Here is a 55,374-nt window from a genome sequence, read left to right as displayed (position 1 = left end):
TACATATAAAACGTCCCTGCATTTAAAAACATTAATGACATTGAGCTTATTTCATGCTAGGCTCTGTTCCAAGTGTTTTTATATGGATTTAATCCTTACGACACTTTTAAAAAGTAGGCAGTGTTAGCACTCTCATTTTACAGAGATCACACGGCTAAAAAGTGGCAGGGAGCTAGAATGCAAATTCCAGCAGCACTAGTTAGTCTTAAGCACCAAACTGCCTACATATAAAAAGGTACTTTCTGAGTTGATAGGGAATGGAATAAGAAGGGCTTATCATTATAACCTTATCACTTACAACAAACTTGCAAGTTTACCTCTACAAGCCTATTCCATAAAAATGGGGATTACATAACTGTGTGCCTCAGAGGTTTGGGCAAAGAATCTGAACATTAGCTGTAGTTAATATTAAGAGGCATGTGCTTCAAGTAAAGAGTGGGTTTAGGATTGGAATCAAATGGTAAGTTACACAAGTTTATTCAAGGTGCACAAGCAACTCCTTTAGACTGAAGGCAGGAGGAGCTGAAGTAGACTGGAAATAACTGATGCAGATTCCTAATAAACAGAAGAGGGTGGGGGTAAGAACTTATTTATGGGGACTTCCCTGGTGGTCCAGTGGTTAAGAATCCACCTTCCAATGCAGAGGACGCATGTTCGATCCCTGGTAGGGGGACTAAGATCCCACATGCCGTGGGGCAACTAAACCTGCACGCCGCAACTCTAGAGCCCACGCACTCTAGAGCCCGCGCACCACAACTAGAGAAGCCCATGCGCCACAACGAAAAGACCCCGCAAACCACAACGAAAAGACCCCGCATGCCGCAACTAACACCCGATGCAGTCAAATAAACAGATATTAGAAAAAAAAAAAGAACTTATGACTAATCTACTGGACATCTTTCTTGCCCCATCTTCCAAGAAACAAACACTAACCCACATTAGGGCTTTGAGGGTCTCAATCCGCAGAACTTGGGAGGTAAATTACCTAACATTTTATTGAAAAAAAAATTGGTTATATCTCTGAGAAAACAGGCAGCTGAACAGCCTGTTCTGGTCCCTGATGCATGGATATCCTCCTCCCTCATATTGGTGGTTGAGTTCAATCACCATACAGAGTGGGAAGGAATAGTCCACATAAAGAATGAGACTACAAGGGTAGATGAAGAAGCCAGAATGGTTATAAGCTGAACAGGAACAAACACAAATGCGTGTGCTGGGAGTCTCAGGCTTTGTTAAGTCTTAATGGATCGTACACCAACCTGACCCATGCTCCACCACACTTGGCTGAGAAAACAAAAGAATTCTTACTATCATAGCTGCACTGTAGGGAAATCTGGTCCTTTTGTTGTTTGGAGCTGTTCAAATATAGATTTCATCACTGGAGGACCCTATTATTCCATCCAATGCTCAATTTAACAGAACACAAAATACATCAGCCATATTAAGGGCAAATCATTCATTTATTGTTTAAAGATTGCAAGACAACATCTGAATTTCTGTAGCACAATGTAAATGTTTTACTTTTTTGATAAAGCAGAGTATAATAGAAAAAACAATTAGTTTCCAGTAATATCTATATCTCTATTCAGAATTAAGTCTTCCACAGACATGTTACCTGGAAACAAAAGCCTGTTACAATAAGCAAAGCTTCAACCAGAGCGGCTACTTTTCAGGCCAGGGAAAGGTTCATCCCTATAGGAGGATGATGTGCTATGTAAAATGGCTGCAAGGTCACAGCCTTGAGGGCGTTGGAAGTCTATTATCCTATTCCACATTAAGTAGTTTGGTGAACTTCAAACGTCCGTTCATCTGCAACCAAGCTGGCAACCTTTAACTGATTATTTCAAGCAGGTAAAAAATAAATTAAAGGAAATCCCTACACTGATGTTCCTTGATTTACACTGTTAAATCGTTCATTAACATGTAATTCTGGCCAAGAATTACATTTGAGACTCCTTGCTCAGATTTTGGTTAACAGTACAAATCTTTCAGAAATTCAAGTTCTTATTAATCAATAATTTGTCAGCTAGGATACATTCAGGCATCAGCTGCAACTACAGAATAGGTGCACTGCCTCAGCGCTTTGGAAAGACAGAATCTAGAACACTACTAGCAGACAAAATATCTGTTACTAGACAGCATATGTGCAGTACAGCAAGACAAAAACATATATTCATATGTTGGCTTGTTTAAGCCTCAAGCCCTCAATCCTTTGTTGAAATACAGTAATTTCATTCCTATGGTTTTCAATACCAAAAACTCAACCTTCAGGAGGGCTAAAGTCTAATTTATACTCCAAACCAAGTAGTGCAGTTCGCTACTACTGAGGCTGAGTCCATAAAGACTTCAAGACCATGTCCAGAAGACAAGTTATTATATATAATACCCTAGAAGGTCTGAAACATAATAATCATATACATAGCTGGTCCTCCAGAGCTTTTTACCTATAACATGTTTTTTGATGAAAGTTATTTAATGTACTGGAGATAACTGTGACTTACTGATCAAATATTTGAATACTTATACTTACCTGGGATTTCATTTCTGCTGAAAGAAAAAGGAAGAACAGGACTCACTTAAAAAAAAAAAACTTTAGAAGTGAAAGTAAAAATCTTATCACACACTATCACTTTTGGAAGCAGCATAGAGGGGCAGTCAACGGTAAAACACTGGTGAAATAAGTCAAAACTCTAGGCCAAAAATCCATTATTATTATCATCAGTGACAGTACCACAACTGTGCCCTTCATAACTAATAGTCACTCCTAAGAATCTTCATTTGGCACCAGATGATGTGTTTAAGAGAAACACTCTGGGAGGTTTTGAATCAGACTTGGTTTTTTGTTAGCCAAGTTACAGGAAAATTTTTAAAGTGGGGGGAAGGGAAGAAGGAAACGGACCAGAAAAAGAATTTAAGCCATAAATCAACAAAGCACTGATAGTTCCAAACATGTCAGACACTAAAATGACTGATATAGGCTCAAGTGGTTTATAAAACCTATAAAAAGACTACACCAGCAAAGTCCCCATTATCTATAGAGTTCAGAAACTAAAACAAGGAATATTTTAGCTTAAAACCTTATCTCAAGAGAATCATATACACTTCACATGAATAAAAATACCTGAAACCAAACATTTTTAAAAGCTCCAATACCCAAAATAAAGAAAAAAATAAATTCAGAAGACTCAATCAACCCATAATAATCACAAAACGGCTGGGCAATCTCTATCTCCCCTCCACACTAACCATCCATCCCATGGAAGACCAAGGGAGATCAGACCTTCCAGACTTATGCAACACCTGGCTGCTGCAAAATTCTATGGAGACTCCTTGTGGAACAGCAGTTTCCCATCTCTTGTGTCTCTCCCTATCATGATCATGCAGGAAGCAAGTCTGGCTGTGCTATTTGTTATCATTGTCTGTCACCCATCTGCAACATGATATTGTACAGATAAGTACAAAGTAATGTATCTAGTTCCCTTTCCCCCAGAAGGTTGAGGCTCAGGTACAGGGGTAATTCTCCTGTGCACACAGTCATTATTTAGGCCGACTCAGTGACTTCAACAGGCTTAATCATGTGATCAGGTTTGTTGCCAGCTGCATAATGCTCCCACATCTGTAGATAGAGCCGCTCTAGTTCCATTGTGTATTGTTTGGTGTTGAACAGAGGGCTAGATATTCTCTGCTTCCAGACTTTGCCACGAATTCTCTTCAGGCTGAATAATAAAAAGAGATCCAAGTTTACAAATCAGAGCAGAAACTCAGAACTAGCCCCCATAAACACCTAGACACCTTTATGGTAAATTACATGACCAAACTTTCTCTTCTGATTGGCCCTCCCTTACCTCAATGCTAAAAAAGTGAAAGGTCACAGCTAACATAATGTTGAACACTTATAATGGATTTCACCTCCACGTCTGCTGTAAAAACTGTTCTTTCCTAAATAAGCATATCCAAGAGACACCATGCTTTCTCCACTTCATCTTATTTCTACCTATAAAATAAAAATAAGACTTGGCAATGACACGTCTATTCCTACGTACTACTGGTTAGAACGTAAACTGTTTACCCTTTTAATAAGCAACTTAGCATGTGTCTATTAGAACCATAAATGTTCATAACCCTATGACCTATCAATAACACTTTTAAATCTATTCAACAGAAATATTCAGAGATGCAGACATACTTGACCATGCAAAGATGTTCACTGAAGCATCATTTACAATAGCTAAGGCACAAACATAAGACGGAAGTATTCATTTTATGAATGTTTTAATGAAATAGGAAAACACTCAAGGGGAAAAACTGCAGTATGTCTACTGCTTTAATTTTCCCCTTGTACATGAACTGAGTTGTTTATGTAGATATAAAAAAAAAAGGGTTCCTAATATCACCAAGACTATGGTTCTGTTCAGAAACAGGAAAAAAAAGCAATCAATTCTTCTGGGGAAAGAGGATAGAATTCTCTCTCTCCTCCTGTTGTGAATATATCATTTGTCATGGGACTATTCTTATACAGAGAGAAATATTACTTTAGAACCAGAAGCTGGAATACTCCTGTGTATTTTTAAAAACAATTAAAAAAAAGGTTATTCTAATGTTTTTTTGTGCCGGAACTAGTAAAACAGCTATGCATATCTGTTGGCCTCAACCCAACCATGACCATATTAATGTTATCTTCCAAATAAAAATACCTTTGTGGTTTTTTTTTAAAGTTCTGTATGTCGGCTTCCCTGGTGGTGCAGTGGTTAAGAATCCGCCTGCCAATGCAGGGGACACGGGTTCGAGCCCTGGTCCGGGAAGATCCCACATGCCACGGAGCAACTAAGCCTGTGCGCCACAACTACTGAGCCTGCACTCTAGAGCCTACAAGCCACAACTACTGAGCCCGTGTGCCACAACTACTGAAGCCTGTGCACCTAGAGCCCGTGCTCCGCAACAAGAGAAGCCACCGCAATGAGAAGCCCGCGCACCGCAACGAAGAGCAGCCCCGGCTCGCCGCAACTAGAGAAAGCCCGCGCGCAGCAATGAAGACCCAAAGCGCCCAAAAATAAATAAATAAATAAAATAAAATTTTAAATAAATAAAGTTCTGTATGTCAATAGAATGGTTAAACTGTGGTGCATCCATACACTGAAATACTACTCAGCAATAAAAGGGAATGAACTACTGATACGAGCCAACAACATGGATGAATCTCAAAACATTATCCTGAGTGAAAGAAGCCTTCAGAGTACATGCTGTATGATTCCATTTGTATAAGGTTCTAGAAAGGCAAGACTAAATAAATTATGGTGCAAAAAAAATTCAGAACAGTGGTTGTCTCTGAGGGTTGGTGAGGAGGACCAACTGAGAAGGGGTGTGAAGGAACTTTCTGGAGTGATGCTAATGTTCTACATGCTGTTGGAGGTCTGGGTTATAAAGGTATTTCTCAAAGCTCACTTAAGATTTGTGTATTCCAGTTTGGGATTAGCAGGTACAAACTACTGCAGATAAAGTAAACAACAAGGTCCTACTGTACAGCACAGAGAACTATATTCAATATAATAAACCATAATGGAAAAGAATATGAAAAAGAATATACACGTGTATAATATATATATATAATATATATAATATATATAATATATATAATATATAATTATATATATTATATATATTATATATATTATATAATATATATAATATATATAATATATTATATATATTATATTATATATATTATATATAATATATAATATATATTATATTATATATAATATATAATATATAATAATATATATATTATATATATATGTATATAACTGAATCAACTTTGCTGTACACCAGAAACGCTGTAAATCAACTATACTTCAACGAAAAAAGTAAAATTAAATTAAAAAAAGATATGTGTATACGCTGTATATAAATTCTGCCTCAAAAGACAAAAGAAACAAATATTAAACTCTAATGATGGCCATTCTGAAGTATTTAGGGAGAAGAATATTGATATCTGCAATTTACTTTAAATAAGATGGATTTCTAAATGGATACAGGAATAAACAGATGGAATCAATGTGATAAAAGTACAGTAAAATTATCAGTGGCGGAAGCTAGGTGGTAGGTATATAAGTGTTTATTATAAAATTGAACTTTTTCATAACAAAATGTTGGGAAAAAGTATTGTATGAAATCAACTAAGTTCCAAAAAAAAAAAAAAACACTAAATTATTTACTGTAGTTATCTCTGGGATGATGGACATAAATCTTAATTGTTTAATGCCTGGGCTCAAAGTTTTCACTAGTTTTTCTTAGCTGTATATGATGTTCAGGGGAGAAAATTTTGAAAATGATAAATAAATGCTTAACATACATCTGTTGAATGCTTACTATGTACCAAGAACTGTTGTTAAGTGCTGCACGTGGAACGCTTCTTTTCTTTTTTTAAACATCCTTACTGGAGTATAATTGCTTTACAATGTTGTGTTAGTTTCTGCTGTATAACAAAGTGAATCAGCTACACGTATACATGTATCCCCATATCCCCTCCCTCTTGCGTTTCCCTCCCACCCTCCCTATCCCACCCCTCTAGGTGGTCACAAAGCATCGAGCTGATCTCCCCCTGTGCTGCTTCCCACTAGCTATCTATTTTACATTTGGTAGTGTATCTATGTCAATGCTACTCTCTCACTTCGTCCCAGCTTACCCTTCCTTCCCCCTCCCCGTGTCCTCAAGTCCACTCTCTACGTCTGCATCTTTATTCCTGTCCTGTCCCTTAGGTTCTTCAGAACCTTTTTTTTTTTAGATTCCATATGTGTGTTAGCATACGGTATTTGTAGAATTTCTCTTTCTGACTTCACTCTGTATGACAGTCTCTAGGTCCATCCACCTCACTACAAATAACTCAATTTTGTTTCTTTTCATGGCTGAGTAATATTCCATTGTATATATGTGCCACATCTTCTTTACCCATTCATCTGTCAATGGACACTTAGGTTGCTTCCATATCCTGGCTATTGTACATAGAGCTGCAGTGAACATTGTGGTACATGTCTCTTTTTGAATTATGGTTTTCTCAGGGTATATGCCCAGGAGTGGGATTGCTGGGTCATATGGTAGTTCTATTTTTAGTTTTTTAAGGAACCGCCATACTGTTCTCCATAGTGGCTGTATCAATTTACATTCCCACCAACAGTGCAAGAGGGTCCCCTTTTGTCCACACCCTCTCCAGCATTTACTGTTTGTAGATTTTTTGATGATGGCCATTCTGACCGGGAACACTTTTAATCCTCACATCTCTGCAAGGTAGGTACTATCATTCATCCCCATTTTGCAGATGGAAAAACCAAGGCACATAGAGACTAACTTGTCCAAAGTCACAAAGCTTGTGAGAGAGCCTGGATTCAAACCCAGGAAGTCTGACTCAAAGAGGGTGCTTCTTTAAACTTCTACATAATACGCTACTTGTCAGAAAACACAAAGAAAAAAAAAAATCACACGTAATACCCAAAGAAAAATCTCATTTAAGAGATAAACACTATTTTATTGTATGGATAAAGCATCATTTATCTAAGCATCATCTAATTCCCACCCATTTGGGGGCATTTAAGTCGTGCCCAAATATTATTATAAGGATATTCTTAGGGTCAAAGGTCTAGGGTTTTTTTTGTTTTTTTTTTTTTAGGGCTCTGAAAGGACTACCAATTTACTCACCATGTATGAAAAGGTCAGCACCTCAATGCTCCCTCATCATTGGTATCATATTAAAAATCTTTTATTTTATTGGTAAATAATGGGTATACCTCAATGTTATTTTAATTTATTTCTACTAGGGAATTCCCTGGTGGTCCAGCGGTTAGGACTCCACGCTTTCACTGCCGAGGGCGTGGGTTCAATCCCTGATCAGGGAACTAAAATCCCACAAGGCGGGTGGCAAGGCCAATAAATTAAAAAATAAATATTTATTTCTACTACAGAGGTTGAAACTTTCTTGTTAACCATTTGTATTTCTACTTTAGTCAGTTGTCATTTCTTTGCTTACTTTCCTATTAAGGGATTTAAAATGTAAATATTCTTCAGTCTTTATATAGCCAGGCTATTAATATTTGACATTAAGGAACAGATTTTTTTCCCTCTTGTTTGCCTTTTAATTTTCTTTTTTTTTTGATTGAAGTATAGCTAGTTTACATCTTTTAATTCTCTTGACTTACTTTTATTCAGCCACTTACTCTTTACATAGTGAAACCTAATGATCACTTCATTTATGAAAGTTTAAAAAGTTCTTCTCAGGACTCCCCTCGCGGTCCAGTGGTTAAGACTCCATGCTGCCACTGCAGGGAGCACAGGTTCGGTCCCTGGTCGGGGAAGTAAGTTCCCGCACGCCGCGTGGCGCGGCCATAAAAATAAATAACAAGTTAAATTAAATTAAAAAATAAAATAATAAAAAGTCCTTCTCCCATCCAGAGAGCATACAACTAATTCATTTATTTTATATTACCCTTATTTTATGATTTCACTTCATAACACCTATATTCTCTCTAAATTTTTCTTGTTTCCTTCACCTCACCATATAATTTGTTCATGGAAAAGTTTACTTACTATTCTAGATCAGTTCCCAGTTTCACAGCTATGTCTTCATATTCTTGTCTATTTTTAGCAATAAGCTCAAGACAGCCTAAACAAGTGAGCTGGGAAGCTGCAACTCGGGAAGCAAGAGTCTCTCCTGCAATAAGAAAGATAACAACTGCACATCTGAGAATGCAAATAGCACACAGTTATTAATGTTGTTTATGTTAAATATCCACACAATGCAGATGAGGAGTGTCCAGACTTGAACAAGTCTCATTTTCAATCATCTTGCCCTAAATGTTGCTTCTAGTACATATGATTTCACCTGGAAGTGTCTCTCCCAAGGAGATTTTAAAAAGAACAAGGAAGCAACTCACCTGGCATAGTCACCATGGGTGTCCCTGCCCAAAGGACATCCATCCCTGTGGTGTGTCCATTACAGAGTGGAGTGTCCAAGCAGACATCAGCCAGCTGGCCTCTCCGAACATGTTCCTCTTTAGGAGCAACAGGTGAAAAAATGATACGGTTCTGGGGAAGGCCCATATTTTGTGCGTACTGTTGAATATTAGGTTCTCCTACTGCTGGAAAACGCAACAGCCACAGTACACTATTGGGAACACGCTTCAGAATCTAAAATAGGGAAAACAAGAGCAAGTATTAATAGCAGCTCTGCCCTTCTCAAGAAAGGCTCCCATAAATTTCTAGTCATTCTACCATACTCTATTCTTTTCACCCAGATAAGCAGCCTACCATGAACTTCAGTCTTTCTTTTACATAGATGAATTAGATCAACTGAATTATAGGTTCCTGTTCTGCTTAGCTGTCCCCAAAGACAGTTCAAAGAAAGAGGAGATTAATGCAAGGAGACACAAAACAAGTTACTAATTGGCAAAATCTGAGGCAGCTATTTCCTGTGGGAATTGATACTAGGAGTGGTTTTTGTCCATGAGATAGGAATTTTCCATTTCAAATTTTAAATCCCCCACCATGGTACAACAAATAAAGTTAGTTCACACTTGCCAAACTTTATTTGCCTAATCTAGATCAGGGGTCGGCAGACATTTTCTGTAAAGGACCAGAGAGCAAATACTTTTGCCTTTGATGCCAACGTGGACTGTGTCATAACTATTCAATTCTGCCCTTGTCACTGGAAAGTAGCCATAGACAATATGTAAGTAGGCATGGCTGTGTGTCAATCAAATTTTATTTACAAAAACAAGCAGCTGGGACTTCCCTGGTGGTCCAGTGGTTAGGACTCCGTGCTTCCACTGCAGGGGACTCAGGTTCGATCCCTGGTCAGGGAACTAAGATTCCGCATGCCACATTGCCAAAATAAAAAAACAAACAAAAAAACAAGCAGTGGACTGGATTTGGCTCATCGGCCATAGTTTGCCAACCCGATTTAGACCTACATCTACTCAATGTATCATACAAGTTCACCATCCCGTCTCTGAAAGCCATGAGAACAGATGGATTTCAGAATTTAGAATATTTCAGATTTTTAAAAAGTAGTACAGTATATATAAATTACGTAACACTCTCAGCGGCAACTCCCTGCAAACCAACATATTAGTATCTCTGCATCAAGATGTAGGAATATTCATACTAAATGGAATAAAGAAAGAACCATAAATAGCCTAACATCAGTTCAGGCAGTGTGGCTGCCAACCAAATAAATTTACCACAAACTTATGAAGATGCTTTTGGTTTTCAGGTTTTTTGAAATGGGGAAGTGAAGATTAAGGGATAGTAAACCTGTACTCATCTGTTTCCTCTTCTCCACCCTCCCTCCTCCTTTAAAAAAAGAAAACAGACCAAAAAACCCAGATATTAATCAGAAAAAAAGTCAACCAAGAATTATCTCCATTTTAGCTCTATGGAAAAAGAGGCAGATATGGATAGCAAAGTTTAGAACCTTCAGAGGTCCTGCTTATGCAAACTGGTATGATGAAATGACTGAGAAGTAATGGCATAAGCCAATTCCTTCCTGGTTCTAACTCTACAATATTGCAAGAATGATGTAAAATGTGGATGAGTATACGTAACAGCTTTGCTATCAGCTTAGACCATGGGTTGGCAAACTATAGCCTATGAGCCAAATCTGGCATATTGCCTGTTTTTGTAAATAAAAACTTATTGGAACATACCTATACTCATTCATTTATATAATGAGTACGATGTTTTCTTGCTACAATGGCAGAATTGAGTAGGTGTGACAGAGTATGGACTGCAAAACCAAAAATATTTACCACCTGGCCTTTTAAGAAAAAGTCTGCTGATCCCTGCATTTGAACACATAAATTTTAAAAGTTCATAATATGATATTTAGACACTTGAAGGACAAATCAAAAATTGCTGAAATCTACAGCTCTTTTGAAGATTATCACAATAATCTAGCACAACAGCTCCTGAATGGGAGGACTGGGGGGCAGCCTCAGCAAGACGACCTATATACAGAATCTTTACTAGAATCTCTAGACATTAATAATGAATCTACACACACTCACATTTGCCCACATCTGCAAAGTAGATGGGTCAATTTTATATAACTGATTAAAGTTACAGTACACAATGGCATCTTCTGGTAACCCGTACTGAGAACGTGTGGTTACAATAATGGTACGGGGAACCTCCTCTCCAGTGGCAGCCTTATTGTTGATCTAAAACAAGAAAAAATATACGATTATATTTAAAGTAAACATGGTCCGATATTTTCCTTTTCTTTTCAATATTTGTTTATTTATTTATTTGGCTGCTTCAGGTCTTAGTTGCGGCACGCAGGATCTTCGTTGCACCATTGCAGCATGCGGGGTCTTTAGTTGCGGCATGCGGGATCTAGTTCCCTGACCAGGGATCGAACCCAGGTCCCCTGCATTGGGAGCGTGGAGTCTTAACCACTGGACCACCAGGGAAGTCCCCAATCTGATATTTTTCAATCAATAAACAATCCTTACGATGCAAAGTGGTATAACCATTAAAAGTCACGTCACTGAACTATAATGAGAATATATTCATGACACATTAAGTTAAAGGATAAAAGTTAGAGCATTATCTTAATTTGGGGGGGACTGCACTATGAAACATTTCACTCTAGCCAAAAAGTTCTCTTCAAAACCCTATTAGTCCAACAGCAAGCTTTTGCTCACTCTTTTCTCCATGTATGAAATATCCTTTTCTAAATCACACCCACCTTTCAAGACTAAACTTAAATTACTAAACAATCTCTACTAAGACTGCCTCTCCTTACATTGCTCAGCACTATTTCTGAGCATCTACATACACAATTACAGTCTTATCTTAAAATTCCCACACATCTGGGTACTGCCTTACCTTGTTATGCAACTATTCCAGGTGTGATAGACATCTCATACATTACGGGCATTGTGTTCTACACTCAAAATTCTTTGTACCTGTGTACTTCAAGAAGTATACTTTTTTTTCCTTAAGTCAAGCATGTCTGCCCTATTGTTTCAAAGGACAGTTCAGGCCCAAATACACATTACGGGTGATTAATTCCTTTACCTGAATTCATTTCAAGCATTCTTTGTATAAACTGCTATACCACTAAAACTGTTAACTCCTAAAGAGGTCAGAGATCCTTGCCTTATGATCTCTTGACAGAGCTACATATTCACTTATTCAAGTATGCAATATATACTATTGGGTTGGCCAAAAAGTTCATTCGGATTTTTCATACGTGCTTACAAAAAAACCTGAAGGAACTTTTTGGCCAACCCAATATTTACTCAGCACGTACTTCAATATTGTGGCTACGACACGGACCCTAAAGTAATTCAATTCAGTGGAGAATACATACAAACCCAGGGAATTATAATGTGTTGTGCTGGACGTAAAGATATATCCCAAATACTACAAGAACAGAGAATACAGGTACCAATGGAGCAGGGAAGGAGAAGTCAGGGATATGGACAGAAACAGATTCCTGGCGGAGTTGTATGAACTGAAAGTCTTAAAGATGAGTAAGATTTAACTGGGGAAAGGATGAGTTACAGAAGCAAGACACTGTATGATGCCTACAGACAGTTCACCGTTGATAAGAGTAAAGCCACAGGCAGGGAATAACAAGGTATTAACACAGAAGACTCTCATTAAGTAACCTGCTGGCTGAATCCAAGAGACTTTTAAAATCAAACAAACCTATATAAGATGCCAATTTCCACTGAATTCATTTCCTCATCTATAAAACAGGAGTAATGACACTTACCACCTAGAGTTATGAGATGTAAAGAAGATAAATGTATACTTGGTGGTAGATAGTATGTTCTATTATTCTCTTCTCACCTGGGTAGTTGCCAGTCCATTGCTAATACTGAATCCATTAATTGTTATCTGAATTTGTCCTCTGTTAATCATTTCAATAACTGCTTCTGCAATCGTATTCATAGGAATGACAGGCATATTAAGAGCTATATTACTGCTGTCTGCGTTGTCTCCTCCATCAGGACATTTCATCTTAAAATAATTACACAAAATACATCATTAGGGAAAAGATCCCAAATGCAGATAACAATTTCAATGACAGTATTGACCAGGTTCTGACCTTGACAATTTTCACATCTGGTAGACTATCAAGAAATGCTTTGAGGTCGATGCCATTCAGCACAATCCGATTGTCATAAATGTGCCCATTAGACTTAAAATCGATGACTGCTTTTTTCTAATCGAAAAAAAAGTTTCAGACATATCTTTTAGGATGCACAGGGACAGCAGCAAGGAAATAAATGACTACAGTTCTTTGCAATTCCCCTATAGTACTGTTTTTCTACCTACCTTCAGGTGAGGGAACATATTAGCATGATCACCAATAAAGAAAGTATGGGGCATATAAGCCAGTTTCTCAGAATACTGCTCAGCAACTTCAGCAGGTGAAGTTTCCTGATCAGTGATGATATAATCCATGAAAAGCGCGCCACTAGTCCCAGGGTACCCCAGCCACATTGCCTAAAAGAAAAAGAAAAATCAGACCAAAAACTGACTAGGAACCTTCAGCAAAATGGTCTAAAATTAAATAAGTAAACAAACAACCAAGGAGGGTGGACTTCTTTAGCCAAGAGCAATCAAGTAATATTTTAGACTAACCTTCTAAGTGCTAAACCGTTTTTCCAATTTACAAGTCAGAACAACTGTTTACATCCAACTTGCACGTCTCCATATACATGTACCTGTGGGCACTGTGTTCTCACTCAAAATTCTTTGTCCCTGTGCATTTTCAAGGACTACACTTTTTTTTCATTAAGTCAAGCATGTCTGTCCTATTGTTTCAAAGCACAGTTAACCAAAGAGGGAAAAAACCTATCACTGTCTTCTTAGCCCAATAAACACTGTGAATAATTATCATTATTTCCTTTACCTGAATAGGAGCTGGCCTGAGAGCAAAGAGTTCATTTCGAGCACCCTTGGTATAACCATTCATATTTACAAGGATGTGTATACCATCTTGATGGATGCGATCAGCTGCTTTTCCATTGCATGGAATCTATGGAATAAAAAAACAAGAACTCATACTATGTATAATCTAAGACTGATTCAACTAGTCTTAATGGCATTGAACAGAATTCAAATTCCCAGATGCAAAAGTGGTAACAACACAAATTACATTAACGCAGGGTAAAAATATGGTTAAGTACCATTAAAATGGGCCCACAGCATTACACAAACAGGATACAGAGGAAGGAGAGTTTACCTCTAGACTAAATGTATGAACAACTAGGCTTGGGACTTCCCTGGTGGCTCATTGGTTAAGAAACCGCCTGCCAATGCAGGGGACACAGGTTCGAGCCCTGGTCCGGGAAGATCCCACACACTGCGAGGCAACTAAGCCCATGTGCCACAACTACTGAAGCCTACATGCCTACAGCCCGTGCTTTGCAACAAGAGAAGCCACCACAATGAGAAGCCCATGCACCGCAATGGAGAGTAGCCCCCGCTCGCCACAACTAGAGAAAGCCCGTGCGCACCAACAAAGACCCAATGCAACCAAAAAAAAAAAAAAACAAAACTAAGCTTCATAGGGGAGTTGATATTTGAAATGGGCTTCAAAGGTGGATAGGAGGACTTCCCTGGTGGCGCAGTCATTAAGAATCCACCTGCCAATGCAAGGGACACGGGTTCGAGCCCTGGTCCGGGCAGATCCCACACACTGCGGGGCAACTAAGCCCATGTGCCACAACTACTGAAGCCCGCGTGCCTACAGCCCATGCTCCACAACAAGAGAAGCCACCGCAATGAGAAGCCCACGCACCCCAACAAAGAGTAGCCCCCGCTCGCCACAACTAGAGAAAGCCCGCACACAGCAACAAAGACCCAATGCAGCCATAAATTAATTAATTAATTAATTAATTTTAAAAAAAGATGGATAGGAGTTTGAGGGAGTTGGACAGAATACAATCTTGACAGAGAACTGTATGAATAAAGAACCAGAGTAAAGTGCATGGTAGGTTTAAAAAATGGGTAGATCACTTCTACTTGGTATAGGGTATAACTGAGGGCTAATAATGGGTGAAAAGCACTGGCAAACAAGGTTGTTTGTTTAGAAAGGTTGTGAAGGCCACACTGAAGAGCTTGGACTTCATATAGGCACACCAATGTTCACTGCAGCACTATTTACAATTGCCAAGATATGGAAGTAACCTAAGTGTTCATCGATGGATGAATGGATAAAGAAGATGTGGTATATATACACAATGGAATATTCCTCAGTCATTTAAAAGTTGCCAGAGGGAAGGGAGGGAGTGGGGCAAAATAGGTGAACAGGATTAAGTAGTACAAACCTCCAGATATAAAACAAGCAAGCCACAGGGATATAACATACAACATGAGGAATATGGTCAATAATACTGTAATAACTTTGTATGGGGACAGATAGTTACTAGACTTATCATGGTGATTTCATAATGTATGCAAATGTCAATTAACTATGTAGTACACCTGAAACCAACATAACCTTGTACGTCAACTACATTTCAATTTATATATATATATAAAATTAATAAATATATATTTTTAAAGAGTTTAGTCTTCAGTCAATAAGCAGTGAATCCTAAAAGGTCTCAGAGGTGGAGGGCCATATTCTTCTTGGTCACAGAGAGTCCAACCCTACATCAAAAATGGTCAGGTATATTTCCAAAGCAACAGCTATAACGCAAAAGACGTTGGTAGAAATTATTTATGAAATGACAAGAGTCTCACAATCCTTCTGCTAGGACTTCAGTGATTCATATATATGAATTACTGGATATACCATATGTACCTCTGTTAGTGACCAAAGTGGCCAACAGCGTCTATAAAAAAAACTCTAGTCCATACCTTCAGCAAATTCACTCCCTCACAGGTTTCAATCTTAATTTATCATAAAACTTTTGCTCCTAGAGGAAACAGCAATGCAGCAAGTATAGAAATAAAGAAAACCAAAGGCAAAGGCCCTTTCAATGACCTATTTGTTCTTCTTCCAAGCCACCATTTTGTTCAATTTATTCAGGTAATTAGTATCTACTGTCACAAGTGCTAGCTCAATCCCCAGAGAAGTTCTACGTCCAAGCACAAATACACCATATTTCTATTTCATTTGCAAACTCAGCAAAAATCCATGCTGATTATAAATGCAATGTAATAAATGTAAACAATCAAGGAAATAAGGTCAAAGCAATTGACCACAGGTATGTAGTAGCTGATGCTAGATATCTGTCATGAAAAATATTGAGGATATGGGCTTCCCTGGTGGCGCAGTGGTTAAGAGTCCGCCTGTCAATGCAGGGAACACAGGTTTGAGCCCTGGTCCGGGAAGATCCCATATGCCACAGAGCAACTAAGCCCGTGTGCCACAACTACTGAGCCCACGTGCCACAACTACTGAAGCCCACGCACCTAGAGCCCATGCTCCGCAACAAGAGAAGCCACCGCAATGAGAAGCACGCGCACTGCGATGAAGAGCAGCCCCCACTCGCCCCAACTAGAGAAAGCCCACGGGCAGCAATGAAGACGCAAAGCGGCCAAAAATAAATAAGTTAATTAAATTAAAAAAAGAAAATTGAGGATACAAGCTACACACCAACAGTTTTATTCACTATTTGCTCAAAATAAAAAGTTGGCAGTACAAGCCTCTTAGATAGACTCATCCACCAGAGGGCAGACAGCAGAAGCAAGAATCCTGCAGCGTGTGGAACAAAAACCACATTCACAGAAAGATAGACAAGATGAAAAGGCAGAGGGCTATGTACCAGATGAAGGAACAAGATAAAACCCCAGAAAGACAACTAAATGAAGTGGAGATAGGCAACCTTCCAGAAAAAGAGTTCAGAATAATGTAATGATAGTGAAGATGATCCAGGACCTAGGAAAAAGAATAGAGGCAAAGATCGAGAAGATGCAAGAAATGTTTAACAAAGACCTAGAAGAATTAAAGAACAAACAAACAGAGATGAACAATACAATAACTGAAACGAAAACTACACTAGAAGGAATCAATAGCAGAATAACTGAGGCAGAAGAACGGATAAGTGATCTGGAAGACAGAATGGTGGAATTCACTGCTGCAGAACAGAATAAAGAAAAAAGAATGAAAAGAAATGAAGACAGCCTAAGAGACCTCTGGGACAACATTAAACGCAACAACATTCGCATTATAGGGGTCCCAGAAGGAGAAGAGAGAGAGAAAGGACCTGAGAAAATATTTGAAGAGATTAGAGTCGAAAACTTCCCTAACATGGGAAAGGAAATAACCACCCAAGTCCATGAAGCGCAGAGAGTCCCATACAGGATAAACCCAAGGAGAAACATGCCGAGACACATAGTAATCAAATTGGCAAAAATTAAAGACAAAGAAAAATTATTGAAAGCAGCAAGGGAAAGATGACAAATAACATACAAGGGAACTCCCATAAGGTTAACAGCTGCTTTCTCAGCAGAAACTCTACAAGCCAGAAGGGAGTGGCATGACATATTTAAAGTGATGAAAGGGAAGAACCGACAACCACGATTACTCTACCTGGCAAGAATCTCATTCAGATTTGATGGAGAAATCAAAAGCTTTAGAGACAAACAAAAGCTAAGAGAATTCAGCACCACCAAACCAGCTCTACAACAAATACTAAAGGAACTTCTCTAAGTGGGAAACACAAGAGAAGAAAAGCACCTACAAATACAAACCCAAAATAATTAAGAAAATGGTCACAGGAACATACATATCGATAATTACCTTAAACGTGAATGGATTAAATGCTCCAACCAAAAGACACAGGCTCGCTGAGTGGATACAAAAACAAGACCCATATATATGCTGTCTACAAGAGACCCACTTCAGACCTAGGGACACATACAGACTGAAAGTGAGGGGATGGAAAAAGATATTCCATGCAAATGGAAATCAAAAGAAAGCTGGAGTAGCAATACTCATATCAGATAAAATAGACTTTAAAATGAATAATGTTATAAGAGACAAGGAAGGACACTACAAAATGATCAAGGGACCAATCCAAAAAGAATATGTAACAATTATAAACATATATGCACCCAACATAGGAGCACCTCAGTACATAAAGCAACTGCTAACAGCTATAAAAGAGAAAATCGACAGCAACACAATAATAGCGGGGGACTTTAACACCTCACTTACACCAATGGACAGATCATCCAAAATGAAAATTAATAAGGAAACACAAGCTTTAAATGACACAACAGACCAGATAGATTTAAATGATATTTATAGGACATTCCATCCAAAAACAGCAGATAACACTTTCTTCTCAAGTGCACACAGAACATTCTCCAGGATAGATCACATCTTGGGTCACAAATCAAGCCTCAGTACATTTAAGAAAATTGAAATCATATCAAGCAACTTTTCTGACCGCAACACTATGAGATTAGAAATCAATTACAGGGAAAAAAATGTAAAAAACACAAACACATGGAGGCTAAACAATACGTTACTAAATAACCAAGAGATCACTGAAGAAATCAAAGAGGAAATCGAAAAATACCTAGAGATAAATGATAATGAAAACACGATGATCCAAAACCTATGGGATGCAGCAAAAGCAGTTCTAAGAGAGAAGTTTATAGCTACAATCCTACCTCAAGAAACAAGAAAAACCTCAAATAAATAATCTAACCTTACACCTAAAGGAACTAGAGAAAGAAGAAGAAACAAAATCCGAAGTTAGTAGAAGGAAAGAAATCATAAAGATCAGAGCAGAAAAAAATGAAATAGAAACAAAGAAAACAATAGCAAAGAACAATAAAACTAAAAGCTGGTTCTTGGAAAAGATAAACAAAATTGATAAACCATTAGCCAGACTCATCAAGAAAAAGAGGGAGAGGACTCAAAAAAATAAAAAAGTTGGAAGTGTAAGAGTTTCACCTACCTGAGAAAGATCAATGAAATGATTGGCTTCTGCCATCACCTTCACTCGGAAGTTTGTGCCATCATCTGGGCTCAGGGCATAACAGAATACCTGAAAGGCAGCACATAGTATATTTAATAACCTTGGCTCAAATCTTTCCAAAAGACACTGGGCTTAACACCTCAAGGTGACTATAAAGCTACCACTGTGGGTTTGTTTGGTTTTATAAACAGCGACTCTAGAGCAACACTAGTCTTACCTCAAATTTATCAGGATTGTGCATGCCTGGAATAGACTGCATAAGATGAGAAGTAGGATGATTCCCAAAGTCAGAACTCACGTATCCTACACGCAGCCGACCATCACTGAGCTTCAAGTCTTTTGGATGTTCATACGGTGGTTTATGAAGGACATTTATCTACCAATGGAATTCAGTGCTTGTTAGTAAAGTTGAGTCTATATGTAAATTTTCATCTAGGAAAACTGACTAGAAGCATACCTGTTAGGAATGGTATGCCCAGAATACTTCTTTAATTCATATAACCAGTCTAATACAACCTTAGCAATTTGTATAATATGCTTCATACTTTGACCTGTTCCTGAGGCCTATGAAGTAGCCCAAGCAAGTTAAAGTTGTAGGAAGGAAGCAGAGTGGAAAGAGCATGACAAACCCTGCATTTTAGAAAATTCTGTAGGGAACCATTTTTTAAAAACAGAATTACACCTAGCACTCTGCTCTATTCTGCTGAGAAAATTCCCACCTTTGATCAAGTACTGCTCTAGTTCTCAAAGGTGAGTAGAAAATACCAAACACTTTATTAAAAACTATGGTTTCAAAATTAAAGGAAAACACCATCAGCCTACTGTTAAGTATTTCAGTTAAGGATTCCACCTTATAGAATGGAAGGGGTTATGATCAAGACAGGACACAATGGGAGGGGGGCTTCTGGGCTGGCTCACGAAGCTTCATTTCTCAACTTGGGTGGTAAACACCGTATGATAACTCATTAAGCCATAAATTTGATTCATGTAGTTTTCTGTATCTGTGTTTTACTTTACAACGAAAAGATTAAAACGAAAGACTCGCACCTTATCCAGGCAGAGGTTCCCATGCCTCTCAGCAATAGCCTTCCTGAAGCCATGAGAAAGAGGATATAGCATACTATGATGAGGATGCACAGAGGGCAACCTATTCTTCTCTAACTGGTCAGCCACAATGCTGACCAACTTCTTCATTCGTTCATCATAGTCTGTCCAATCACAGACAATCTAGAGGAGGCAAAAAAAAGTTATTATCCAGAAAACCTTACTCCAAGACTTAACATCTTATGTGTCTTTGGCCTAAAGTAATGTCAGATAACCCAATAAAAAACACTGTCTCCAGCCAAGCTTGGATTAATATGGCACATAACAACTAAAAAGTGATTACAACCCTGAAAGCCAATTACTGGCCCGTTATTCTTTACCTGCAGGCAATGAGCCAGATTACAATAAGCGTCAGGAAAATCAGGTTTAAGCTTCAGAGCAGTGCGATAAGAAGCAATTGCTTCTGGAATATTCCCTGAATCCTGGAAATAAATAAAGTGGGATGGTCAGAATTTTTCCTAAAATTAAAAACATTAGGTGCTAAGATGCATATATTGTAATAAAATATGTATAAAAAATAGTACCTTGTGAATGGAAGCCAGATTGCTGTGGGCATCCGCAAATGCAGGGTTAATCTGAATGGCACGAGTATAACACTGCAAGGCTCCCTGAACATCCTGCATCTCCTTTAGAGTGTTTCCCATATTAGAGTAGGCATCAGCAAAGGTAGGACTGATTCTAAAGGAGAGGACAAAGATTTTATTTCTCTAGTACAAAAACCTTTAACCCCCTGTAATATTAATTTAGTCTGCTATTATTAAAAGTCCCACATACCAAATGTGCCAAATGCCAAACCTTTAAAAACTTAGAAGAAAAAAATAAGGCTGTGAGTCTCTTACCGAATAGCCTCCTTATAATGCATCAGAGCTTCCTGCAGTTTTCCCTGCTGCTGCAATACACTTGCTAAATTTGAATGGGCAGCAGCAAACTCTGGGAAGACCTATAAAGATTCAAGATGATAACCGAGGTTTAAAAAAGAAATAACTGCTAAAACAGCAGTAATAACTTACCACAACAAGAACTTTGCTCAAGCACCTTTATATCCCTACACTTCTCTCCACCTTCTCCAAGTCTACTCATTCTTCAAAGCCAAGTAGTTCAAATTCTACCTCTTCCTTTATTTTATACCTCTCTGTGTTTCAAAACATGAGGTAGACCTCTCCTCATCTTAGTTTATGCTGGTAACTCTAGCATCTCTCTCTTCAAAACTCCTACCACACCTACCAACCAACACTACAGCCGTCAGGTACTGAAATTATATATTTACTGGTAACTCTTCTTGAACTCTAGCTTACTGTTTAAATTTTTTGTGCCGATCTTATCTACCCATAAAATAACAAACTCAATGTTAAGGATTTTCTTGAATGTCACACAGGACCTCACTCATACCTTAGGTACTCAATTACTGGTTCAACGAATGATTCACCATCTATTTTTAAAAAAGAGGTGGATGACATGGCAAACTTAATTGCCTTCCCTCTACTATCACACAGACAAAATACCCAGCCACACCACCCTCAACATACTTCTAATGCTTTACGATACAAGCGAACTGCCTCTTCAATGTTTCCCTGTTCTCGTTTGATATTGGCTAGGTTATTCAGAGAGTCTGCATGGGTGGGACACAGCCGGAGAGCTGTATTGTAACAATCTTCTGCTTCGGCAACCTAAAAAACAAAACAAACTATTCAAAAACCTATATAGAGGAATCACAGAGCCACCACTGATATTATTCTAACAATTGCTTAGTTAAGCCTAATGGCTGGTAATATTCCAGAAAACAGGTATTTTTGCTATTCTTCCTCTCATCTACAACTCCGAAATTAAACAATTTACCACCTCAATATTTAATGACAATATGTACAAAAATGACTTTTTTTAATCCCATCAGGTAACAAAGAAAGAGACTGAATAAAAATCCTTACACTGCCCTTCTCTTTGAGAGCGTTGGCTAGGTTGCAGTAAGCATCAGGGAAATGTGGTTGCAATTCAATAGCTCGCCTGTAGGTGTCTATTGCCAGATCTATCAGGCCTTGCTCATAGTATACACAAGCCAGGTTGCCATGTACCACTGCATGATTTGGACTCAAGCTTAGGGCACGAAGGTAAGCTGCCACAGCTCTATAAACAGAAACACACACACACACACAACGCAACTAACTTTTAATGGATGACAATTATTTCATTCTATATCAAAGTATATCAATTATAACTAGTTACAATTAATTCATGCCATACTACACTTAACCTCAAAAATCAAAATTGCACCTTTATAAAATGTATTTTTACACTGAAAAATTTTCTATACCCCCATAAGAAACAGACTTTCCTTTGACAACAGCAACAAAAAGTTAAAAGTCAGGATTTACTTAGCTTTCTGAATCAGATAGAAGGAATAATTTAGTCTAAAAGATAACCATTTCAATAGTTTTACAATAAAGGAAATTTCAACTAAACTCCTAGCAAAAGGATAATGGCTTTGTGAAAAGCCAACAATGAAGTCAGGCAACAATAAACCTATAATAAAAGGTAATACAGCAGACCTGAGCAGGGGAAAGCAACATAGTAGAAAAGGAAAGTGTATTTCAATGGCCCACTGTGATAATTTCAGTCTAAACTCTCAAGTGTTGATACAACAAAAACTCCAAATAGAACATTCCCTCACCTGTCAAAAATCCGTGCCTCTTTCAAGACATTTCCTAAATTGATATAAGCATCCAGAAAATTGGGGTCAAGGGTGACAGCCTAAAAATTGCAAGACAGTTACTTAGAGCAAGTTAGAATTTCAGATTAACTTCCCAATTACAATTTTTTAGTCTGAGGTAATTTTAGACCTCCAATTACATTTTCTAGTATAATTAAATCTTATTTCTTTCATTTTTAAAACCCAATTATTTTAGTACCCACTCATGATTCACAAATCTCAATGTTATCAAAATAACTTCCCATGTAATATAAGAGCAAAATGTGTCCTGAAGGGAAAAATTTTAAATTGGGTCTGCTCCAATTTTATTGAGCTGAACACTTCTCATGGTTGGCCCCATTTTATTCTCAATTAATCAGCCTAGCTCTTCTAGAAAATAATGGCAGGAAGAAGCAGCAAGCTCTAACTGAAAATGGAAATACATACCTCAGTAACTACAACTGTATACTCAGACCTTAGTAAGATATGTAATTAGAGCTGTATACTCAGTAAGATACATTACTTCAAGGGGATACTAACCATTAAATGGTTCATTCAAATAGTTCTGAAGCTGTCTTAAAATATGACCAGATATATCTACAGCAGTAATTCTCAACCCTGGCAGTATATTAGAATTCACCTCCTAAATGGAGCCTGGGTTCCATCACAGGCCAGTTAAATCAGACCCTCTGAAAACGGGGCCAGGATATCCATATCTTTTACAAGCTCCTCATGTGCAACCAAGGAGAACCACAGAGCAAGAGAGTAGGTACTACTATAGTGTAATGAATGGAAACCTGAACTGAAATACTGAAAAGGTAAAGGTAATGAGTAACTGTGAATGTATTTAAGATTCATTAAGAACATTCCTCTTCACTTAGATGGCAACTCTGCTGCACTTAACTTACTTAGATTGTCTATAGTAATAGATGTCCACCCCCAAAATTTAACTTTTTATTATGGAAAATTTCGAATATATACAAAAGCAGAGGAATATAACAAACCCTCAAGTCTCTATTACCCAGCTTCAACAATTAAAAAATCATATTCAATTTTATTTAATCTATATTCCAACCTAACTCACCCTCTTCCCAGATCATTCTGAAGCTAATCCCAGACATATCAGTTCATTCGAAAATATTTCAAAATATATTTTAGGGACAATACAGGAACACTTTTTCCTTCTAACATAACCACAATACCAATATCACACCTAAAAAAGTGACAGCAATTCCTTAATATCAAATATCCATTCAGTGGTCCAATTTCTGGTTAACTTTGATTGAGGATCCAAATAAGACCCATACAATTAACATGTCTTTGTGAGTTTCTTTAAATCTTTTAAATTAAAAGTTTAATTTAAATCTCCATTTTTATTCCGGTAATTTGTTGAAGAAATCAGATCACTGTCCTATACAGCTTCCCATAGTTTGAATTTGCTGACTGCACCCCTATGGTGTCCTTTAACATGCTTATTATATTTCCCTGTCCCATGTATTTCCTGTAAATTGGTAGAACTACAAGCGTAATCAGATTTGGGTTCTTTTCTCTTTTTGCAAGGCTACTTCACTGGTGGAAGTATTTACTTCTGTCACAAGGTACAAAATGTGGTTTTGTCTCTTTTTTTTGCCACTGATAAATGCCTAAATTTATTATTGGTGATACTCTGATTCTATCATTCCTACTTCATTTATTAGCTGGAACACTTGTATAAAGAGAAACTTCCCCCATCAACTACTGGGTTACCCTGATGTCCAGTTCATACAGGAGAGAGAGGACAATTGTTTAACCAGTTCTCAAAATGAGTTGCTCCTTATCTTCCAAAGATGACCCATGAATTTCTTCTTAGTATAATTATACTCATGAACTTAAATGTATTTGATAAGTTTCAATATATTTCAGTTATTATTCCCATTGATGCTCAACTCCCATCTTTAGCCAGTAGGAGCCTCTTCCAGTTGCCTCCTGAGTCCTTTTGACATAAATATATCAAAACTTCCTTGCTTTCTGGCACAACAAGGCACTCCAGATTATTTTTGTACATTTCCTGCCCCAGATCTGGAATCAGTCTTTTCACCAAGAAACACTGCTTCTTTACAGTAAAGCTGCCCGTTTAAAAAAAGAATTTTTAATTACTAAAGTACATTTTCAATGCTAAACTGGAAACTGCCATGTACCATCCAGCAAATGCTGCAATACTGTCAGAGAAACAAAGATATTATGTGACTAATTAAGTAAAGGCCTATTATTTAGTTCTAGTAGAAACACCCTGCATACATAAGCACTTCAAAAATACCAATTATTAATTTAACGACTAACCTTTTCAAAGTGATGAATTGCAAGCCAAATCTCCCCTTGTGCATTGAAAACACAGCCAAGATTACTCCAAGCTACTGCAAAGTTCGGTTGCGTCTCAATTGCTTTCAAATAACATGCCTTAGGAGGGGTTAATGAAAGAAGATGGGAGGGGAAGGAGGTAAAGGGAAGGGGGAAAATTTATAAAGGGAAAAAAAAAAGATTGGGGGAGGGGGGAAGAAGGTGATATCATTATTCCTTCTCTGACCAGCCAAAAGTGACCCTGCAGCATAGGCTCGCTTGCGCCAAAACTAATGCGCTGCCACAGCTGGCTGCTCCTGCGCCTGCGCCACCAGAACCCAGGTGCAAACCACCATGTTCAGTTCTGCCAACCAATGACCAACCCTTACACTGGAACTTAACCGGAAAGTCAGTTGCCTTAAGACTCTATGCTGGACTTCTCTTATCTGAACACCTAAGGGCTCTTGCTTCGTTTTCAAGTGGTATCTGGAAGGCGCCACTTAAGGCTAAGTTCCTCCCCCCCTCCCCCCACCCAAGTTTCCCAAAGTCTGTTCTACGATGTGTTAATAGTTATCACTGGAAAAAAGGATTTCACGATCAAATAAATTAGGAAAACAGAAAACAGGTTTCTTGACTACAGGACTTCCCTAAGCCTTTAATAGTATATACACGGTTCCCTGAACTTAGTTGACCATGGAACTCTTCTTTCATTGGACATTTTATGAGAATACCTATAAAACACATTTTGGGAAATGCTGCTCTAAATAAACAATAATGTTCCTCACTAACATCAAAACTATGCTCTAAATAAACAATAATGTTCCTCACTAACATCAAAACTATGCTACTGAGGAGGAAAATGCTTTTCTGACAAGCCAGATATCATAAGGCCAGGCTATAAGTCACATCCTCACAATGCCCATCTCCCAAGGGGGACTGAAGCTGAAACCTCATATGACAGGACTGCACCTAGGTTGAGGTCCCTGTAATGCGAGCGCAAACATCGCTTGCGCAACCTAACAGCATCGCACTGCGCAATCGCTGCGAACTGCTGCGCTACATAGAACACCCCTAGACGCAGCAAACGGCCAACCAGATCCATTAATCTACTAGACAGGCCCATAGAGAATATTTGTTTAATGAGATTAGTTGGACTCGAGGTATGTTAAAACCCAATTTTATCCAAAAAGGCTACAAAATAGGACTGAGGGAGCCAGTCAATCAGATTACTCATCTAGTCAACCGTTCACAGGGGCTCATTCGCACGCATTGCGCATTAACGCTGCGCAGCCTTTGCGCTACTGCAGGGTCACAGCGCATCATCAGAAGAGCAGAATGCTGCAATCCAAACAAAGAAGAAAAAAGGAAAAAATGAACAACAAGAAGAGTTAGAAGCTTTTACTAGTAAATTATCTCTAATAATTTTTAATATCAATTAACTTTTACTTATCTTTGACAGAATTGTGGCTATAGTATAAAACATTCTCTTACATAACTTGCTTGTAAATAAAATTATTTTAAGCTGTTTCTGAAGCCACAAGACAGAAGATTCAGGCATGGAGGCAAATTGTTTTGCTGTGGCAGTTACAAACCCGTTACCATATTTCTCATCATGTGACTTTTCGGTGCGTTCCTTGCTGGAAGAGGAGGAGGTGTGTGTCTGCCCTAGATCCAGGCCTCGAGCTCCCTTCAGCGAGGCACCTTACGCATGGAATAGGAGGTTTCACCCACCTGAAACCTTCTAAATACAATATCAATGGTGAAAAACCAAAAACAAGAGAGAAAATAAAAACAAGATCATTAGTAAAAGTTCAACAAAGCAATTGAAATTCTTTGGATGTCTATTACATATGGGAATGAGGACAGTCTCAAGTCTGTAATATGGGAAACATGCAGAAGGGAGAGGGTTAATCAGGGCTATTGCATACAGCAGGGATTTTTGCTGGAAGAAAGGCTCTTCATTTTCTACAAAGACAACTTAATTTTGCTTCCATCTACTAGGAATATGCTGGCTTGAATTTTCAAATGCACTGATTACAAAAGAAATACATTGCATTTCACTCAAGAGTATTTTCTTGTTCACTAAGTTCTCACAAAAACAGAATAACATTTTTCAAACTAGGTGTCTCCAGAGCTCTGAAATAAAGAAGTCAGCAACCTAAGGCAGGCGCAATGTCTCAGCCTAAACCGATCTCTAAAGCTGCAGTGAAGTGCAATTCATGTTAGCTGTCCGCTTGGTGGGGTGACAATTAATAGAAGCTTATCAAATATCTGTTCTATAAATTACCAATTAGATTTATCAGCTAAGATTGAAATCAATTACAATTCATTAGCTGGAAACCTACATAAGGTTAATCCAAAGTGTCAGCAGAATTTATGAGCTATGCACTTAAAACTAGTGCCTTTTAACATCAGATGGTGCTGAAAAGCCTTCTCCCTCCCTGGATGAAGCAGTCAAACAGACAGCTACGCTGCGCATACACTCCACGTATTAGCATGCGCGTGGGGCTCAGAGCAACAGGTGGGAGTTTCAGAAGCATTCTGGTTTCTCCCCACTCCTCACCCCTGCAGCGCGGTTGCGTAAGGTGGCTTGTAACAAGACAATTTCATTTATAAATTTAATTTAAAATTATACCAAAAGCTTTAATAACCCAACCTGGTGTTCAAATTCATTATTTGGAAACACAGAATGCTAAAAGCCACCTTTCCACTTGGGCAAGTTTTCTTTCGATCAGTCCATTTCCCAAACAAACCAGCTTTGTCCTTCTGACTTTTTTTTTAAAGGAGGTGGGATGGGGAGGAATAAAAGAAGGAAGTAAGGAAGAAAAGAAGGTAGACAACTAGGATTGGAAAAGAGGAAACAGGAACTTGGGGAAGGGAGTGAGGACAAGAAGGGGCAGGATGTTCCAATTATTAATTTGCAATCATTTAACAGCCTTTCTTCCACTGTAAAAAGGGTGAGGAAGATGAAGGGAGGAAGGTTAAATAAGAATTTTAAATGCCAGTATTACAGGGTAACATTTGGATGAAATTCTTCTCCACTTACAAGCCACAAAGGACTTAGAAGAGCAGCATTTTCAATGGCACCTGCATCATATAGGAGTCTTGAGCCAAATCACAGGCGCTCTGCTTGTCACCAGCAGGCAAGCCTCAGATTTGAAGGAATGTTATTTATTCCCACATAAGATCATGATGGAGCCCATTGTTATAAAGATGATCTAGCTCAGCAGAAAGGCTCCAAAATGTTCAGGTTCTTGCTTTACCCCCAGATTTAGAACAGATATGCCAAATCCTGGCCCTGCTCTAGTCTGAGGCGATTCATGCCGTCAGTTTTCCTCAGTTTCATAGGACTGTTTTGTGAAGATAGCTCAATGAAGAGTTGAAGACTTGGCAAAAAGTACAAGTATCCATAACACTGATGTTTAAATGTGTTCTATCAAACACCTACCTTGGCTTCTTCCAAGCGACCCAGGGCTTTGAGCAGGTTCCCCAGGTCACTGCGAACACAGTACAAATCCTAGAAACCCAGAGATACTCTGTCATTAATTATACTCTGCTTTGTCAACCAAAGATATCTTGAAATTACTTTTACGTATCTAGCTCCATCATTTTATTGTCAACTAGAGATACTGCTTGACAAATTTAAGAACAGGAACACAATCCCCTCATCCTCAATTCCAAATTCCAAAAAATTTTAAAAACTCATTTGATGATTAAATCTGACTTGAACTGGCATGAAGTTATTTACAGAATTTATTGATCACACTTAATGTGAATATGCATACCTTTTGCTGCAGAAATATAAATGTGTTTTACTAGAAGGTGCTGCTCCAGACACACCTGGGAGTCATATATGGTATTATCATCTTTCTAAAATCCTAAAAACTCTGAATTTTAAGACGCATTTGATCCCACCAGTTTCAGATAGAAGACTATGGGCCTTGCTATATAGCTTCTCCTCTCCCCAAATGTTAGTCACGTTAAAAAAAAAAAAAAAGCATCAAATGTTTGTTCAACTATTTTGTTCAAGGTTATGATGAACCACTACTACATTGAGGGTCAAAAATTTTCCATAGTGGAAAAAAGGATTTAGCTGTGATTAGTTATTGGCAAACCTACCCTTAGGCTGTCAGAGTATGTAGAAAACTTGACTTCATTTCACTATTAGACAAAAGGATTACCATCCAACCAAAGCTTTAATCCTGGCACCTGGCACTAGATTACTCATTAGTATTAACTGCCATTAGAGTTGAGTGGGCGAATAATGAAAAGCAGTCGACTCGGCTTCTTATTAGCAGCACAATTGTGTTGCTAGTCATCTGACTCACCAGTCCGTTCATCAGTATGAAAGACACATCAGAACAGTGAGCTTAAATTTTTATTTGTCCTTAGTTTGCCTTGTCAGTCAACAAGCAAAGACAATGGCAATAAGGAGTAAGCTTATCATTCCAAACTGTTCCACGTGTGGAAGAGCCTGACACTAAGTCCTAGAAAGTGAAATTTTGTCAACTGTGCCAAAGTATCATCATATATACTACTCTATGTGCAACTGTATTATGGTTTCCACAATCAGGTGATAATTTTACTGATAAACAGCTTTTGTGATTGTATATTATCATCCATCAAGTGAACAAAAAGTCAGCCAGCAAAGAATAGGCTGCCACAGAACACCCTTATGGTTGGCCATACTGAGTCAGTTCCATGAGCTACCTGATCTGTCTGTCCATGGAGCAATGACTAGTGTTTTGGGAGAAAATGGTGGTCTCCCGTGACCTCAAGCACAAAAGGCTAATACTAATCCTCATAGGTATCATTAATCTTATTACAGACTTAGCATCCTCTAATGAGTCTTAAGTATTTTTCAACCCTATTTATACTCTCAGAAGTAATGAATTCTATAATCTTGCTATCTACTTTGTATGATTTTTTTCCCCCTAAACTTTAAGGGCTACCGTTATGTTTTGGCAGACCATGACTGAACAATCCAATCTGTTCACACAAATTCCTTCTACTATATCTCATTATCGTGGTTATACATCTTTGGACTTTTACCAATTCCTATTTCTTTTCTGAGCCATAATAATCAGAAGTCTTGCAATAATTCTCCAACAATGACCCTAATGGGCTATACATCTTAGCCAACTGTTGCATAATTTTACCCTCTAGTTTCTATAAACTCTTGGATGCATGCCATCCAAGTACTGACAGTGTATGTACCTATATTTAGTTATATCATCTAGACCCATTACAGCATACTAAATCAAGTTAACACAATGCCCACAGTTAAAAATAGATTATCTTCAAGATCACTATAAAATAATCAATAAGGCAGTTTTAGAAAAAGGTAAAACATATCATATTAAATATAATAGTGAAATCCAATTCTCCCATTGGAAATCTAAACCTTCATGCATGAATAACTAATTTCCAGAAAATTCAAGGATACCACTATTCTCCCCAAAGTTCAAAACCTAAGACATCAGTTCCGCTTCATTAGTCACATTGAAACAATATCTGCTAAGAGAATCACAATTCTCAAACCCAGCCCATTGTGTCCATTCCTAGGTTAATATCTTCTATGCAAACCTTTATTCAATTCAACAATATGCCTGGAACTGTAGGGAAATAAATTAATAGAATCCTTATCTTCAAAGGGCTTACAATCTATGTGGAAAGACAAAACACATACATATTAAACAGCCACATAGTGGTAAAGAAATGAACTCAAAGAAGAAATTTTAAGCCAGGCCTTAAAGGATGAGTACGGTTTTAACAGACAAAGGAGGAGGACATTGCAGACAAGGGAAAATACTATGAATAAAGGTAAGGAGACGGGGGCTTCCCTGGTGGCGCAGTGGTTGAGAGTCTGCCTGCCAGTGCAGGGGACACGGGTTCGTGCCCTGGTCTGGGAAGATCCCACATGCCGCGGAGCAACTAGGCCCGTGAGCCACAACTACTGAGCCTGCGCGTCTGGAGCCTGTGCTCCGCAACGGGAGAGGCCGCGATAGTGAGAGGCCCGCGCACCGCGATGAAGAGTTGCCCCCACTTGCCGCAACTAGAGAAAGCCCTCGCACAGAAACGAAGACCCAACACAGCCATAAGTAAATAAATAAATAAATAAATAAAATAAAGGTAAGGAGACGGAAATGAGTAAGAATCTGCTGTATAACAACCCTTCCTGAGATAGCATTTATTTCCCGCCTTTCCTCCTAGAGCCCCCCCACCCCCACCCACAACATCTATATACACACGAAATAAAATCAGGTTGATTAAAGCCTACAGTAGTTCTCAATTGCCTCTCAAATTAAATTCAAACTCCTCAGCCTCTATTCTTTCTCAATCTTCCAATTGACTCTCCTCTACTACACTCACTTCTTGTTACTACTTGACTCACCACTTCAGCCAAGGAAGTCTACTTGCTATTTACCTTCCTACAGAATGCTTAGGTTATAAGCATCCACTCGAGAAAATCTTCTGATTAATACTGCCTAAGAATAATCATCTGAGGAGCTTATTACACCTTTTTTCCTTTATGGGTCAGGTCCTGTCTCATATTATAATCCACAACTCCCCCCGCAACACATCTCCCCAATTCCTAACAAAGCACTGTACACACAATAAGCACTCAAGTATTTAAATGTGACATTTGCACAGCAAACTTAAAAAAGCAGAGCAGAGAGGGACAGAAATACAGTTGACCCTCTGCATCTGCAGATGCAGAAACTGTGGACTCTTGAGGGCCAACTGTACTACACCACTGTTTATAAGGGGCTTGAGCACCCACAGATTTTGGTATCCGTGGGGGGTCCTAGAACCAATCCCCCACGGATACCTAGGGATGACTGTATAAGGTTTTCTACAGTTTAGCTGTATGACTGAGACTCGCAACAGTAACAAATAACATGACAGTAACACATGATGGTCAGGATGCCAGTAGCTCTCAGTGCTATGCATCCACAACCAAAACAGAAGCAATGGTTCAAAAACCTATAGACTCAGAAACAGAGTTCCTTAGAGCAACTCAGTATTATAGCCATCTTACAAAGAACATTTTATACATAATTCATAAAAGGGATTGCCAAGCATGGGCAACTCTAGTGAGTTATCATGTGAAAGATTACCAGCTGCAACAGCACCTTCAAATACAATGGACTAATATTTTAGTGAATTATTAAATCACCCAATATTACAGAAGCCAATTCAGAATGTAAAAATATGAAACAGCTCTACTTCTTAAAAGTAATTTCTATAATCAAGTCACAGAATAACTTCTAAACTGACATACCATTAACTTAAAAAGACAAACACTATTGAAAACAGGTTGCCAAGACCACCACCTTAACATTTTACTTTTTCACTACTGCAAAACCAAAATAACCTGAGTTTCTTTAACTATTTTTCATAGAATGCCAACTACATCTGTGATTCAGGCCAGCAATGCACTGCCAACAAGAGCACAATCTAGGAACAGACTCAAGATTCTCTGTCAGTACTGAACTGACACAGGCATTTGACAGTAAGCTTAAATCTAGTTAAGACTAGATACCCTGAAATGAATTAAAACATGATCACTACGGTATATTTAGGTGAAATCAAGGCAGTAGGCACAGTCCTTTTTTCATTCTTACTGGTAAAGACAGAAATAAAGCAGCACCTTCCACTAAAAGAAACAGAACCAGATGGGAATGCACAGCTGTTCAATGCCTTCAAGGGGTAGTCCCATGATTTATTTTAGTATTATCTTACTTCTTTGGTAGGGCACAATGATAAGCTTCCTGTTAACAGGTTAGATATTGAAAAGCATGGTTCTGTCTCCCACTTTAGCTTTCCCTTCTCATCATACTCCTACAGTTTGGTATACTGTCAGCAGCAATGACTGCTCTGCGATACATGTAGGCAACTGGAAACCTGAGCAAAGGGGATCAGAGTTCCAAGGTGTTTGGGCCCACGGCTGTGTAAGAGGGCACAAGTGAATGTATACGCAATCAACAAGTGAAGGATGGAACCAACCTTAATTAATAAAGGGAAAGAATTTACTGTGACAATTAGGTACACAAGTGAGCCCTGAGCCTTGGCAAGAACAAGGTGCAAGCCCCAGTGGCAGCACATACAGGGTTCCCTAAAACTTTCTGTAACTAGCTAGATGGTACTGCAATAAAAATTACAAAAAAGTCACTCAAATTTACATATATATGCATTGAGTATCTCCAAAAGGATACATAAGAAATTAGTTTCATCAGCTACCTCCAAGAAGGGTAGCTGGGAGACTTTTCACTGTATCCATACAAAAAGCAATAAATAAAATTTAAAATTTTACAATCAAAATTAACGGAAAAAACAACTATTCATAGATATGATAAAAAGTGATTTCAGATCTTTGCATAAACTACTATATTAAGCTTCAGTTTCCCACCTGTAAAATAAGGATTAAGGGACAGCAGAATGGTTTTCAAACTGTGCTCAAGGGCTGCCTTGAGGGGTGGATGCCCTCTGGGTACCCAGATAAAAAGGGTCTCCTTTATTTCTTCTCTCTACAATGTTTGCTTTCAAGATATTCAGACTCAGCTTTTAATATCCACTTCACCATTACTAGCTGTTTGATCCCAAGAAAGTTAACATAACCCCTGAGTCTGTTTTTAAGTGGTAAAATTGGAACAGATACCATCTACTTTGAAGGATCATTGTGAGCATTAAGAAAGACCAACGTCTGAATGGCACAATGTCTGAGCACATAGTAGACTTTCAATAAATGGTAGCTATAATAGTTAATTATTAACCACTTCAAGGGTTGGTGCAAAGCTAAATGTTGATGACGTAGCTCAGAAACATATTCTTAAATGTTTTCTGGATTCCTATAATCTCCCTCTTTATCACTTTCCTGTTATGTCTATCTTATTTCCCTAACTACATCAAAAGTTCTAAGGGCAAGTCTTACTTTTTCTGTGTACCTTTCAGAAACCTTAACACATTGTGAACTTAATGTCTGCCAACTGGGCCTCACTTGTTCCCCGGAAAACATCTGCAATTTAGACAAAAAAATTTTTAGAACTAATCAAAAGCCTGGTGTGCATACTATCACCTCTATTCTACCACTTCTAATTATGTAGAAAGAAAAGAGAATAGGATATTGAGGAAAAAAGTTTGCAGCCTAGTTTTCATGTCACGGATCCATATACTGACATCTTAACTATTCTATATTACAGATTAAGGCCCTTCTTCCATTATTCCTTGAAAATCAATTAACTGTTGCAAACATGTTATAGCAGAAGTTACCCAAATTTAATCAAAAGAGCCCAAAGAAACAATGTCACGTGTTCTGTACTTTTACGGGCATTATAAAGACAGACGTAGAGTTTCTTGCAATAAGGATAATTTTTATGCTCTCAAATAACTTGCTAGATAAAATAATTTTTTTTAAAACATAACACAGACCTGAGTCAAAGCAATTTCACCATTTTAAGTAGACAAAACATTTCCAAACTCTTGACTTTTTTCCATGCAAAAACCTATTTTAGTGTCTAAAGTATCAAACTGTTTCTTTCAGGGCTTTTGTGAAGGGAAAATAATAACCATTAAAATTATACTCACAGGATTGTACTGAAGAGCAGAGACGTAAGCTTGTACTGCCCCTTCCATGTCGCCTGCTGCTACCAAAGCGGCTGCCAGGTTAATATAACCATCGATGAAATCTGGTTTGAGACGCAATGCATGCCGGTAATGCTCAATTGCTTCCTGCAACTGCCCTCTTTCCTTGTACACATTCCCCAAATTCGAATAGGCTTCTGCCAGAAGAGGGTTCTGTTTAATTGCCAGAGTACTAAAGTGGGCAGATCTGGAAAAGGGGAAAAGTATTCATGCATGGGTATGCATGTTACAGAAAAAAGGTATGGCCCATATGCAACTCAAACAGTTTCTGAAGATCCTGTGTATTGCTCATTATATAATAATACATTATCTTTTAACTAGCGCATAGTAGGAAAAATTTTGGAAATCAAAGTTTTTCAGAAGTGGAGGAATTCCAGATTTCAAATTGGAACACTCTTTTTTCTTATGAGATAAAATTCTTAACTAGAGTCTCATTACCAAACTGCCTCATTGTAAACCATGATCGTTAAGATCAAGAATAAAAATGCTATGTGCGTGAGTCTCATTTTCCATTTCCTGAAAAGATTCAATGACGCACACCTTTAAATATCTAAATAAGCCAAAATGACAATTTATTAAAAGGATAAGAACACAGATTCTTCCCTTTTGATTAATTCAACTGATTAGCTAAAAGTAGCACATCATAATGACTTGATGGCATCTGCAACTTGAACCACATATGCACCTCCTACCACAGCATATACACCTTCATCTCTGAGCATTTCTGTCCCTCAAGCTGACACATCTTACAAAGGTAAGAGTGGATGCTCAGATATATACTAAGAATAATTACCTGAATAGAGTTTTAAAAAAGCAGCAGACGTAGGTGGAAAGAACTAGAAAAGGTCCCTAGTCATACTGATAATATAACCACCACCACAAAAGGAGGGAGGAAAAACTGGCAGCTGGGCACGTCACAAGTGGGCAAGAGAGCAGATGTGCGTTGGTGGCTCCAGGTGAAACCCAGTACTGGAAAAATTTCAAGTTCAAATATTTAAGTATCATTTTTCAAGCTTAGCACCCAGAGGCAGCAATCACCAGCATCACCCCCACATCTCCTACCTGTCCAGCCTTCGACACTGGAAGTGTATAGATGAAAGTAATAAAAGTACACCAGTATTGTCTGGCTCTTGTCTCCAGAGCTGCATGCAGTGTCTCTCAGCTGCCTCAAAATCTCCTGCCTGATATTCTCGATGTGCCAACTCTGCTAACCCTTGGAAGGAAAGCATACGTTTCGTTGGTTCTGGAGAATCATCAAAACATTTGAGGGAGGGGGGGGGGGAAACAAAAAGTTAGAAATGCAAACAAAAAAATGTAAAAATATGGTATATTAAACTTAAAGATGAAAATGCTTGAAACTATGTAAAGCACTAGAGTGTTCTGCACGTTACTGATACCCCCAAGTTAATATCAAGTGCAGAATTAGCATTTTTAGAATTCGCCCATTAACTTTCTTTCCCAGACCAGACAGAAAAATTTACTTCCAAAGGAGATTACATAATGACAAAAAATACTTCGTATTTTTAAGTTACAAATCAGAAGTAGCATCTAAAGAGTCACGAAACATTATTCCTCATACCTTAGTTAACACAGAAAAACAAAATATAAAACATGTGATTTGCAAGGTCACATAGATTTAATAATGTCAGAATAACCTACTGGGAAACTTAATACTTTGTCCCATGTTCTAGGTTGGATCTGTGGGGGGTGGAGTACTGGTAACAATCTCTCTCTTAACCTGGGTTGGGGGCACCAGATGCGTAGTGAACTCAATTATATTGTTGCTTTTGTATATTTCACAACTTAATTTTTTAATTACTTTAAGGGCAACACTAGAAACAAGCATACGGAAAAAAAACTGAAAGTCAAGGTGCTATTTTTAAAACAGCTGATAAACAAGATGAATTCATCTGTCAAGAGCCAAAATATTTAAAGGGATCATCAAACATTTTAAATAAAGACCCAAGATTACATTGCTCCTCTACCATCCCAAACTCACACTGAGACCAAATTAGCTAAATCCCACCCACGCTGGTTTAACACTAGCATTTTCCAAAGACCTCGGATACTGACTGAAGGATTAAGACACTGCAAACAACCCTGTGTAAACCAAGCAGTTACCTACAACTGCAATGATTTTTTAAAAGAATGGGAAAACACTAAAATATAAAACCATTCGATAAAGCACAACAGAATAACAAATGAAAGCACTTTGCTGTGTGTAAGTGACTTCGTTCAGATATATAAAGATAAAGGGTATACATCTAAAGCCCAGAGAGAGAAAACAACAACAAGCTACCTAAGTATCAATTGTAGATACTTACTTAATAATACATTACTGGGAATTTGACCACACCACTTTAACTAGATAGCGTGGGAAACATGGTACAAATTACTTAAATTCTACCAAGGTCAGAGTGACAAGCTCAAATTTGAGCCTAGACCCCCAATCATTAGAGCTGGTGAGTGAACTGTATTCACAGGAACGCAAAGTAAATTTCCTAACAGAATGCACAGCTAGCTGACCACTAACATAAGAGCAGAGAGACCTGCATCCAACTCTGGGGGCGGTTATATCTCTGAGAAAAACTAGAAAATCACATTTTAGACAAGCCTCTAGAACTTCCTAGCTCCTTATTTTAAGACATTATTAACTTTTCAAGGCCGCCTGCTATTTTAACGCTCGAAATGACAACTTCCTCAAATAAAATAACACGTAGAAAAGGGCAAGCTAGTACAGGAGAATCTAGGACAGAATCTTAAATCTTTAAAAATCCCTGAGAGGGAGGGGAACACTGACTAATAACTAATCCCACTACCTACAATCATGGATAAGACAATTGAAGATTCACTTCTTAGTGCGCAATGTTCAAAAACAATAAAATCCTTGACACATCTCAACTGAGAAATCAACAAAAAAATAACCTCGTGGGAAACCTTAGAACCGCAGCCCAATCTCCCCCTCCCTCCCGCCCCAAATAGCCTCAATATGGAAAGGCAGCTGAAGGACACTCCTATAATTTGGTTGTTTCCTTATTTTTAGTACCAAATACTCTCGACTAATTGTCTAAAAGGGCAACCGCCTTGTACTTGTGCAGCTACACTCCAGTTGCTTTACAAACTCTTCAAGCAGGGATGAAAACTTAAAAAAAATACACCCCCTATGAATAAAGAGATACCGGGCTAAAGAATGGGGATGGAAGACCCAGAGGCGGCGGCGGAGGAATACAGGGAGAAAGTAACACAAAGCGAGAAACTGGCGGGCAGGATGGTCAACGCCAAAGCCCCAACACCAGGGTGGTTTCTCCCCAAGGGTAGGAAGTGGACCGCAGGGCTGGCAACCTCGCGAAGGAAAGGGTGTGGCTCCCTGCGGGAGGGGAGGGAGGAGGACTGGGTGGGAAATCCAGGCTGGGGGCAGCGGGTGGAATTGAGCGATGGCAAAAGGAACCCCTGGAAATTTCCAATCGAAACCGGGGCCACTCAACCGAAGACAGAGCAGAAAGGCGCTGCCCGGCGGGGTGCTGCTTCCAAATCCTCTCTTGTCGAGGTTACTCGAAGCACACCCAGGAGCTTGTGCTCGTCCTTGGGGTGATACAAAGTGAGGATACGATTACCTCGGAACGGCACCCCCGCCCTCGATTGACAGAGGACCACCAAATCGGGCTAAGGGGAGCAGGGTGGAGGGGGACGTGGAGGGGGAAGAGGAGGGGGCGGTGAGCCGAATTAGGAGAGAATACGGCGGCGAAGGCAAGTGAAAGGCAGCGAGAAGGGCAGGGATTCCAATGCACTCCATTCCGAGACATCCTAAGCGCGCACGTGTGGAAGAAGCGTCCCGAGAGAGTAGAAGGCTAGAAAATGCATAGGATTACAAAGCAAGAAAGGAAGCAAAAAACAAGCAAGCGAGAGGAAATGTTTAAGGAACGGACGACAGCAGAAACCCCGATCGGATGCCGGTAGACGACGAAAAGCTCAGCGATGCCACTGATGTAATAGGGATGGCTAGAGGGAAGGGAGTGATGAGAGGCAGAGGACGGCGCGAGACCCCAAGGGGGCGTCTGCCAAGGTAGAACAGACACCGGTACCTGTGCTGTCGGCCACGTTGCCCACGGAAGACGCCATCAGGAGCTTCTGGAGGGAGTGCGAAAAGGGGGTAATCGAGTCCCGCTGCCGCCACTACTGGCAAGAATGTTTCTAGAGGTAGCAAATACAAGGGCAGCAGCCGTACCACTGCTTTGGGAGGCTTAAGCGGCGGCAACAGTTACACACACTGAACCTTAGGAACTCTGGTCGGCTCTCTCTCTCTCACGGTCTTGAAATGGCGGCGACGGCTCCTCGGCCGAGACAACACGGACCGGAACTACTTTCTGTTACAATCAAGTACCAGCGCGGAAGTAGCGCGGTAACCACTTACGTCAAAATGACTATAATCAAAGTCACTCTTTCCTATGTAGCCTTCCGCACAGGGCCCATTGCGACAAACACGATTTGTGTCGAGAGCGCATGCGAGCAACCCTGTCAACCCGACTCGCGGCTAGGGCACTGTCTGGGGCAGGACCGTCCAAGTTTTCTACTAGCGAAGCGGAAGGTGAAAAAGAAACATACACATGATGGCTACATTATTGCCAGAGTGGTAAAGTATATAGTCTACTACCTAGCCAAGAACGTAGATTTTAATAGAAATGCCAAAGGCGTCTACAAAAGTTTCATCAACTTTATTTGTACAAAAAAGGATAGTTACAAGGTTGATGAATCAATTCTGAGCAAGTAAATTTAAATGGTTATATTTCAAAGGCCGGGATTCAAAACGATGGCGGAGAGGGTTCCAATTAGAACACATCTTAATTCTGATTCCAGCCATTGATTTAAGCACTTTGATGAAAAAGATTGAGAGTTTCACAGGACCAAGTGAACCCAAGCATCTCAGATTTGGGCCATATGGCCCGAAATTTCCAAATCCTTTTGGTGTTCAGGATAGTTTTGCCCACAGTATTATGGCAAATGCTTCATAACTCGGGGACATGCTGAGAGTTTGCACTCCAAAGGCAGCAGCCATAAAAATGTAAAAGACGATTCATATTCGTCAAAATCCATGACCCTTCTGAGTTGTGACTTCATTTCCACCACGTAGCTCTGCAGAACGTTACAATCGGTGATATCATTTAACTCAAGGCAGCTCAACAATAAGTGGATTAATTTGCCATCTACCTAAACCACACGTCGAGATTGAAGCTAAGTTGCCTCCACTTATTGAACAAATCAGTACTTTATGATCCTCCTGCAGTTTCAAGTCCACTGTTCAGACATTTTGTCACATTGGTATTAATTTATATCTCATCTCTTGTTCCAGGAAGGATTTAAGGTAGCTTGCCACATCAGCAAGAAATTATAAACCAATGGAGGCAACAAGTTGTGTCTCTCGGAGCCTTCTTTTTTCCAAAAGAAATAAAAAAGTCCTTGATCTAAGAAAACAAGTCGGTGAATTTCTTCAAAATGTTTCTACTACCTAGCCAACTGACTACACACACACACACCCTTAAGTCCTCAAATTTTGCTTCAATTTCTTTGAGACAGTTCACATACTGTTAATTATGGATATGGGCACAGAGGAAATTTGTAATATTGATCATTTCTTCTATCACATCCATAATTACGAGTCAGATGCAGTGAAAAAGACAAAGTTCACTACACAAACTCTCCTGGAAATTGGGCACCAACCTCTTCTCTTAATTTGATTTAACTGGTAAAACCTTTTTCTCCCCGCTCCCCACCCCCAACCCCGGCAGAAGTGCTCCATCTGTGGTGAATAAAATCAGCTTTTCAACTTTTAGAACGGACTTCTCAGATTCCACTGGCAGATGTTTAGGCCTTACTGATTAGTGGGTGCTAGCTAATTAAGTAAAACTCTTCTTCTTGTTAAATGCCAGATTATGTTCCCAGCCAGGCAGGCTATTTGGCCCATCCATACTTGTGGTCTAAGTTTCCTTATCCTGAGAGGAGTCAAAGGACGCTGCTGTGGAAAGCTGGGTGGTGGGGCTCACAGTGATTCAATAAGGAAAAACTCCTGTTGGAGTCTCAAGAACCCCCTCCAGGTACCTTCCAGCAGTAGCACCTGGAGGGTTTAGTTGGAAGGACTTATCAGATAAACGCATCTTCTTTGGCCAATCAAGTAACATTTACTAGAGTGCAAGGCACTGTGGGAGACACAAAAATCAGCAAGACAAGATCTTTGCCCTCAAGGAAATTGAAGCCCAGTTACGTAGACACAAAAAGCCACTAGAGCATAAAACAGAAGAGTATTATTAAGGTGATAAAATACATCACTGTCTATAAATATCTGAGGAGGGAACAGTCACTTCAGGCTGGAGGAGGGTGACCAAGAAGGCCTGACCTGGGCATTGATGGGGGTGCTTTTGTGTGTTCTCTTTCACACTGATTTCTGTTTGTTTTTCTCCCTTTTATGGGCAGCAATTCTAAATTCAGAATCACCTAAAATAAACCAGGCGCTTCTTCCACCGCAATCCCAAACTTTGACACCGTAATAATACCGCTAATGGTGTATTCGTTTTCTGTTACTGTCTCGCAAATTGCCCACCAATTTAGCGGCTTGAAACAACGCACACTTCAGAGCAGTCGCGCCAGCGCTCGGCGAGGGAGCCGGAGACACGCTCTGGCCGCCGCCGCCGCCGCCGCGCAGTTGCCGCTGGAAAATGGCTCCAAAGGTTCAATGAAGCTGGAAAAATACATAGATGTAGCGCCGCAGGCTCTCCAGATGTTTGGGGATAATATTCCAGAGAGAGATCGACCCCCACCCCCCGGAGTAGCTAACCATTCATAACGAAGAAAATTCGTTTTAAAACCTTCCGGAAATCTTTGAGCTCGAATAAAAGTAAAGAAACTGATTTCATGGTAGCACAGCAACCATCACTAGCCAGTGAGTTTGGAAAAAATGATTCCTTATTTGGTAGCTGCTATGGTAAAGACATGGCCAGCTGTGATATCAACAGGGAAGATGAAAAAGGTAGAACAAAATAGATCAAAGACTGAAAGCCTAATGGGTACATTAAAAAGGCGGCTTTCTGCAGAACAAAAGCAGAAAAGCAAGGGGAGCACACCCTCTGGGAGCTCTGCCAGATGAGGATACGTTTTCCTCTCCTCAGCACCAATAGTCTTTAAAGATGCGAGAGCTCAAAAGACCAATAAGGTCCACTTTCCTCGTCAATCATCACTATAGTCCTACCCCTTAGTCTCTTGACCTACAAACTCTGAGGAGCGGTGTATCAAAATGGAGGAAGTGAGATTCAAAGCCCTGTTTCTTTCTTCCAATCCAAATCCAACACGGAAGGATGTCTGAAAAGATTTTCACAGTCTTCAGCCTGAAACTGTGTGCCGAGAACAAAATAATTCATTAAAGAGTTCAGGGGCTTCCCTGGTGGCGCAGTGGTTGAGAATCTGCCTGCCAATGCAGGGCACACGGGTTCGAGCCCTGGTCTGGGAAGATCCCACATGCCGCGGAGCAACTAGGCCCGTGAGCCACAACTACTGAGCCTGCGCGTCTGGAGCCTGTGCTCCGCAACAGGAGAGGCCGCGATAGTGAGAGGCCCGCGCACCGTGATGAAGAGTGGCCCCTGCTTGCCACAACTAGAGAAAGCCCTCGCACAGAAACGAAGACCCAACACAGCCATAAATAAATAAATAAATAAATAGATTTTTTTAAAAAAATAGTTCAGAATCTCAGAATGGAGATTTGCGTCTTCACCACAATGAACACGTGCCTGTAGTTATTGGACTTACCCGTCAAGACTGCGTTTGGTATTCTGTGCCTAGAAATGAGGGGGATGTATGCTTTGGAAGGATCGCCTATTGTCTGGACAGTTTTCCCATGGAAGTTTCTGCAGTTCCTTCTCAAGCGGGAGAGAACTCTTTCTCCAAAAATAAAAACGAGGACCTAGTCATTGCCCCAGAGATCTTTGTGGACAAGTCTGTGTATGGCTTGTTCATTGGCACCTCAGATGTCACACTGCAAAGCCCAAGAGTGAGTCATGATGATGTCCCTCCACACTCACCATTGCCACCTCCAATGCAGAAAAATCAAATCCAAAGTTACGTCGGTGGACTTACCAGCACAGATGTCCATGCGTCTGAAAGTATACGTGCTATCATTTGAATTTTGATCCTGACTCTGCTCCTGTGGTTGCAAGAGTTTCTTTCTTTTTTTTAATTTATTCATTTTTAAAATTGATTTATTTTTGGCTGCATTGGGTCTTCATTGCTGCGTGCAGGCTTTCTCTAGTTGCGGCGAGTGGGGGCTACTCTTTGTTGTGGTGCACGGGCTTCTCATTGCGGTGGCTTCTCTTGTTGTGGAGCACCGGCTCTAGGCACACGAGCCTCAGCAGTTGTGGCTCACGGGTCAGTAGTTGTGGCTCGCGGGCTCTAGCTCTAGAGCGCAGGCTCAGTAGTTGTGGCACACGGGCTTAGTTGCTCCGTGGCATGTGGGATCTTCCTGGACCAGGGCTCAAACCCATGTCCCCTGCATTGGCAGGCAGATTCTCAGCCACTGCGCCACTAGGGAAGCCCAAGAGTTTGTGACTCAGTGGAAAGTAGTGGTCTTATGGTTGTGACAAGCTTTGCAGAGAAGCTGAGAAAACTTGTGAAATAAGGATAGTGCTGGGGACAAATCACATGCTGGGAGACAGAAGGAAATCTAGCAAATGTGCCAGATGGTTCTTTTCTTGCTCCGGCTAGTTCTGATGACTGTTATCTTTTAAGCTCCAGCTTTCGCTTCCATGGTAAACACTTCACACTAGAATTGAGCACTCAAATGTTAGGTTTTGCTTTTATGAACAACCAGATGTGGATGGACAATTTGCTGATCTAATTAAACATTCAACCAGGGACTCTGAAAATGGAGCTTTTTGTTATTCAAGGTCTCGGTTGCCTGGATATGCAATTTACCCTGTCAGACTGACCAAACAAGTATCACGATTCCTGCAGGTGCTATTTTGTTATATGTCAGTATATCAGAATAGACTTATTTCAAAAACTGCGTTTGCCAAACAAAATGAAGAATTATTGACAGGAGAAGCACTACTGACAGATTAGGAGAACCCTGCATCATGTACTTTGGGTTCCAGAAAAAGAGATTGAAATATAATCTACAAACTTTCATTACTATCAAAATCTTTTGCTGCAATAACTGTTAAAGATTTAGGTGAAAAGAGCAATCAATTTGTTTAGGGGTGGGGCAGTATTGCCAACGTGTCTTGAGTTTATTTTTGGTTCTTTAAAAAGGAAAGTCTTGAGGTTTGAGAAGTGTGAATTGTTTTCCATTGTATGCAAAATAATCACAATGTAAATTATCAAATTCTCCTTAATCTGTGCCTCCCCCCAAGTCCTTTGCTGCTATCCATTGTGATTTTTAGACGTTAAGAACACATTTCACATGTATGCAACCCAAAGTAAAGTTGAATGAAACTTTTAGAATAAAAATGGTGGTCTCTTTAAATGGCCTATTTTCAAAAGATAGTGTTGAAGAAACATACCCATGTGATAAAATGCAGAATTTATATATACACGAAAAATGATTTTTAATCTCATACTGTAGAAAGATTTAGAATTATGAATTGACCTAGCTTGGGTAATAGAATGCAGATCTGCAGTATATCTTTTATAACATTCTTTTCTAAATTATTTTTAAGGTTGTGCTAATTTTTTGGTTATGAAAAGTTGAATTTTTCTGTTGCCTTCATTTTCATCTAGTGGTTTGTATATTTTGTAAAAATGGCCTTAGAGGCCAGACACTATAAAACTCTTAGAGGAAAACATAGGCAGAACACTCTATGACATAAATCACAGCAAGATCCTTTTTGACCCACCTCCTAGAGAAATGGAAATAAAAAACAGAAATAAACAAATGGGACCTAATGAAACTTAAAAACTTTTGCACACCAAAGGAAGCCATAAACAAGACGAAAAGACAACCCTCAGAATGGGAGATAATATTTGCAAATGAAGCAACTGACAAAGGATCAATCTCCAAAATTTACAAGCAGCTCATGCAGCTCAGTATCAAAAAAACAAACAACCCAATCCAAAAATGGGCAGAAGACCTAAATAGACATTTCTCCAAAGAAGATATACAGATTGCCAACAAACACATGAAAGAATGCTCAACATCACTAACCATTAGAGAAAGGCAAATCAAAACTACAATGAGGTATCACCTCACACCAGTCAGAATGGCCATCATCAAAAAATCTACAAACAATAAATGCTGGAGAGGGTGTGCAGAAAAGGGAACCCTCTTGCACTGTTGGTGGGAATGTAAATTGATACAGCCACTATGGAGAACAGTATGGAGGTTCCTTAAAAAACTAAAAATAGAACTACCATATGACCCAGCAATCCCACTACTGGGCATATACCCTGAGAAAACCATAATTCAAAAAGGGTCATGTACCACAATGTTCACTGCAGCTCTATGTACAATAGCCAGGACATGGAAGCAACCTAAGTGTCCATCGACAGATGAATGGATAAAGAAGATGTGGCACATATATACAATGGAATATTACCCAGCCATAAAAAGAAACGAAATTGAGTTATTTGTCGTGAGGTGGATGGACCTAGAGTCTGTCATACAGAGTGAAGTAAGTCAGAAAGAGAAAAACAAATACCGTATGCTAACACATATATATGGGATCTAAAAAAAAAAAAAGGTTCTGAAGAACCTAGGGGCAGGACAGGAATAAAGACGCAGACCGTAGAGAATGGACTTGAGGACACAGGGAGGGGGAAGGGTAAGCTGTGACAAAGTGAGAGAGTGGCATGGACATATATACACTACCAAATGTAAAATAGATAGCTAGTGGGAAGCAGCCCCATAGCACAGGGGGAGGTCAGCTCGGTGCTTTGTGACCACCTAGCGGGGTGGGATAGGGAGGGTGGGAGGGAGACGCAAGAGGGAGGGGATATGGGGATACATGTATACGTATAGCTGATTCACTTTGTTATACAGCAGAAACTAAAACACCATTGTAAAGCAATTATACTCTAATAAAGATGTTAAAAGAAAATGGCCTTACATTAAAAAATCTTGAAGAAATGTAGCCCACCAATTTAGAAATTGTTGCCTTTTCTGCCTTTAAACTCTGATACAAATTGGCATAATATATAAAGACCTATGGAACTAGAACTATTATTAAAGAAATATTACATGAACTTAGATTCCTATGATAGCAATTTTCTGCATCTATACTTTCCTCTGGCAAACGCTTTACCTCAGTTTCTTCAGTTTAGTCACATTTTCTTGGGTAGAACTTGACTGTACCACTAATTTGCATAAATGGATTGGCGGATTCTCTTGCAACATTCAAATTTACATTAGGTTTTGAGTTGACTTAGATAAAAAGAAAACATTGTTTTGCAGTTGGATTTATATTTTTCTTTAATGTAGTCACTAGTAAAATGTGCTAGATTTGACCCCTGCCCCCACCAAAGACTCTAGCTGGAAAAAAATGTGTAAATTGTGAAGCATTATGTGAGAAAAATATTAAACCATATCAGATATATGGAAGTCTTATTGCCTACCATAGGTACTGCCATTTTTAAAAGTTTTTTATTTGTTTATTTTAAATTTAGCTAAGTCTTGAGTAATTTGGAATCATTAGTTAAGCATTTTATGTCTGATTCAGTAGTCATGGGGGTGGTTATCCCTAATATTTTTTAGTTATTTTGAAATGCAGAGTGTTTATTCATTGCACAATGCTGTAATGTAGTGCTTTGGGATTGTCCTGACCAGAAGATGTTTCCAGTTACACAAGAAAACTCTTTCTATCTAAGATGAAACCTGTAATTCGAGGTGTTTCTTCCTTTGTCACTTAGTTTTCCCTACCCTCATTTAAACACAAGGGGAAAAGTCCTAAGTAAGTCAAACTTAATGGCTTTGTCATTCAAACGTAACTGTATCCCCACTTTTTTCTCTATTTGTTTTTTAGGGTCAGAATTGAGATATTACCAAGAAAAGGCACAAAGCCACGATATCATGGCACTATTTCTTTTGACTTAAAGGGGAAAAAGTACTGAATTCTGGCCGATGTTGATCGTACCTTGTTGTGGAGACTCGTCTCATTTTCTGATATGTTTTCACCTAATAAGAAGATGGAGAATATGGAGAATATTGTAATAATATCATTTGTGTTCACTATAAGCTATTTGGATTTAGAATTATTACAGAGTTTTAAGCTTGTTATCAAATTAATGTAATACATTTAAACTACTCTTTTGCAAAGTTATTTATTTTTAAACAATTTAAAATATATCTAGGGTGAGTTAAAAGTCTTGTGCATCTATATTAGATGGCAGGTATTGTTAGAGAGCCACTGTATATTAATAATAACTGTTGAAATGACTTTTCCATGTTTCTAAAAGCATTTACAAGTGCTTTGTGTGAAACCATGGTGCACAGAGATCTTTGGACTGCCCTGAAACCTATTTTATCACGTGTGCGTAGCTTGTTCCCCACGTTTTCCTCATGTGATACTATGTGTGTAAGATCTAACTATTCAGTGTCAAGTTCAGATTATTCTGATTTTCATCTAAATGTTTTAAAACTTAAAAAAATTTTCACACAGTGAGCTTTTATTTTTATTTTTTTATTTTTTAATTTTTATTTTTTTTTAATAAATTTATTTATTTATTATATTTGGCTGCATTGGGTCTTCGTTGCTGCGCACGGGCTTTCTCTAGTTGTGGCGAGCGGGGGCTACTCTTTGTTGTGGTGCGCGGGCTTCTCATTGCGGTGGCTTCTCTTGTTGTGGAGCATGGACTCTAGGCGTGCAGGCTTCAGTAGTTGCAGCATGCGGGCTCAGTAGTTGTGGCTCGAGGGCTCTAGAGTGCAGGCTCAGTAGTTGTGGCGCACGGGCTTAGTTGCTCCGCAGCATGTGGGATCTTCCCGGACCAGGGCTGGAACCCGTGTCCCCTGCATTGGCAGGCGGATTCTTAACCACTGTGCCACCAGGGAAGCCCTATTTTTATTTTATTTTACTATTTTTTATTGAGGTATAGTTGATGTACAATATTATATAGGGTTTCAGGTGTACAATATAGTGATTCACAATTTTTAAAAGTTACATTCCATTTATAGTTATTATAAAATATTGGCTATATTCTCTTGCTGTACGATATATCCTTGTAGCTTATTTATTTTATACATAGTACTCTGTATCTCTTAATCCCCTACCTGTATCTTGCCTCTCCCCTGTCCCTCTCCCCAGTAGTAACCACTAGTTTGTTCTCTATATCTGTGAGTCTGTTTCTGTTTTGTTATGTTCATTTATTTGTTTTATTTTTAAGATCCCACATATAAATGATAACATGCAGTATTTGTCTTTCTATCTCTGACTTATTTCACTAAGCATAATAGCCTCCAGGTCCATCCATGTTGTCGCAAACGGCAAAATTTCATTCTTTTTTTATGGCTGAGTAGTATTCCATTGCATATCTATATACCACATCTTCTTTATCCATTCCTCTGTAGATGGACACTTAGGTTGCTTCCATATCTTGGCAATTGTAAATAGTGCTGCTATGAACATTGGGTGCACGTATCTTTTCGAATTAGTGTTTTCATTGTCCTCGGATATCTACCCAGGATTGGAATTGCTGGATCATATAGTAGTTCTATTTTTAGTTTTTTGAGAAACCTCCATACTATTTTCCACAGTGGCTTCACCAATTTACATTCCCACCAACAGTGTAACATTCTCTTTTCTCCACATCCTTGCCAACATTTATTTGTGTTCTTTTTGATGACAGCCATCCTGACAGGTGTGAGGTGATATCTCATTGTGGTTTTAATTTGCATTTCCCTGATGATTAACGATGTTGAGTGTCTTTTCATGTGCCTGTTAGCCATCCGTTTGTCTTCTTTGGAAAAATGTCTATTCAGGTCTTCTGCCCATTTTTTAAATGGTTTGTTTGTTTAAATGTTTAAAACTTTTATTTTGTGTCATTTTAGAGGGCAAATGTTAATACTGTTCTATTCAGAAAGACAATTTTAATGTGCCTTTGTGTAGCCATATTATAAAATACCTTAAAGAAATATGCCCTGTTATAATGCAGTCTGAAATTAAGTTCTGATTGTATATCAATAAAAATAAAAGTATTTGCCAAAAACTTAATTAAATGTATAAACAGAAAGAAGGAGGTATTGCAATATTTTCTACTTTTGTATATAAAGAGAGCCATTAGACATAGGTAGCACAACCTAATGTGAAAGGTTAATTTTATATGATACTCAAAGAGTCTAGTTAAAAATGGAAGGTAGGGAATTCCCTGGAGGTCCAGTGGTTGGGACACTGTGCTCTCACTGCCGAGGGCCCAGATTCAATCCCTGGTTGGGGAACTAAGATCCCACAAGCTGTGCAGGGCGCAGCCAAGAAAAAAAATGGAAGGGGAAAAAGAGAGATAAAACTTTAACCCCTAGTTTGGCCTAAATAATTTTGATCATATTTTGGATTCTATTAAATGGTAACTTAAATGACATTTGGGAAAACCTGTACTTGCTTTTTAAAATATGTGCTTCTAAAAATCTGAGCTCAAGGCAAAAAAAGGAAAACAGGAAAGCTGTGTCCACTTGCCATACTAAATGGATCAAAGTGGTTTTTGTCAAATGTTTCATCACAAAACGTGATGAAGGCCAGAGCTATTGTCAGGTTTATTAGGACTCTACTATGAATTTTTACAAATAATAAGAAAGCTATAGAAAGAATTTGGAAATTTTCTGTGTGTCCCTGATTCTGTCTCTCAATCTAAGAAAAACTGTTCTCTTTCTACTTGGAGCCATAATCTGAAAATGTGGAAGGTCAAAATATCTATTGCAGGAGATGATCATAGAACTAAAAAATAGGTTTTAAGGAAACCAGCTACACAGGGCAACCATCTTGCTCTTAAAGAAAACCATGTGCCAAAAGCCGCGCAGCCAAACAAACAAAAAAACAGTATACATTATAATTTGAGCCAGCATTCAAAACTGGATAAAGAGATAAAAGTTACTAAAATCTTAAATAGGTTATGTGCAATGTCTCTGCTAAAGCTGTAAGTCTAAACATTTTGTTTAAAATGCCTTCAGAAATTGCGATTTTAATTATTATACATTTCACGTGAGAGATATTGCTTTATGAATGATTCAAAATACCTATTATATATATTTAAACCATAATGGCTTTTCATCAAATGTGAATTTTTTTTTCTTTATTGGCCTCACCACGTGGCTTGCGGGATCTCAGTTTCCCGACCAGGGATTGAACCCAGGCCCTCGTCAGTGAAAGCCCAGAATCCTAACCACTAGGTCACCAGGGGACTCCCTGAATTCTTTTTTTTTAATTGAAGTATAGTTGATTTACAATGTTGTGTTAGTTAGTTTCAGCTGTACAGCAAAGTGATTCAGTTATACATATATATACATATATATATTCTTTTTCAGATTCTTTCCCATTATAGGTTATTACAAGATATTGAATATAGTTCCTTGTGCTATACAGTAGGTCCTTGTTTTCAAATGTGAATTCTTAATTTGAAAATGAAATCATACTATCAGCAATAGACAGTTTTGTTGAATAGTCTAATAAGGAACAATTGCCAGTTCCATAAATAACTTTATATTTCTAAAATAAAGTGTTGGTACACTAGTAATCACAAATTTAGTTTCTTTTAATACTTTTTTAATCCTGTAAAGAACGTTTTTTTATAATTATCCTTTTTATTAATCAATCATGACATGGCAAAATGCTTAGTTGCTGTTTCTGGAAAGTGTTACAAACTCTACATCTAGAGATGATGAAAAATTCTTATAGAATTTGTGATAAGTATACATGTTGGGTTAGAAATTTTATAGTCGTGTTGGAGTGTCATGAGATTAATACTTGCAGTCCAGACTGCTGTAGTTTATACTTTTTCTGTACGTTTCAATCAGGTATGTAAAACCATTTGTACTTAGAAGCTCACTTGAATCATCCCAAGTCCACTGATTGTAATATGTGGTTTGGTTTGTAAACAAATAATAGCAATGTCTTGCACATTTCTGGAAATAAATTGTACAAGAATTTATGTATCTACTTCTATATACAGTGTATAAATAAAATTTTCGTTTAAAAACACATACCAAACACACACACACACACACACACACACACTCACACACACGTTTATTTTCTCACCGTTTCCATGGACCAGAAATCCAGGCACAGGTTACCTGGGTCCTCTGCTCAGGGTCTCACCAGCTGAAATGAAGGTGTCAGGCTGCAGACTCACCTGAGGCTTAGGATACTCTTCCAAACTCATGTGGTTGTGGCAGAATTTAGTTCCTCGTGGTCATAGGACCGAGGTTTCCACATCTTTGATGTCAGTCAGCTGGAGGCCACTCTCAGCTCGTAAAGGCAACGCACATTACTTGCCACATGGCCCCCTCCATCTACAAAGTCAGCGATGGAGAATCTCCCTCGTGTCAAATTCCTCTCACACTTTGAATCTCACCAGAAAGAGCCCAGTCCCTCCCACTTTTTAAAAACTGTGATAAAAAATAACATAAAATGTACCATCTTAACCATTTTAAGTGTACAGTTTGGTACTGTTACGTATATTCACACTGTTGTGCAACAGATCTCCAGAACTTTTTCATCTTGCAAAACTGAAACTCTAGGGACTTCCCTGGTGGCGCAGTGGTTAAGAATCCGGCTGGCAATGCAGGGGACACGGGTTCGAGCCCTGGTCCGGGAAGATCCCACATGCTGCGGAGCAACTAAGCCCATGCGCCACAACTACTGAGCCCACATGCCACAACTACTGAAGCCCACGCGCCTAGAGCCCGTGCTCCGCAAAAAGAGAAGCCACCGCAATACGCTGCAACAAAGAGTAGCCCCACTCGCCACAACTAGAGAAAGCCCGTGCGCAACGAAGACCCACCACAGCCAAAAATATTAATTAATTAATTAATTAATTTAAAAAAAACACTGAAACTCTAGATTCATTAAACAACTCCCCATTTCCCCCTCCTACAGCACCTGGTAACTGCCATTTTACTTTCTGTCTCTATGAATTTGACTACTTTATTTTTTTTAATAAATTTATTTATTTATTTATTTATTTTATTTTTGGCTGTGGTGGGTCTTCGTTGCTGCGCGCGGGCTTTCTCTAGTTGCGGTGAGCGGGGGCTACTCTTCGTTGCGGTGCGTGGGCTCCTCATTGTGGTGGCTTCTCTTGTTGCGGAGCACGGGCTCTAGGCACACGGGCTTCAGTAGTTGTGGCTCGTGGGCTCCAGGGCACAGGCTCCGTAGTTACAGTGCACAGGCCCAGCTGCCCCGCGGCATGTGGGATCTTCCCAGACCAGGGTTCGAACCTGTGTCCCCTGCATTGGCAGGTGGATTCTTAACCACTGCGTCACCAGGGAAGCCCTTGACTACTTTAGATATGAGTGAAATCATACAGCATTTGTCTTTTTGTGACTGAAGAGCCCAATCCCTTTTAAGAGCCCAGCTGTTTAGGTCAGCTCCCTTAGGATAATCTCTATTTTTTTTTTTAATTTATTTATTTATTTATTTATTTTTGGCTGTGTTGGGTCTTCGTTTCTGTGCCAGGGCTTTCTCTAGTTGCAGCGAGCGGGGGCCACTCTTCATCGCGGTGCGCGGGTCTCTCACTATCGCAGCCTCTCTTGTTGTGGAGCATAGGCTCCAGACGCGCAGGCTCAGTATTTGTGGTTCACGGGCCCAGTTGTTCTGCGGCATGTGGGATCTTCCCAGACCAGGGCTCGAACCCGTGTCCCCTGCATTGGCAGGCGGATTCTCAACCACTGCACCACCAGGGAAGCCCTAATCTCTATTTTTTAAAGTTAGCTGATTTGGGATCTGAATTACATCTGCACAATCCCTTCACAGCAGCACCTAGATTAGTTTTTGAGTAAAGAACTGGGAGAAGGTGTGTATTCACCAGGTGGGCAGGAATCCTGGGGGCCATGTTAGAATTCTGCCTACCACAAATGGCAGAGTAACCCTGAAAAGGAGGCAGAGTACTAACTAGGGCCTGTCAGCCAGCTTCACATACTGAGTTCAACTCTCATATACCGTACTAGCCCTTCCAATTTGCCACATGTGTGCTCCAGGCAACAGAGCACTGAAAAAGAGTGAAACAGCCTGATCCCATAATGTTCAAGATATCAAATTCTTGCCTCAGACTAACTGAAGGATTTGGTAGAGCGGGAAAAAAGCAAGTAAAGACAAGCAAATTAGCTGAGACCAAAAGCCTTTGATAAGTGCATCCCCTGCCCTATCCAGTTGGCAAAGTGGAGATGTAACTGATAAGGATCCCATTCTCAAAGGTCCTGACAGCTGCTTCTGGGGTGAAGAGCTAGGCCATAAAAGCATAAACTGAAAGGATAAAGCTACCAGGCTTCATACTGCATATGCTGAAAATAGGTGAAACGGTATAGAGCTACAAAAACACGTGTGATATCAAAATAGCTCTGGAATTCATCTTCCACCTCCTCTACCAGTGCCACTTCCCTGGTATTGGCCCAGGCAACTGCGAGAGCCCTCTAACTGGTTTCTAACCCTACCTGACTCTAGTTTTCTACAGTTAACCTTAGAAAATCTAAAATAGAAATCAGAATGATGTCTATGCTCTGCTTAAGACCTCTCAGTGGCTGTGCCTCCGATGTCAGTTCCACCTGCTAATCCAGCCTCATCTGCTGGCACATCCCTGTGTTCACACTCATACTGGTTTCAGTTCCCTGAAAAGATCAGGCTGTTTCACACATCCAACCATGCCTTTCCCCAATCTGTTCTATCTTGAATGGTCATCCCTCCATCCCAGTCTGCCTAGAAAATTCTTATATATCCTTCACTCCTCCCTCCTTAAGTAAGGATACTGGCACCCAGCCCATGACTTCCCACGCCACCCTAATTCCTGGTGCTCATACTAGGGGATCTCATTGTCCATGGTGATGACACAACCAGCAACTTCTGGGTCCCATGACTCTCTCAATTACCTTCTCTATTCCGTTTCAGCCACCTGCACTCAAAGCACCACACCTTGAACTTTACTGAGGCCCAGAATTGCTTACCTCTAACATTGAACCCTTCGGTATTCCATTTTGAGACAAGCTCCTCTCCTATCTGCTTCCTCAGGAGTAAGGGCCTCACAGGACACTGGTTCTTTTACCTCATATGGACCCCTTCAGTCCTTTGAGCCCTCCATTTTCTCCCAGTCTCCCAGCCCCTCCTGGCCTCTTTTCCTTCCCTTCCCAACCTTTCTTAATGCCATACTTGATCACCAGAACTACTCTCTCACCAGCAGCCACAATTCCCTTTGTGTTCCTGTCTGCCAAACCAGCCCCACAAACCTCTCACCCTGTGTTAGTACTACCAACCACCCTTCTCCCCTCCTTCACCTGGTTGTTTCCACCAGGTGTCTAATCTCTTCTACAAACAAAGCTACATTCACACTCATCTTTGTCTCCATTCCATCTTCCTGTTCAAGATCCACCCATCCACTTGGGCCCTATGTGCCATCTTTTTCAATCATCTCCTTTAGAAACTTGCTCCATCAATTAACCCTTCTCTCTTTGATTTCAATCCGTGGTGCCTCTTCTCCTTAAACATGCTTAGGTCTCTCCTGTTTAAAAAAAACAGAAAACAAAAAAAAAACTCTCTCTTGACCCTGAATCTTCATCAGGTGCCAGTTTCTCTCCTTACTTTCTCAGCTTAAGCTTCTCCAAATAGTAGTAGTCTATGTTTGCTGCCTCTACTTCCTCAAATCCATTCATGCCTCAAACTACTGAAAAATATTTCCATTGAAATTTCTTTCGGCAAAAGTCACCAGTGACTTCCAAACTGCCAAAGCTTTTTGGTCTTGATGTTATTGGACTTCCCTATGCATTTTTAAAAATACTTATTTGTTTATTTGGTTGCACCGGGTCTTAGTTGCGGCAGGGGGGCTCCTTAGTTGCGGCTCACCGGCTCCTTAGTTGCAGCACGTGGGCTCCTTAGTTTGGCATGCAAACTCTTAGTTGCAGCATGCATGTGGGATCTAGTTCCCTGACCAGGGATTGAACCCGGGCTCCCTGAATTGGGAGTGCGAAGTCTTATCCACTGTGCCACCAGGGAACTCCTGGACTTCCCTCTGCATTTGACACTGCAGATAATTGCCACCCCCTTGAAACGTTCCTGTTCCTAGGTTTCCATCACATTGAATTCATTCAGTTTCCTGGTTATTCTGTACTTCTTTGAGCATTCCTTTTTTTTTTCTTTTTTTTTAATCAGTTCACTGTTTTTAATTTATTTTTATTTATTTATTTATTTAGTTATTTATTTATTTTTTGGCTGTGTTGGGTCTTCGTTGCTGCATGAGCGCTTTCTCTAGTTGTGGCGAGCAGGGGGCTACTCTTCATTGCAGTGCATGGGCTTCTCATTGCGGTCGCTTCTCTTGTGGAGCATGGGCTTCTAGGCATGTGGGCTTCAATAGTTGTGGCACATGGGCTCTAGAGCGCAGGCTCAGTAGTTGTGGCGCACGGGCTTAGTTGCTCCGCGGCATGTGGGATCTTCCCGGACCAGGGCTCAAACCCGTGTCCCCTGCATTGGCAGGCAGATTCTTAACCACTGCGCCACCAAGGAAGTCCCTCTCTGAGCA

At 39.4% G+C, this 55,374-nt stretch overlaps 1 protein-coding gene and 2 pseudogenes across 6 annotated transcripts; 2 read left to right on the top strand and 1 right to left on the bottom strand.

The window, feature by feature from the left end:
- Positions 1 to 1,441: 1,441 nt before the first annotated feature.
- On the bottom strand, positions 1,442 to 39,058 carry OGT (O-linked N-acetylglucosamine (GlcNAc) transferase). Of its 4 annotated transcripts, none has more exons than XM_082445968.1 (22): positions 38,781 to 39,057; positions 35,761 to 35,911; positions 34,642 to 34,885; positions 28,502 to 28,570; positions 25,057 to 25,173; positions 22,720 to 22,799; positions 21,980 to 22,175; positions 21,581 to 21,721; positions 20,894 to 20,994; positions 20,579 to 20,732; positions 20,375 to 20,476; positions 19,998 to 20,177; positions 19,168 to 19,326; positions 18,930 to 19,019; positions 13,919 to 14,044; positions 13,339 to 13,509; positions 13,109 to 13,225; positions 12,850 to 13,020; positions 11,055 to 11,207; positions 8,925 to 9,177; positions 8,578 to 8,701; positions 1,442 to 3,716 (listed from the first exon to the last, which is right to left on the bottom strand). In XM_082445968.1, exons 1-22 carry the CDS (start codon positions 38,815 to 38,817, stop codon positions 3,542 to 3,544), a joined length of 3,111 nt encoding a protein of 1,036 aa, XP_082302094.1. In that variant the 5' UTR covers positions 38,818 to 39,057; the 3' UTR covers positions 1,442 to 3,541. The 4 variants fall into 4 exon arrangements, 3 of the variants coding, with proteins under 3 accessions (XP_082302094.1, XP_082302093.1, XP_082302095.1); XM_082445967.1 differs by having other exon boundaries at positions 35,761 to 35,941; positions 38,781 to 39,056; XM_082445969.1 differs by lacking the exon at positions 8,578 to 8,701 and having other exon boundaries at positions 3,581 to 3,716; positions 35,761 to 35,941.
- A 2,477-nt stretch (positions 39,059 to 41,535) lies between these two features.
- LOC309652162 (suppressor of cytokine signaling 6 pseudogene) lies at positions 41,536 to 42,527 on the top strand (annotated as a pseudogene). Its single transcript has one exon. The product of its transcript is annotated as a suppressor of cytokine signaling 6 pseudogene (transcript).
- A 50-nt stretch (positions 42,528 to 42,577) lies between these two features.
- On the top strand, positions 42,578 to 43,789 carry LOC309652161 (suppressor of cytokine signaling 6 pseudogene; annotated as a pseudogene). Its single transcript has 2 exons — positions 42,578 to 42,730; positions 43,265 to 43,789. The product of its transcript is annotated as a suppressor of cytokine signaling 6 pseudogene (transcript).
- The last annotated feature ends 11,585 nt before the right edge of the window (positions 43,790 to 55,374 follow it).

The sequence above is a fragment of the Balaenoptera physalus genome, assembly GCF_965194825.1.
Source record: "Balaenoptera physalus genome assembly, chromosome: X".
In the NCBI taxonomy this organism is placed as follows: domain Eukaryota; kingdom Metazoa; phylum Chordata; class Mammalia; order Artiodactyla; family Balaenopteridae; genus Balaenoptera; species Balaenoptera physalus.
The sequence above is the reverse complement of the archived record's forward strand: the minus strand, read 5'-3'. Positions and strand labels throughout refer to the sequence as shown.

Bases quoted from the DNA above. Each gene is read 5' to 3' on its own strand.
- OGT (XM_082445967.1), bottom strand. From the start codon at position 38,817: ATGGCGTCTTCCGTGGGCAACGTGGCCGACAGCACAG. The intron at 34,886-35,760 runs GTAGGAGATGTG...CCCCTTTTCCAG, and splicing joins CAGTGTCGAAGGCTGGACAG to ATCTGCCCACTTTAGTACTC. The intron at 20,477-20,578 runs GTACTATTTTTT...ATTTATTTCCAG, and splicing joins ATCTGGCTTCCATTCACAAG to GATTCAGGGAATATTCCAGA.